We start from the raw sequence: 72,089 nt of genomic DNA on the forward strand, positions 1-72,089 counted from the left end.
TATAAAATCACTGAATCAAATCTAACTCTGATTACATCAGAGAAGGCCAGGTACCCTACACCATAACAGGGGGTTTGAAATTTTGACTTGTCTACTTAAAGATCACCAAAATCTGATAACAAGGTCAATTAAGTCCCTGGGTGGGATTGAACCACCAACCTTTTGGTTAATAGCCTTACACACTAACTGATTGCGCCACCGCGACACTTTGCAAAAGTACATACTGACAAAGGCTAATAAGCATTCATCTAGAACGATTCCTAGAAACATTTTAAAAAGTCAATAATGTGGAGAGTTTTTGTATGATGTTTCTTCCATCAACCAATGAAGAAACACATTGGTACTTTCCCATGATGAGTGAGTGCTTCAGGATCTCTTGCACTTACATGTGCAGCAGAGTACTGTAATGGAAGCATGCTGGGTCCATAACCCAGAGGTAGGCAGATTGAAACTATCCTCTGCTATATGCATTTTTTTTTGTTAATTAAAGTAATCCAAAACTGGGATTGATATTTTTGCTCTTTTATTTTTACTTAAAGTACAATAACTTTTACCATTTTAATTTGTTTTAATAGTATATTGACAGTATTGTTTTCTTTCAAAAATCCAATTAATTTTCTTTACCCGATTATTAAAATGGTAATTGACAAAAGCAAACTACATTGTCACCAGAAGAGCAATACAAAATGTACAAGTGATATATTAAAATCATCTTTCCAGCTTGAATTTCAATGATGCATTGGGGCAACGATTTTGTGAGAAACATCTTCACCCTTAAATAAAGATTTTCTTAATTCCTTACCTGTGTGCTAATTAGATATCACCTTGTTTTCACATTAAACAGACTTCCACATGAGAAAGCAGCAAGGATGCAGTGGCGTTAATGTTTCCTGGTGTCAACCTGTATTATTTCAGTAGATATTGAAATGAGGATGCATCTTGCTGCCTTTCCAATGAAGCAAGTTTAATTTAGTAATAGGTGAAAAACCATCCCTACAAAGATGTTAATCAGATACTTGGCTTTGTGGACACTTTTCAGAGAACAAATTTGTTAGCATAAAAATAAAGCCAGAAAATGAAGAGCTGTTTAATCAGTCAATTGGATTTTTTTGCCAGCATATTTCTTTTTCTCTGCAACCCACTGCTAAATTGTGCTTCCTAGCTGTTTTTATAAAATCACTGAATCAAATCTAACTCTGATTACATCAGAGAAGGCCAGGTACCCTACACCATAACAGGGGTTTTCGAAATTTTGACTTGTCTACTTAAATATCACCAAAATCTGATCACAAGGTCAATTACGTCCCTGGGTGGGATTGAACCACCAACCTTTTGATTAATAGCTGAACACACTAAGCGATTGCGCCACAGAGACACTTTGCAAAAAGTACATACTGACAAAGACTAATAAGCATTCATCTAGAACGTTTCCTAGAAAAACTTTAAAAAGTCAATAATCTGGAGAGTTTTTGTAAGATGTTTCTTCCAGCAACCAATGAAGAAACACATTGGTACTTTCGCATGATGAGTGAGTGCTTCAGGATCTCTTGCACTTACATGTGCAGCAGAGTACTGCACTGGAAGCATGCTGGGCCCATAACCCAGAGGTAGGCAGATTGAAACTATCCTTTGCTATATGCATTTTTTTTTTGTTCATTAAAGTAATCCAAAACTGGGATTGATATTTTAGCTTTTATTTTTACTTAAAGTACAATAACTTTTACCATTTTAATTTGTTTTAATAGTATATTGACAGTATTGTTTTCTTTCAAAAATCCAATTAATTTTCTTTACCCGAGTATTAAAATGGTAATTGACAAAAACAAACTACATTGTCACCAGAAGAGCAATACAAAATGTACAAGTGATATATTAAAATCATCTTTCCAGCTTGAATTTCAATGATGCATTGGGGCAACGATTTTGTGAGAAACATCTTCACCCTTAAATAAAGATTTTCTTAATTCCTTACCTGTGTGCTAATTAGATATCACCTTGTTTTCACATTAAACAGACTTCCACATGAGAAAGCAGCAAGGATGCAGTGGCGTTAATGTTTCCTGGTGTCAACCTGTATTATTTCAGTAGATATTGAAATGAGGATGCATCTTGCTGCCTTTCCAATGAAGCAAGTTTAATTTAGTAATAGGTGAAAAACCATCCCTACAAATATGTTAATCAGATACTTGGCTTTGTGGACACTTTTCAGAGAACAAATTTGTTAGCATAAAAATAAAGCCAGAAAATGAAGAGCTGTTTAATCAGTCAATTGGATTTTTTTGCCAGCATATTTCTTTTTCTCTGCAACCCACTGCTAAATTGTGCTTCCTAGCTGTTTTTATAAAATCACTGAATCAAATCTAACTCTGATTACATCAGAGAAGGCCAGGTACCCTACACCATAACAGGGGTTTTCGAAATTTTGACTTGTCTACTTAAATATCACCAAAATCTGATCACAAGGTCAATTACGTCCCTGGGTGGGATTGAACCACCAACCTTTTGATTAATAGCTGAACACACTAACCGATTGCGCCACAGAGACACTTTGCAAAAAGTACATACTGACAAAGACTAATAAGCATTCATCTAGATCGTTTCCTAGAAAAACTTTAAAAAGTCAATAATCTGGAGAGTTTTTGTAAGATGTTTCTTCCAGCAACCAATGAAGAAACACATTGGTACTTTCGCATGATGAGTGAGTGCTTCAGGATCTCTTGCACTTACATGTGCAGCAGAGTACTGCACTGGAAGCATGCTGGGCCCATAACCCAGAGGTAGGCAGATTGAAACTATCCTTTGCTATATGCATTTTTTTTTGTTCATTAAAGTAATCCAAAACTGGGATTGATATTTTAGCTTTTATTTTTACTTAAAGTACAATAACTTTTACCATTTTAATTTGTTTTAATAGTATATTGACAGTATTGTTTTCTTTCAAAAATCCAATTAATTTTCTTTACCCGATTATTAAAATGGTAATTGACAAAAACAAACTACATTGTCACCAGAAGAGCAATACAAAATGTACAAGTGATATATTAAAATCATCTTTCCAGCTTGAATTTCAATGATGCATTGGGGCAACGATTTTGTGAGAAACATCTTCACCCTTAAATAAAGATTTTCTTAATTCCTTACCTGTGTGCTAATTAGATATCACCTTGTTTTCACATTAAACAGACTTCCACATGAGAAAGCAGCAAGGATGCAGTGGCGTTAATGTTTCCTGGTGTCAACCTGTATTATTTCAGTAGATATTGAAATGAGGATGCATCTTGCTGCCTTTCCAATGAAGCAAGTTTAATTTAGTAATAGGTGAAAAACCATCACTACAAATATGTTAATCAGATACTTGGCTTTGTGGACACTTTTCAGAGAACAAATTAGTTAGCATAAAAATAAAGCCAGAAAATGAAGAGCTGTTTAATCACTCAATTGGATTTTTCTGCCAGCATATTTCTTTTTCTCTGCAACCCACTGCTAAATTGTGCTTCCTAGCTGTTTTTATAAAATCACTGAATCAAATCTAACTCTGATTACATCAGAGAAGGCCAGGTACCCTACACCATAACAGGGGGTTTGAAATTTTGACTTGTCTACTTAAAGATCACCAAAATCTGATAACAAGGTCAATTAAGTCCCTGGGTGGGATTGAACCACCAACCTTTTGGTTAATAGCCTTACACACTAACTGATTGCGCCACAGCGACACTTTGCAAAACTATATACTGACAAAGGCTAATAAGCATTCATCTAGAACGATTCCTAGAAACATTTTAAAAAGTCAATAATGTGGAGAGTTTTTGTAAGATGTTTCTTCCATCAACCAATGAAGAAACACATTGTACTTTCCCATGATGAGTGAGTGCTTCAGGATCTCTTGCACTTACATGTGCAGCAGAGTACTGTAATGGAAGCATGCTGGGTCCATAACCCAGAGGTAGGCAGATTGAAACTATCCTCTGCTATATGCATTTTTTTTGTTAATTAAAGTAATCCAAAACTGGGATTGATATTTTTGCTCTTTTATTTTTACTTAAAGTACAATAACTTTTACCATTTTAATTTGTTTTAATAGTATATTGACAGTATTGTTTTCTTTCAAAAATCCAATTAATTTTCTTTACCCGATTATTAAAATGGTAATTGACAAAAACAAACTACATTGTCACCAGAAGAGCAATACAAAATGTACAAGTGATATATTAAAATCATCTTTCCAGCTTGAATTTCAATGATGCATTGGGGCAACGATTTTGTGAGAAACATCTTCACCCTTAAATAAAGATTTTCTTAATTCCTTACCTGTGTGCTAATTAGATATCACCTTGTTTTCACATTAAACAGACTTCCACATGAGAAAACAGCAAAGATGCAGTGGCGTTAATGTTTCCTGGTGTCAACCTGTATTATTTCCGTAGATATTGAAATGAGGATGCATCTTGCTGCCTTTCCAATGAAGCAAGTTTAATTTAGTAATAGGTGAAAAACCATCCCTACAAAGATGTTAATCAGATACTTGGCTTTGTGGACACTTTTCAGAGAACAAATTTGTTATCATAAAAATAAAGCCAGAAAATGAAGAGCTGTTTAATCACTCAATTGGATTTTTCTGCCAGCATTTTTCTTTTTCTCTGCAACCCACTGCTAAATTGTGCTTCCTACCTGATTTTTTATAAAATCACTTAATCAAATCTAACTCTGATTACATCAGAGAAGGCCAGGTACCCTACACCATAAGAGGGGGTTTGCAATTTTGACTTGTCTACTTAAATATCACCAAAATCTGATCACAAGGGCAATTACGTCCCTGGGTGGGATTGAACCACCAACCTTTTGACTAATAGCTGAACACACTAACCGATTGCGCCACAGAGACACTTTGCAAAAAGTCCATACTGACAAAGACTAATAAGCATTCATCTAGAACGTTTCCTAGAAAAACTTTAAAAAGTCAATAATCTGGAGAGTTTTTGTAAGATGTTTCTTCCAGCAACCAATGAAGAAACACATTGGTACTTTCCCATGATGAGTGAGTGCTTCAGGATCTCTTGCACTTACATGTGCAGCAGAGTACTGTAATGGAAGCATGCTGGGTCCATAACCCAGAGGTAGGCAGATTGAAACTATCCTCTGCTATATGCATTTTTTTTTTGTTAATTAAAGTAATCCAAAACTGGGATTGATATTTTTGCTCTTTTATTTTTACTTAAAGTACAATAACTTTTACCATTTTAATTTGTTTTAATAGTATATTGACAGTATTGTTTTCTTTCAAAAATCCAATTAATTTTCTTTACCCGATTATTAAAATGGTAATTGACAAAAGCAAACTACATTGTCACCAGAAGAGCAATACAAAATGTACAAGTGATATATTAAAATCATCTTTCCAGCTTGAATTTCAATGATGCATTGCCCCAATGCATCATTGAAATTCAAGCTGGAAAGATGATTTGCCCCAACGATTTTGTGAGAAACATCTTCACCCTTAAATAAAGATTTTCTTAATTCCTTACCTGTGTGCTAATTAGATATCACCTTGTTTTCACATTAAACAGACTTCCACATGAGAAAGCAGCAAGGATGCAGTGGCGTTAATGTTTCCTGGTGTCAACCTGTATTATTTCAGTAGATATTGAAATGAGGATGCATCTTGCTGCCTTTCCAATGAAGCAAGTTTAATTTAGTAATAGGTGAAAAACCATCCCTACAAAGATGTTAATCAGATACTTGGCTTTGTGGACACTTTTCAGAGAACAAATTTGTTAGCATAAAAATAAAGCCAGAAAATGAAGAGCTGTTTAATCAGTCAATTGGATTTTTTTGCCAGCATATTTCTTTTTCTCTGCAACCCACTGCTAAATTGTGCTTCCTAGCTGTTTTTATAAAATCACTGAATCAAATCTAACTCTGATTACATCAGAGAAGGCCAGGTACCCTACACCATAACAGGGGTTTTCGAAATTTTGACTTGTCTACTTAAATATCACCAAAATCTGATCACAAGGTCAATTACGTCCCTGGGTGGGATTGAACCACCAACCTTTTGATTAATAGCTGAACACACTAACCGATTGCGCCACAGAGACACTTTGCAAAAAGTACATACTGACAAAGACTAATAAGCATTCATCTAGAACGTTTCCTAGAAAAACTTTAAAAAGTCAATAATCTGGAGAGTTTTTGTAAGATGTTTCTTCCAGCAACCAATGAAGAAACACATTGGTACTTTCGCATGATGAGTGAGTGCTTCAGGATCTCTTGCACTTACATGTGCAGCAGAGTACTGCACTGGAAGCATGCTGGGCCCATAACCCAGAGGTAGGCAGATTGAAACTATCCTTTGCTATATGCATTTTTTTTTTGTTCATTAAAGTAATCCAAAACTGGGATTGATATTTTAGCTTTTATTTTTACTTAAAGTACAATAACTTTTACCATTTTAATTTTTTTTAATAGTATATTGACAGTATTGTTTTCTTTCAAAAATCCAATTAATTTTCTTTACCCGATTATTAAAATGGTAATTGACAAAAACAAACTACATTGTCACCAGAAGAGCAATACAAAATGTACAAGTGATATATTAAAATCATCTTTCCAGCTTGAATTTCAATGATGCATTGGGGCAACGATTTTGTGAGAAACATCTTCACCCTTAAATAAAGATTTTCTTAATTCCTTACCTGTGTGCTAATTAGATATCACCTTGTTTTCACATTAAACAGACTTCCACATGAGAAAGCAGCAAGGATGCAGTGGCGTTAATGTTTCCTGGTGTCAACCTGTATTATTTCAGTAGATATTGAAATGAGGATGCATCTTGCTGCCTTTCCAATGAAGCAAGTTTAATTTAGTAATAGGTGAAAAACCATCACTACAAATATGTTAATCAGATACTTGGCTTTGTGGACACTTTTCAGAGAACAAATTAGTTAGCATAAAAATAAAGCCAGAAAATGAAGAGCTGTTTAATCACTCAATTGGATTTTTCTGCCAGCATATTTCTTTTTCTCTGCAACCCACTGCTAAATTGTGCTTCCTAGCTGTTTTTATAAAATCACTGAATCAAATCTAACTCTGATTACATCAGAGAAGGCCAGGTACCCTACACCATAAGAGGGGGTTTGCAATTTTGACTTGTCTACTTAAATATCACCAAAATCTGATCACAAGGTCAATTACGTCCCTGGGTGGGATTGAACCACCAACCTTTTGATTAATAGCTGAACACACTAACCGATTGCGCCACAGAGACACTTTGCAAAAAGTACATACTGACAAAGACTAATAAGCATTCATCTAGAACGTTTCCTAGAAAAACTTTAAAAAGTCAATAATCTGGAGAGTTTTTGTAAGATGTTTCTTCCAGCAACCAATGAAGAAACACATTGGTACTTTCGCATGATGAGTGAGTGCTTCAGGATCTCTTGCACTTACATGTGCAGCAGAGTACTGCACTGGAAGCATGCTGGGCCCATAACCCAGAGGTAGGCAGATTGAAACTATCCTTTGCTATATGCATTTTTTTTTGTTCATTAAAGTAATCCAAAACTGGGATTGATATTTTAGCTTTTATTTTTACTTAAAGTACAATAACTTTTACCATTTTAATTTGTTTTAATAGTATATTGACAGTATTGTTTTCTTTCAAAAATCCACTTAATTTTCTTTACCCTATTATTAAAATGGTAATTGACAAAAACAAACTACATTGTCACCAGAAGAGCAATACAAAATGTACAAGTGATATATTAAAATCATCTTTCCAGCTTGAATTTCAATGATGCATTGGGGCAACGATTTTGTGAGAAACATCTTCACCCTTAAATAAAGATTTTCTTAATTCCTTACCTGTGTGCTAATTAGATATCACCTTGTTTTCACATTAAACAGACTTCCACATGAGAAAGCAGCAAGGATGCAGTGGCGTTAATGTTTCCTGGTGTCAACCTGTATTATTTCAGTAGATATTGAAATGAGGATGCATCTTGCTGCCTTTCCAATGAAGCAAGTTTAATTTAGTAATAGGTGAAAAACCATCCCTACAAATATGTTAATCAGATACTTGGCTTTGTGGACACTTTTCAGAGAACAAATTAGTTAGCATAAAAATAAAGCCAGAAAATGAAGAGCTGTTTAATCACTCAATTGGATTTTTCTGCCAGCATTTTTCTTTTTCTCTGCAACCCACTGCTAAATTGTGCTTCCTAGCTGTTTTTATAAAATCACTGAATCAAATCTAACTCTGATTACATCAGAGAAGGCCAGGTATCCTACACCATAACAGGGGGTTTGAAATTTTGACTTGTCTACTTAAAGATCACCAAAATCTGATAACAAGGTCAATTAAGTCCCTGGGTGGGATTGAACCACCAACCTTTTGGTTAATAGCCTTACACACTAACTGATTGCGCCACCGCGACACTTTGCAAAAGTACATACTGACAAAGGCTAATAAGCATTCATCTAGAACGATTCCTAGAAACATTTTAAAAAGTCAATAATGTGGAGAGTTTTTGTATGATGTTTCTTCCATCAACCAATGAAGAAACACATTGGTACTTTCCCATGATGAGTGAGTGCTTCAGGATCTCTTGCACTTACATGTGCAGCAGAGTACTGTAATGGAAGCATGCTGGGTCCATAACCCAGAGGTAGGCAGATTGAAACTATCCTCTGCTATATGCATTTTTTTTTTGTTAATTAAAGTAATCCAAAACTGGGATTGATATTTTTGCTCTTTTATTTTTACTTAAAGTACAATAACTTTTACCATTTTAATTTGTTTTAATAGTATATTGACAGTATTGTTTTCTTTCAAAAATCCAATTAATTTTCTTTACCCGATTATTAAAATGGTAATTGACAAAAGCAAACTACATTGTCACCAGAAGAGCAATACAAAATGTACAAGTGATATATTAAAATCATCTTTCCAGCTTGAATTTCAATGATGCATTGGGGCAACGATTTTGTGAGAAACATCTTCACCCTTAAATAAAGATTTTCTTAATTCCTTACCTGTGTGCTAATTAGATATCACCTTGTTTTCACATTAAACAGACTTCCACATGAGAAAGCAGCAAGGATGCAGTGGCGTTAATGTTTCCTGGTGTCAACCTGTATTATTTCAGTAGATATTGAAATGAGGATGCATCTTGCTGCCTTTCCAATGAAGCAAGTTTAATTTAGTAATAGGTGAAAAACCATCCCTACAAAGATGTTAATCAGATACTTGGCTTTGTGGACACTTTTCAGAGAACAAATTTGTTAGCATAAAAATAAAGCCAGAAAATGAAGAGCTGTTTAATCAGTCAATTGGATTTTTTTGCCAGCATATTTCTTTTTCTCTGCAACCCACTGCTAAATTGTGCTTCCTAGCTGTTTTTATAAAATCACTGAATCAAATCTAACTCTGATTACATCAGAGAAGGCCAGGTACCCTACACCATAACAGGGGTTTTCGAAATTTTGACTTGTCTACTTAAATATCACCAAAATCTGATCACAAGGTCAATTACGTCCCTGGGTGGGATTGAACCACCAACCTTTTGATTAATAGCTGAACACACTAACCGATTGCGCCACAGAGACACTTTGCAAAAAGTACATACTGACAAAGACTAATAAGCATTCATCTAGAACGTTTCCTAGAAAAACTTTAAAAAGTCAATAATCTGGAGAGTTTTTGTAAGATGTTTCTTCCAGCAACCAATGAAGAAACACATTGGTACTTTCGCATGATGAGTGAGTGCTTCAGGATCTCTTGCACTTACATGTGCAGCAGAGTACTGCACTGGAAGCATGCTGGGCCCATAACCCAGAGGTAGGCAGATTGAAACTATCCTTTGCTATATGCATTTTTTTTTTGTTCATTAAAGTAATCCAAAACTGGGATTGATATTTTAGCTTTTATTTTTACTTAAAGTACAATAACTTTTACCATTTTAATTTGTTTTAATAGTATATTGACAGTATTGTTTTCTTTCAAAAATCCAATTAATTTTCTTTACCCGATTATTAAAATGGTAATTGACAAAAACAAACTACATTGTCACCAGAAGAGCAATGCAAAATGTACAAGTGATATATTAAAATCATCTTCCATCTTGAATTTCAATGATGCATTGGGGCAACGATTTTGTGAGAAACATCTTCACCCTTAAATAAAGATTTTCTTAATTCCTTACCTGTGTGCTAATTAGATATCACCTTGTTTTCACATTAAACAGACTTCCACATGAGAAAACAGCAAAGATGCAGTGGCGTTAATGTTTCCTGGTGTCAACCTGTATTATTTCCGTAGATATTGAAATGAGGATGCATCTTGCTGCCTTTCCAATGAAGCAAGTTTAATTTAGTAATAGGTGAAAAAACATCCCTACAAAGATGTTAATCAGATACTTGGCTTTGTGGACACTTTTCAGAGAACAAATTTGTTATCAAAAAAATAAACCCAGAAAATGAAGAGCTGTTTAATCACTCAATTGGATTTTTCTGCCAGCATTTTTCTTTTTCTCTGCAACCCACTGCTAAATTGTGCTTCCTAGCTGTTTTTTTTATAAAATCACTTAATCAAATCTAACTCTGATTACATCAGAGAAGGCCAGGTACCCTACACCATAAGAGGGGGTTTGCAATTTTGACTTGTCTACTTAAATATCACCAAAATCTGATTACAAGGTCAATTACGTCCCTGGGTGGGATTGAACCACCAACCTTTTGATTAATAGCTGAACACACTAACCGATTGCGCCACAGAGACACTTTGCAAAAAGTACATACTGACAAAGATTAATAAGCATTCATCTAGAACGTTTCCTAGAAAAACTTTAAAAAGTCAATAATCTGGAGAGTTTTTGTAAGATGTTTCTTCCAGCAACCAATGAAGAAACACATTGGTACTTTCGCATGATGAGTGAGTGCTTCAGGATCTCTTGCACTTACATGTGCAGCAGAGTACTGCAATGGAAGCATGCTGGGCCCATAACCCAGAGGTAGGCAGATTGAAACTATCCTTTGCTATATGCATTTTTTTTTTGTTCATTAAAGTAATCCAAAACTGGGATTGATATTTTAGCTTTTATTTTTACTTAAAGTACAATAACTTTTACCATTTTAATTTGTTTTAGTGCAAAAGGCATATCAGCAGTCAGCACTAACTGGTGACATGCCATTTGTACAAGTAAGCCATGTGTGACTAATATATAAACATACTTTATTAAATAACACCTCAAACTATCATACCCTGGATTCAAACCTATAACCTGTTGAATTCTAATCAAACACCCTACCCATGGAGCTACTTGATCCTGCATCTTTTCTAACCTCCAAAAACAGATTCAGTTGCATTTTCCAGCGTGTTTTGTTTGCGCCTTTGCAAATGTCTTACATCGACAAACTTATTTAGTACTATTTTGCAAATAGGGTTACATTGTCGCAACATTGTGTTCCCTAATTGCTTGATTTTTTAAATGCAACAATTGATAAAGACACCTGATAATTGCTCTGTGGAGTCTTATTTTGTGTTTTGTGTTTAGTCTTTAGATCTGAATTTGAATGTACTTGTGAACTAACTTAATTTCCTACTTCTAAATTCATTCCTAAATTCACTACTTACATGAATCCTGTAGTTGGGCATTTTGGGACTTCGATTGTGGGCATTGTTTTGTGTCCAGACCAGCAGCAGGTGGTGTGCATTTGCTGGAAAGGCATCGAAGACCTCCGATATGCTGCATCTCCTGATGTGTGTCTCCCTCAAGTGGCTGTCAGCAAATGCCTGCTAGACACCCCATTCCAAGCTGATTGTGACATCATGGAACATGCATCATAGAACAGGCATGCTAAAACATGGGTCTTCAACCTGCGACCCTCCAGCTGCTGTGGAACTACACATCCCAGCATGCCCTGCCTCAGTTTTAGCATACCTTAATAGCAAAACTGTGGCAGGGCATGCTGGGATGTGTAGTTTCACAGCAGCTGGAGGGCCACAGGATGAAGACCCATGTGCTAGAGCCAAGCCGCAGGTACATTGAATGCTAGCAAGCTGAATATTTAAATCCTTTTTGTTCCGCAGCATTCCAATGCGGAAGATTCCATGGAACCAGAGATCCTTCCATTGAGAAGGACATGCTGCCTGGATGACTACACTGTGCAAATTAAATCACGGAGCCAGTTGGCTTGTGGGTGGCTCTGGTGACTGGGTGGTTGGGTGGGTGGTGTGTCGGAAGTGGAGCGCATGCAAATGATTGTGTATCATCCAGCTAGTGAGAGAGAAAACTCATGCAGGAGTGTGCCTGCTTGTCAGTGGGTTATGCACCTTGCCAGACGTTAAATCTACATAGAGCAGCTGGAGGGGACAAGAGCAGGTTTGCAAAATATAGATAGAAGAGCATATATGCTGGCGCATTCTCCATGATTGTGTCAGCTTATGTTTTGGTGCACTGCACTTTCCTCCACTAAGTTTTAGCCATTTTTGTTGAGCTCAAGTGTAGTTGCTTCTCGGCCTTTTGGCTGTGATCTTGTATCGTGGTTGAAGGGTCTGCTGGAGGGAGGGATTGTTTTCTTCATTGGCGAAAGACCAAAGATATTCCAGGATGGAAGGCTTGGGAACACTATCTGTTTTTCAGTTGTGGAAGAGCACAGAGGTCGGATTGGACTACATTCTATAGTAAAGGATATCTTTCTATTTATTGACCCTCCCCTTATATGTGTCTGTGTTACAATAAAGCTTCGGTTTTGTGAATCCCTCACCCTCTTACACTCCACACCCATAGCCTTATTAACTGTTGTATTATTGTATAGTTTAAATGTATAGTGCAGTTCATGATTTATAGTGTAGGCTGGCCTGTGCTGTAGTTCTGGAACTGTACTATACCGTCAGCATTTGTATTGTGTTTTGGCTGTGCTGCAACACTGTACTTATGTGTGTAATGTTTATGTATGTTTTTTTAATGTCAATAAAAACTGCTTTTTCAAGCCAATATCTGAAAACAATCAATGTTTATCTTTGATGGCAATAAAAGTGGTATGATATTTGATGCTTTTGAAAGGCAATATCTGATATGTCCCCTATCTGGGAACCATATATTAAATGGCTTTTCAGAAAAGGGAGATGGGAGAAGAGCTTTCAGTACTTGTAGGACCGATGCACATAAAGAAGCAAAAAAACATACATAAACATTACACACATAAGTACCGCGTTGCGGCAATGCCAAAACACAATAGAAATGCTGACGGTATAGTACAGTTCAAGAACTACAGCACAGGCCAGCCTACACTATAAATCATGAACTGCACTATACATTTAAACTGCACAATAATACAACAGTTAATAAAGCTATGGGTGTGGAGTGTAAGAGGGTGAGGGGATCACAAGCCCGAAGCTTTATTGAAAGACTGACACATATAAGGGGAGGATTAATAAATAGAAAGACATCCTTTACTATAGAATGTAGTCCAATCCGGTCTTTCAACTCTTCCACAATTGAAAAACGGATAGTGTTCCCAAGCCTTCCATCCTGGAATATCTTTGGTCTTTCGCCAATGAAGAAAGCAATCCCTCCCTCCAGCAGACCCTTCAACCACAATACAAGATCACAGCCAAAAGGCCGAGAAGCAACTACACTTGAGCTTAACAAAAATGGCTAAAACTTAGTGGAGGAAAGTGCAGTGCACCAAAACATAAGCTGACACAATCATGGAGAATGCGCCAGCATATATGCTCTTCTATCTATATTTTGCAAACCTGCTCTTGTCCCCTCCAGCTGCTCTATGTAGATTTAACGTCTGGCAAGGTGCATAACCCACTGACAAGCAGGCACACTCCTGCATGAGTTTTCACTCTCACTAGCTGGATGATACACAATCATTTGCATGTGCTCCACCTCCGACACACCACCCACCCAACCACCCAGTCACCAGAGCCACCCACAAACCAACTGGCTCCGTGATTTAATTTGCACAGTGTAGTCATCCAGGCAGCATGTCCTTCTCAATGGAAGGATCTCTGGTTCCATGGAATCTTCCGCATTGGAATGCTGCGGAACAAAAAGGATTTAAATATTCAGCTTGCTAGCATTCAATGTACCTGCGGCTTGGCTCTAGCACATGGGTCTTCATCCTGTGGCCCTCCAGCTGCTGTGAAACTACACATCCCAGTATGCCCTGCCACAGTTTTGCTATAAGGTATGCTAAAACTGAGGCAGGGCATGCTGGGATGTGTAGTTCCACAGCAGCTGGAGGGTCGCAGGTTGAAGACCCATGTTTTAGCATGCCTGTTCTATGATGCATGTTCCGTGATGTCACAATCAGCTTGGAATGGGGTGTCTAGCAGGCATTTGCTGACAGCCACTTGAGGGAGACACACATCAGGAGATGCAGCATATCGGAGGTCTTCGATGCCTTTCCAGCAAATGCACACCACCTGCTGCTGGTCTGGACACAAAACAATGCCCACAATCGAAGTCCCAAAATGCCCAACTACAGGATTCATGTAAGTAGTGAATTTAGGAATGAATTTAGAAGTAGGAAATTAAGTTAGTTCACAAGTACATTCAAATTCAGATCTAAAGTCTAGGTAGGCCTCACGTCTTGGCAGCCGCCAGCATTTAAAAATGCCTTGATTAGAGGTACGGAATTAAATGTAGATAAGAAGTAGACACAAAATAAGACTCCGCAGAGCAGTTATCAGGTGTTTTTATCAATTGTTGCATTTAAAAAATCAAGCAATTAGGTTGCAACAATGTAACCCTATTTGCAAAATAGTACTAAATAAGTTTGTCGATGTAAGACATTTGCAAAGGCGCATCCAAAACACGCTGGAAAATGCAACTGAATCTGTTTTTGGAGGCTAGAATAGGAAATGTGCATCGGTCCTACAAGTACTGAAAGCTCTTCTCCCATCTCCCTTTTCTGAAAAGCCATTTAATATATGGTTCCCAGATAGGGGACATATCAGATATTGCCTTTCAAAAGCAGCAAATATCATACCACTTCTATTGCCATCAAAGATAAACATTGATTGTTTTCAGATATTGGATTGAAAAAGCAGTCTTTATTGACATAAAGAAGCAAAAAAACATACATAAACATTACACACATAAGTACTGTGTTGCAGCACAGCCAAAACACAATACAAATGCTGTCGGTATAGTACAGTTCAAGAACTACAGCACAGGTCAGCCTACACTATAAATCATGAACTGCACTATACATTTAAACAATACAATAGTTAATAAGGCTATGGGTGTGGAGTGTAAGAGGGTGACGGAATCACAAGCCCAAAGCTTTATTGAAAGACAGACACATATAAAGGGAGGATTAATAAATACAAAGATACCCTTTACTATAGAATGTAGTCCAATCCGGTCTTTCAACTCTTCCACAACTGAAAAACGGATAGTGTTCCCAAGCCTTCCATCCTGGAATATCTTCAGTCTCTCGCCAATGAAGAAAACAATCCCTCCAGCAGACTCTTCAACCACAATACAATATCACAGCCAAAAGAGCGAGAAGCAACTACACTTGCGTTTAAACAAAATGGCTAAAACTTAGTGGAGGAAAGTGCAGTGCACCAAAACATAAGCTGACACAATCATGGAGAATGCGCCAGCATATATGCTCTTCTGTCTATATTTTCCAAACCTGCTCTTGTCCCCTCCAGTTGCTCCATGTAGATTTGACGTCTGGCAAGGTGCATAACTCACTGACAAGCAGGCACACTCCTACATGAGTTTTCTCTCTCACTAGCTGGATGATACACATTCATTTGCATGTGCTCCACCTCCGACACACCGCCCACCCAACCACCCAGTCACCAGAGCCACCCACAAGCCAACTGGCTCCGTGATTTAATTTGCACAGTGCAGTCATCCAGGCAGCATGTCCTTCTCAATGGAATAATCTCTGGTTCCATGGAATCTTCCGCATTGGAATGCTGCGGAACAAAAAGGATTTAAACATTCAGCTTGCTAGCATTCAATGTACCTGCGGTTTGGTTCTAGCACATGGGTCTTCATCCTGTGGCCCTCCAGCTGCTGTGAAACTACACATCCCAGCATGCCCTGCCACAGTTTTGCTTTTAAGGTATGCTAAAACTGAGGCAGGGCATGCTGGGATATGTAGTTCCACAGCAGCTGGAGGGTCGCAGGTTGAAGACCCATGTTCTAGCATGCCTGTTCTATGATGCATGTTCCGTGATGTCACAATCAGCTTGGAATGGGGTGTCTAGCATGCATTTGCTGACAGCCACTTGAGGCAGACACACATCAGGAGATGCAGCATATCGGAGGTCTTCGATGCCTTTCCAGCAAATGCACACCACCAGCTGCTGGTCTGGACACAAAACAATGCCCACAATTGAAGGCTCAAAATGCCCAACTACAGGATTAATGTAAGTAGTGAATTTAGGAATGAATTTAGAAGTAGGAAATTAAGTTAGTTCACAAGTACATTCAAATTCAGATCTAAAGACTAGGTAGGCCTCACGTCCTGGCAGCACCCAGCATTTAAAAATGCCTTGATTATAGGTAGGGAATTAAATGTAGATAAGAAGTAGACACAAAAGAAGACTCCACAGAGCAATTATCAGGTGTCTTTATCAATTTTTGCATTTAAAAAATCAAGCAATTAGGGAACACAATGTTGCGACAATGTAACCCTATTTGCAAAATAGTACTAAATAAGTTTGTCGATGTAAGACATTTGCAAAGGCGCAAACAAAACACGCTGGAAAATGCAACTGAATCTGTTTTTGGAGGTTAGAATAGATGCAGGATCAAGTAGCTCAATGGGTAGGGTGTTTGATTAGAATTTAACAGGTTTTAGGTTTGAATCCTGGGTATGATAGTTTGAGGTGTTATTTAATAAAGTATGTTTATATATTAGTCACACATGGCTTACTTGTACAAATGGCATGTCACCAGTTAGTGCTGACTGCTGATATGCCATTTACACAAACATGCCATGTGTGACTGTATATGCATTTAAGGAGGGCACCCCTGCAATACCACAAACCATTGAGTGTCAAGTATACTAGATATATCTTCATATCTCATGTGCTTTCTCTGAGACCAATCTTGTTATGCCCCTTCCCCACAAGGCATGCGCCTTTTGTCCATATTGCAAAAATGGGGGGGAGGGCATATAATTCTCTGTCACAGGGCACCAAAAAGTCTAGTTATGGCTCTGGTATGCATTATGTAATCTGGCAGACCATCTCTCCAACACTGGCTGGTTGGAATAGAAATCCGGTTATCTATGTGAGCAAATGACCATCAACGATTTACTCTCAAACACTAAAAAATGGACAAAAATGGTCCCCTAAACAAATTGGTTAAATTTTGGGTTTAACCAATTTGTGTAATGACCATTTTTGACCACTTTTCTAGTGTTTGGGAGCAAATGGTTAATTGACATTTGCTCCTATACATTACCAGATTTTCATTCCAGCCATCCAGACTGGATAGATAGCCTGACAGATAATTGTGTAGTGTACGCCCAGGATAACTGTTAGTCATGCTTTATTTTATGGCGGCACATAAATGGGTGGACAGATCCAGGGCAAGCACTGCCCACTCATGCATAGTTGTCAACTGATGTGAAGTTCCAGGGGGCAATCTCAGTTATAAAGGGAAGTATCTGGAAATTGTCCCTAGTTAAAAAAAAAAAAAAAAATTTGATCAACTCCATTTATTTAGTATGATATCCCAGGTGATAGGATGCCGGCAGTCAGAACAACATACTTTATTAAATAACACATCTCAAACTACCATACCCAGGATTCAAACCTATAACCTGTTGAATTCTAATCAAACACCCTACCTATTGAGCTATTTGATCCTGCATAAAAATTGTGAACATTATATGAAGCTATTGGTACTTTGCAAAAAAAAAGAATCAGCATTACAACGCAGCAGATCCATGCAGTTTGCAGCCACACACTACATGTATCTGCTCAGCCACAATGCTGATTATTTCTTCACAAAGTACAAGGTGAGCTCCAAACAGAATTCTCTAGCTTAGAATTATACCTTTCTTTGCCAAACCTAGAAGTCGGGCCCCCCACCCTGGGATCCCCCAGAGGGAGGCCTGCACCGTCATGCGGCAGGCTTGTCCGTTTTGGAAGCAGGCTGATGGGCAGCCCAGGATTGCTTCAGTCTGGGCTTGGCAGGTCTGGAAACATGAGCTTGCTTTGGGTATGCCTGACCTTGGGTACGCTTTACCTGGAGGATGAAAGGGCCAAGAAAAGTACTTTTAGCCTTCTGCGTGGTAGGAGTCATACTAGGTAGGCAAGCTGTTTTAGCAGTAGCCAGATCAGCTACAATCTTATTGAGGTCTTCTCCAAAAGGAGATTCAACTGAGGCAGCACAAGGGAACTCTCATCTGGGGACAACAACTGCAGGGAGAACACATATTTTCAGATGAACATGGTAGGGCAGAAGGCTGCCTAATACTGAAGCACCCCCAAACAACAAATCAAATGCAACTTACTTGACAGAGATGTGCCTGAGCAACGGCCCTCCCCAGCCCTATCCCAAATCATACTTATTTTGCATAGGAGATACCATGGTCATGAAGATTGTTCTCCCAGGGTTAGGTTCATTCATTGCATTCTGGGTATGCTGACCCCTGTGATTTCCCCAAATGTGGGAAACTCGACTGCATTATTTGTGGTAGTGGGGGACTGTATTTGTGCTTTCCTCTGGTCAGCTCTGGTAAAATTCAGATTTCTTTGTCTCAGATCTTCCTCTAGCCTTGTTCTTCTTTCGAGAGTTCCCTTGTGCTGCCTCAGTTGGATCTCCTTCACTTGACAGGGGGGTGCCCGAGCAGCGACCCTCCCCAGCTCTAGCCCAACTCCTACTTACCTGCCAGGTGAGATACTATGATCATGAAGTTGCTTCTCCCAGGGCAAGGCTCACCCATTGCACTCTGGGTGTGCTGCCCCTGCGATTTCCCCAAATGTGGGAAACTTGACTGCATAATTTGAGTTTTCCCTGGTCGGCTCTCATGTAATTCAGATCTCTTTGTCTCAGGTCTCTCTCCAGCCTAGTTTGCTGTCTGGTTCCACTTCTTTTTTCTTGAGCCCCTCCCTTCTATACCCTTGTGCACTATCCTGACTTCTCCTCCCGTCTGCTTACTTTGTGCCTCCCAATGCACAATGCAAACTACGGGTAGTGCTGCAGGGCCCACACCCTTTTACTTGCTTTACAGAGCAGCTCTGGAGCTGTTACAGTGCCCAGCTGCTGCAAGAAATCAGCTTGAATGCTTCAGGGGCTGGGGAATGGCCAACATGAGCCCCACACCGAAGGAGGGTGGGGGTGCTTAATGCCAACTAGGGGTCATCCAAGCACCACAAAAGGCCTCCATGCCCTGCACGCTCCTTTTCTCTTTTCATATGCAGACAAGGGTTGAAGCCACCTTTGACCCACTGCTTGGATGACATCACCATATTCAAATCCATCTGCTGCAGGCCATCCCCCAGGAATGCTTGCACTAGTTGTTACATTTGGTTTGTTGTTTGGGGGTGCTTCAGTATTAGGCAGCCTTCTGCCACCCCATGTTCATCTGAAAATATGTGTTCTCCCTGCAGTTGTTGTCCCCAGATGAGAGTTCCCTTGTGCTGCCTCAGTTGAATCTCCTTTACTTGACAGAGATGTGCCTGAGCAGCGGCCCTCCCCAGCCCTATCCCAAATCATACTTATTTTGCATAGGAGATACTATTGTCATGAAGATTGTTTTCCCAGGGTGAGGTTCATTCATTGCATTCTGGGTATGCTGACCCCTGTGATTTCCCCAAATGTGGGAAACTCGACTGCATTATTTGTGGTAGTGGTGGACTGTGTTTGTGCTTTCCTCTGGTCAGCTCTGGTAAAGTCAGATTTCTTTGTCTCAGATCTTCCTCTAGCCTTGTTCTTCTTTTGAGAGTTCCCTTGTGCTGCCTCAGTTGGATCTCCTTCACTTGAAAGGTAGTGCCCGAGCAGCGACCCTCCCCAGCTCTAGCCCAACTCCTACTAACCTGCCAGGTGAGATACTATGATCATGAAGGTGCTTCTCCCAGGGCAAGGCTCACCCATTGCACTCTGGGTGTGCTGCCCCTTGCGATTTCCCCAAATGTGGGAAACTTGACTGCATAATTTGTGTTTCCCCTGGACGGCTCTCGTATAATTCAGATCTCTTTGTCTCAGGTCTCTCTCCAGCCTAGTATGCTGTCTGTTTCCACTTCTCTTTTCTTGAGCCCCTCCCTTCTATAACCTTGTGCACTATCCTGACTTCTCCTCCCGTCTGCTTACTTTGTGCCTTCCAATGCACAATGCAAACTACAGGTAGTGCTGCAGGGCCCACACCCTTTTACTTGCCTTACAGAGCAGCTCTGGAGCTGTTACAGTACCCAGCTGCTGCAAGAAATCAGCTTGAATGCTTCAGGGGCTGGGGCATGGCCAACATGAGCCCCACACCGAAGGAGGGTGGGGGTGTTTAATGCGAACTAGGGGTCATCCAAGCGTCGCAAAAGGCCGCCATGCCCTGCATATCCCTTTTCTCTTTTCATAAGCAGACGAGGGTTGAAGCCAACTTTGACCCACTGCTTGGATGACATCACTTGCTGCCTTTCCAATGAAGCAAGTTTAATTTAGTAATAGGTGAAAAACCATCCCTACAAAGGTGTTAATCAGATACTTGGCTTTGTGGACACTTTTCAGAGAACAAATTAGTTAGCATAAAAATAAAGCCAGAAAATGAAGAGCTGTTTAATCACTCAATTGGATTTTTCTGCAAGCGTATTTCTTTTTCTCTGCAACCCACTGCTAAGTTGTGCTTCCTAGCTGTTCTTTTATAAAATCACTTAATCAAATCTAACTCTGATTACATCAGAGAAGGCCAGGTACCCTACACCATAAGAGGGGGTTTGAAATTTTGAGTTGTCTACTTAAAGATCACCAAAATCTGATGACAAGGTCAATAACATCCCTGGGTGGGATTGAACCACCAACCCTTTGGTTAATAACCAAACACACTAACCGATTGCACCACCGAGACACTTTGCAAAAGTACATACTGACAAAGGTTAATAAGCATTCATCTAGAACGTTTCCTAGAAAACTTTAAAAAGTCAATAATCTGGAGAGTTTTTGTAAGATGTTTCTTCCATCAACCAATGAAGAAACGCATTGGTACTTTCCCATGATGAGTGAGTGCTTCAGGATCTCTTGCACTTACATGTGCAGCAGAGTACTGCAATGGAAGCATGCTGGGCCCCTTAACCCAGAGGTAGGCAGATTGAAACTATCCTCTGCTATATGCATTTTTTTTTTGTTAATTAAAGTAATCCAAAACTGGGATTGATATTTTTGCTCTTTTATTTTTACTTAAAGTACAATAACTTTTACCATTTTAATTTGTTTTAATAGTATATTGACAGTATTGTTTTCTTTCAAAAATCCACTTAATTTTCTTTACCCTATTATTAAAATGGTAATTGACAAAAACAAACTACATTGTCACCAGAAGAGCAATACAAAATGTACAAGTGATATATTAAAATCATCTTTCCAGCTTGAATTTCAATGATGCATTGGGGCAACGATTTTGTGAGAAACATCTTCACCCTTAAATAAAGATTTTCTTAATTCCTTACCTGTGTGCTAATTAGATATCACCTTGTTTTCACATTAAACAGACTTCCACATGAGAAAGCAGCAAGGATGCAGTGGCGTTAATGTTTCCTGGTGTCAACCTGTATTATTTCAGTAGATATTGAAATGAGGATGCATCTTGCTGCCTTTCCAATGAAGCAAGTTTAATTTAGTAATAGGTGAAAAACCATCCCTACAAAGATGTTAATCAGATACTTGGCTTTGTGGACACTTTTCAGAGAACAAATTTGTTAGCATAAAAATAAAGCCAGAAAATGAAGAGCTGTTTAATCACTCAATTTGATTTTTTTGCCAGCATATTTCTTTTTCTCTGCAAACCACTGCTAAATTGTGCTTCCTAGCTGTTTTTATAAAATCACTGAATCAAATCTAACTCTGATTACATCAGAGAAGGCCAGGTACCCTACACCATAACAGGGGTTTTTGAAATTTTGACTTGTCTACTTAAAGATCACCAAAATCTGATAACAAGGTCAATTACATCCCTGGGTGGGATTGAACCACCAACCTTTTGGTTAATAGCTGTACACACTAACTGATTGCGCCACAGCGACACTTTGCAAAAGTACATACTGACAAAGGCTAATAAGCATTCATCTAGAACGTTTCCTAGAAAAACTTTAAATAGTCAATAATCTGGAGAGTTTTTGTAAGATGTTTCTTCCATCAACCAATGAAGAAACACATTGGTACTTTCCCATGATGAGTGAGTGCTTCAGGATCTCTTGCAATTACATGTGCAGCAGAGTACTGTAATGGAAGCATGCTGGGTCCATAGCCCAGAGGTAGGCAGATTGAAACTATCCTCTGCTATATGCGTTTTTTTTTTGTTAATTAAAGTAATCCAAAACTGGGATTGATATTTTTGCTCTTTTATTTTTACTTAAAGTACAATAACTTTTACCATTTTCATTTGTTTTAATAGTATATTGACAGTATTGTTTTCTTTCAAAAATCCACTTAATTTTCTTTACCCGATTATTAAAATGGTAATTGACAAAAACAAACTACATTGTCACCAGAAGAGCAATACAAAATGTACAAGTGATATATTAAAATCATCTTTCCAGCTTGAATTTCAATGATGCATTGGGGCAACGATTTTGTGAGAAACATCTTCACCCTTAAATAAAGATTTTCTTAATTCCTTACCTGTGTGCTAATTAGATATCACCTTGTTTTCACATTAAACAGACTTCCACATGAGAAAGCACAAAGGATGCAGTGGCGTTAATGTTTCCTGGTGTCAACCTGTATTATTTCAGTAGATATTGAAATGAGGATGCATCTTGCTGCCTTTCCAATGAAGCAAGTTTAATTTAGTAATAGGTTAAAAACCATCCCTACAAATGTGTTAATCAGAAACTTGGCTTTGTGGACACTTTTCAGAGAACAAATTTGTTAGCATAAAAATAAAGCCAGAAAATGAAAAGCTGTTTAATCACTCAATTGGATTTTTTTGCCAGCATATTTCTTTTTCTCTGCAACCCACTGCTAAATTGTGCTTCCTAGCTGTTTTTATAAAATCACTGAATCAAATCTAACTCTGATTACATCAGAGAAGGCCAGGTACCCTACACCATAAGAGGGGGTTTGAAATTTTCACTTGTCTACATAAAGATCACCAAAATCTGATAACAAGGTCAATTACGTCCCTGGGTGGGATTGAACCACCAACCTTTTGGTTAATAGCCTTACACAGTAACTGATTGCGCCACAGCAACACTTTGTAAAAGTCCATACTGACAAAGGCTAATAAGCATTCATCTAGAACGATTCCTAGAAACATTTTAAAAAGTCAATAATGTGGAGAGTTTTTGTAAGATGTTTCTTCCATCAACCAATGAAGAAACACATTGGTACTTTCCCATGATGAGTGAGTGCTTCAGGATCTCTTGCACTTACATGTGCAGCAGAGTACTGTAATGGAAGCATGCTGGGTCCATAACCCAGAGGTAGGCAGATTGAAACTATCCTTTGCTATATGCATTTTTTTTTTGTTCATTAAAGTAATCCAAAACTGGGATTGATATTTTAGCTTTTATTTTTACTTAAAGTACAATAACTTTTACCATTTTAATTTGTTTTAGTGCAAATGGCATATCAGCAGTCAGCACTAACTGGTGACATGCCATTTGTACAAGAAAGCCATGTGTGACTAATATATAAACATACTTTATTAAATAACACCTCAAACTATCATACCCAGGATTCAAACCTATAACCTGTTGAATTCTAATCAAACACCCTACCCATGGAGCTACTTGATCCTGCATCTTTTCTAACCTCCAAAAACAGATTCAGTTGCATTTTCCAGCGTGTTTTGTTTGCGCCTTTGCAAATGTCTTACATCGACAAACTTATTTAGTACTATTTTGCAAATAGGGTTACATTGTCGCAACATTGTGTTCCCTAATTGCTTGATTTTTTAAATGCAACAATTGATAAAGACACCTGATAATTGCTCTGTGGAGTCTTATTTTGTGTTTTGTGTTTAGTCTTTAGATCTGAATTTGAATGTACTTGTGAACTAACTTAATTTCCTACTTCTAAATTCATTCCTAAATTCACTACTTACATGAATCCTGTAGTTGGGCATTTTGGGACTTCGATTGTGGGCATTGTTTTGTGTCCAGACCAGCAGCAGGTGGTGTGCATTTGCTGGAAAGGCATCGAAGACCTCCGATATGCTGCATCTCCTGATGTGTGTCTCCCTCAAGTGGCTGTCAGCAAATGCCTGCTAGACACCCCATTCCAAGCTGATTGTGACATCATGGAACATGCATCATAGAACAGGCATGCTAAAACATGGGTCTTCAACCTGCGACCCTCCAGCTGCTGTGGAACTACACATCCCAGCATGCCCTGCCTCAGTTTTAGCATACCTTAATAGCAAAACTGTGGCAGGGCATGCTGGGATGTGTAGTTTCACAGCAGCTGGAGGGCCACAGGATGAAGACCCATGTGCTAGAGCCAAGCCGCAGGTACATTGAATGCTAGCAAGCTGAATATTTAAATCCTTTTTGTTCCGCAGCATTCCAATGCGGAAGATTCCATGGAACCAGAGATCCTTCCATTGAGAAGGACATGCTGCCTGGATGACTACACTGTGCAAATTAAATCACGGAGCCAGTTGGCTTGTGGGTGGCTCTGGTGACTGGGTGGTTGGGTGGGTGGTGTGTCGGAAGTGGAGCGCATGCAAATGATTGTGTATCATCCAGCTAGTGAGAGAGAAAACTCATGCAGGAGTGTTCCTGCTTGTCAGTGGGTTATGCACCTTGCCAGACGTTACATCTACATAGAGCAGCTGGAGGGGACAAGAGCAGGTTTGCAAAATATAGATAGAAGAGCATATATGCTGGCGCATTCTCCATGATTGTGTCAGCTTATGTTTTGGTGCACTGCACTTTCCTCCACTAAGTTTTAGCCATTTTTGTTAAGCTCAAGTGTAGTTGCTTCTCGGCCTTTTGGCTGTGATCTTGTATCGTGGTTGAAGGGTCTGCTGGAGGGAGGGATTGTTTTCTTCATTGGCGAAAGACCAAAGATATTCCAGGATGGAAGGCTTGGGAACACTATCTGTTTTTCAGTTGTGGAAGAGCACAGAGGTCGGATTGGACTACATTCTATAGTAAAGGATATCTTTCTATTTATTGACCCTCCCCTTATATGTGTCTGTGTTACAATAAAGCTTCGGTTTTGTGAATCCCTCACCCTCTTACACTCCACACCCATAGCCTTATTAACTGTTGTATTATTGTATACTTTAAATGTATAGTGCAGTTCATGATTTATAGTGTAGACTGGCCTGTGCTGTAGTTCTTGAACTGTACTATACCGTCAGCATTTGTATTGTGTTTTGGCTGTGCTGCAACACTGTATTTATGTGTGCAATGTTTATGTATGTTTTTTTTTATGTCAATAAAGACTGCTTTTTCAAGCCAATATCTGAAAACAATCAATGTTTATCTTTGATGGCAATAAAAGTGGTATGATATTTGATGCTTTTGAAATCCAATATCTGATATGTCCCCTATCTGGGAACCATATATTAAATGGCTTTTCAGAAAAGGGAGATGGGAGAAGAGCTTTCATTACTTGTAGGACCGATGCACATAAAGAAGCAAAAAAACATACATAAACATTACACACATAAGTACCGCGTTGCGGCACAGCCAAAACACAATAGAAATGCCGATGGTATAGTACAGTTCAAGAACTACAGCACAGGCCAGCCTACACTATAAATCATGAACTGCACTATACATTTAAACTGTACAATAATACAACAGTTAATAAGGCTATGGGTGTGGAGTGTAAGAGGGTGAGGGAATCACAAGCCCGAAGCTTTATTGAAAGACTGACACATATAAGGGGAGGTTTAATAAATAGAAAGACATCCTTTACTATAGAATGTAGTCCAATCCGACCTCTGTGCTCTTCCACAACTGAAAAACAGATAGTGTTCCCAAGCCTTCCATCCTGGAATATCTTTGGTCTTTCGCCAATGAAGAAAGCAATCCCTCCCTCCAGCAGACCCTTCAACCACAATACAAGATCACAGCCAAAAGGCCGAGAAGCAACTACACTTGAGCTTAACAAAAATGGCTAAAACTTAGTGGAGGAAAGTGCAGTGCACCAAAACATAAGCTGACACAATCATGGAGAATGCGCCAGCATATATGCTCTTCTATCTATATTTTGCAAACATGCTCTTGTCCCCTCCAGCTGCTCTATGTAGATTTAACGTCTGGCAAGGTGCATAACCCACTGACAAGCAGGCACACTCCTGCATGAGTTTTCACTCTCACTAGCTGGATGATACACAATCATTTGCATGTGCTCCACCTCCGACACACCACCCACCCAACCACCCAGTCACCAGAGCCACCCACAAACCAACTGGCTCCGTGATTTAATTTGCACAGTGTAGTCATCCAGGCAGCATGTCCTTCTCAATGGAAGGATCTCTGGTTCCATGGAATCTTCCGCATTGGAATGCTGCGGAACAAAAAGGATTTAAATATTCAGCTTGCTAGCATTCAATGTACCTGCGGCTTGGCTCTAGCACATGGGTCTTCATCCTGTGGCCCTCCAGCTGCTGTGAAACTACACATCCCAGCACGCCCTGCCACAGTTTTGCTATAAGGTATGCTAAAACTGAGGCAGGGCATGCTGGGATGTGTAGTTCCACAGCAGCTGGAGGGTCGCAGGTTGAAGACCCATGTTTTAGCATGCCTGTTCTATGATGCATGTTCCGTGATGTCACAATCAGCTTGGAATGGGGTGTCTAGCAGGCATTTGCTGACAGCCACTTGAGGGAGACACACATCAGGAGATGCAGCATATCGGAGGTCTTCGATGCCTTTCCAGCAAATGCACACCACCTGCTGCTGGTCTGGACACAAAACAATGCCCACAATCGAAGTCCCAAAATGCCCAACTACAGGATTCATGTAAGTAGTGAATTTAGGAATGAATTTAGAAGTAGGAAATTAAGTTAGTTCACAAGTACATTCAAATTCAGATCTAAAGTCTAGGTAGGCCTCACGTCCTGGCAGCCGCCAGCATTTAAAAATGCCTTGATTCGAGGTACGGAATTAAATGTAGATAAGAAGTAGACACAAAATAAGACTCCGCAGAGCAGTTATCAGGTGTTTTTATCAATTGTTGCATTTAAAAAATCAAGCAATTAGGTTGCAACAATGTAACCCTATTTGCAAAATAGTACTAAATAAGTTTGTCGATGTAAGACATTTGCAAAGGCGCATCCAAAACACGCTGGAAAATGCAACTGAATCTGTTTTTGGAGGCTAGAATAGGAAATGTGCATCGGTCCTACAAGTACTGAAAGCTCTTCTCCCATCTCCCTTTTCTGAAAAGCCATTTAATATATGGTTCCCAGATAGGGGACATATCAGATATTGCCTTTCAAAAGCAGCAAATATCATACCACTTCTATTGCCATCAAAGATAAACATTGATTGTTTTCAGATATTGGATTGAAAAAGCAGTCTTTATTGACATAAAGAAGCAAAAAAACATACATAAACATTACACACATAAGTACTGTGTTGCAGCACAGCCAAAACACAATACAAATGCTGTCGGTATAGTACAGTTCAAGAACTACAGCACAGGTCAGCCTACACTATAAATCATGAACTGCACTATACATTTAAACAATACAATAGTTAATAAGGCTATGGGTGTGGAGTGTAAGAGGGTGACGGAATCACAAGCCCAAAGCTTTATTGAAAGACAGACACATATAAAGGGAGGATTAATAAATACAAAGATACCCTTTACTATAGAATGTAGTCCAATCCGGTCTTTCAACTCTTCCACAACTGAAAAACGGATAGTGTTCCCAAGCCTTCCATCCTGGAATATCTTCAGTCTCTCGCCAATGAAGAAAACAATCCCTCCAGCAGACTCTTCAACCACAATACAATATCACAGCCAAAAGAGCGAGAAGCAACTACACTTGCGTTTAAACAAAATGGCTAAAACTTAGTGGAGGAAAGTGCAGTGCACCAAAACATAAGCTGACACAATCATGGAGAATGCGCCAGCATATATGCTCTTCTGTCTATATTTTCCAAACCTGCTCTTGTCCCCTCCAGTTGCTCCATGTAGATTTGACGTCTGGCAAGGTGCATAACCCACTGACAAGCAGGCACACTCCTGCATGAGTTTTCTCTCTCACTAGCTGGATGATACACATTCATTTGCATGTGCTCCACCTCCGACACACCGCCCACCCAACCACCCAGTCACCAGAGCCACCCACAAGCCAACTGGCTCCGTGATTTAATTTGCACAGTGCAGTCATCCAGGCAGCATGTCCTTCTCAATGGAATAATCTCTGGTTCCATGGAATCTTCCGCATTGGAATGCTGCGGAACAAAAAGGATTTAAACATTCAGCTTGCTAGCATTCAATGTACCTGCGGTTTGGTTCTAGCACATGGGTCTTCATCCTGTGGCCCTCCAGCTGCTGTGAAACTACACATCCCAGCATGCCCTGCCACAGTTTTGCTATTAAGGTATGCTAAAACTGAGGCAGGGCATGCTGGGATATGTAGTTCCACAGCAGCTGGAGGGTCGCAGGTTGAAGACCCATGTTCTAGCATGCCTGTTCTATGATGCATGTTCCGTGATGTCACAATCAGCTTGGAATGGGGTGTCTAGCATGCATTTGCTGACAGCCACTTGAGGCAGACACACATCAGGAGATGCAGCATATCGGAGGTCTTCGATGCCTTTCCAGCAAATGCACACCACCAGCTGCTGGTCTGGACACAAAACAATGCCCACAATTGAAGGCTCAAAATGCCCAACTACAGGATTAATGTAAGTAGTGAATTTAGGAATGAGTTTAGAAGTAGGAAATTAAGTTAGTTCACAAGTACATTCAAATTCAGATCTAAAGACTAGGTAGGCCTCACGTCCTGGCAGCACCCAGCATTTAAAAATGCCTTGATTATAGGTAGGGAATTAAATGTAGATAAGAAGTAGACACAAAAGAAGACTCCACAGAGCAATTATCAGGTGTCTTTATCAATTTTTGCATTTAAAAAATCAAGCAATTAGGGAACACAATGTTGCGACAATGTAACCCTATTTGCAAAATAGTACTAAATAAGTTTGTCGATGTAAGACATTTGCAAAGGCGCAAACAAAACACGCTGGAAAATGCAACTGAATCTGTTTTTGGAGGTTAGAATAGATGCAGGATCAAGTAGCTCAATGGGTAGGGTGTTTGATTAGAATTTAACAGGTTATAGGTTTGAATCCTGGGTATGATAGTTTGAGGTGTTATTTAATAAAGTATGTTTATATATTAGTCACACATGGCTTACTTGTACAAATGGCATGTCACCAGTTAGTGCTGACTGCTGATATGCCATTTACACAAACATGCCATGTGTGACTGTATATGCATTTAAGGAGGGCACCCCTGCAATACCACAAACCATTGAGTGTCAAGTATACTAGATATATCTTCATATCTCATGTGCTTTCTCTGAGACCAATCTTGTTATGCCCCTTCCCCACAAGGCATGCGCCTTTTGTCCATATTGCAAAAATGGGGGGGAGGGCATATAATTCTCTGTCACAGGGCACCAAAAAGTCTAGTTATGGCTCTGGTATGCATTATGTAATCTGGCAGACCATCTCTCCAACACTGGCTGGTTGGAATAGAAATCCGGTTATCTATGTGAGCAAATGACCATCAACGATTTACTCTCAAACACTAAAAAATTGACAAAAATGGTCCCCTAAACAAATTGGTTAAATTTTGGGTTTAACCAATTTGTGTAATGACCATTTTTGACCACTTTTCTAGTGTTTGGGAGCAAATGGTTAATTGACATTTGCTCCTATACATTACCAGATTTTCATTCCATCCATCCAGACTGGATAGATAGCCTGACAGATAATTGTGTAGTGTACGCCCAGGATAACTGTTAGTCATGCTTTATTTTATGGCGGCACATAAATGGGTGGACAGATCCAGGGCAAGCACTGCCCACTCATGCATAGTTGTCAACTGATGTGAAGTTCCAGGGGGCAATCTCAGTTATAAAGAGAAGTATCTGGAAATTGTCCCTAGTTAAAAAAAAAAAAATTTTTTTTATCAACTCCATTTATTTAGTATGATATCCCAGGTGATAGGATGCCGGCAGTCAGAACAACATACTTTATTAAATAACACATCTCAAACTACCATACCCAGGATTCAAACCTATAACCTGTTGAATTCTAATCAAACACCCTACCTATTGAGCTATTTGATCCTGCATAAAAATTGTGAACATTATATGAAGCTATTGGTACTTTGCAAAAAAAAAGAATCAGCATTACAACGCAGCAGATCCATGCAGTTTGCAGCCACACACTACATGTATCTGCTCAGCCACAATGCTGATTATTTCTTCACAAAGTACAAGGTGAGCTCCAAACAGAATTCTCTAGCTTAGAATTATACCTTTCTTTGCCAAACCTAGAAGTCGGGCGGGGGGAGGGAGGCCTGCACCGTCATGCGGCAGGCTTGTCCGTTTTGGAAGCAGGCTGATGGGCAGCCCAGGATTGCTTCAGTCTGGGCTTGGCAGGTCTGGAAACATGAGCTTGCTTTGGGTATGCCTGACCTTGGGTACGCTTTACCTGGAGGATGAAAGGGCCAAGAAAAGTACTTTTAGCCTTCTGCGTGGTAGGAGTCATACTAGGTAGGCAAGCTGTTTTAGCAGTAGCCAGATCAGCTACAATCTTATTGAGGTCTTCTCCAAAAGGAGATTCAACTGAGGCAGCACAAGGGAACTCTCATCTGGGGACAACAACTGCAGGGAGAACACATATTTTCAGATGAACATGGTAGGGCAGAAGGCTGCCTAATACTGAAGCACCCCCAAACAACAAATCAAATGCAACTTACTTGACAGAGATGTGCCTGAGCAACGGCCCTCCCCAGCCCTATCCCAAATCATACTTATTTTGCATAGGAGATACCATGGTCATGAAGATTGTTCTCCCAGGGTTAGGTTCATTCATTGCATTCTGGGTATGCTGACCCCTGTGATTTCCCCAAATGTGGGAAACTCGACTGCATTATTTGTGGTAGTGGGGGACTGTGTTTGTGCTTTCCTCTGGTCAGCTCTGGTAAAAGTCAGATTTCTTTGTCTCAGATCTTCCTCTAGCCTTGTTCTTCTTTCGAGAGTTCCCTTGTGCTGCCTCAGTTGGATCTCCTTCACTTGACAGGGGGGTGCCCGAGCAGCGACCCTCCCCAGCTCTAGCCCAACTCCTACTTACCTGCCAGGTGAGATACTATGATCATGAAGTTGCTTCTCCCAGGGCAAGGCTCACCCATTGCACTCTGGGTGTGCTGCCCCTGCGATTTCCCCAAATGTGGGAAACTTGACTGCATAATTTGAGTTTTCCCTGGTCGGCTCTCATGTAATTCAGATCTCTTTGTCTCAGGTCTCTCTCCAGCCTAGTTTGCTGTCTGGTTCCACTTCTTTTTTCTTGAGCCCCTCCCTTCTATACCCTTGTGCACTATCCTGACTTCTCCTCCCGTCTGCTTACTTTGTGCCTCCCAATGCACAATGCAAACTACGGGTAGTGCTGCAGGGCCCACACCCTTTTACTTGCTTTACAGAGCAGCTCTGGAGCTGTTACAGTGCCCAGCTGCTGCAAGAAATCAGCTTGAATGCTTCAGGGGCTGGGGAATGGCCAACATGAGCCCCACACCGAAGGAGGGTGGGGGTGCTTAATGCGAACTAGGGGTCATCCAAGCACCACAAAAGGCCTCCATGCCCTGCACGCTCCTTTTCTCTTTTCATATGCAGACGAGGGTTGAAGCCAACTTTGACCCACTGCTTGGATGACATCACCATATTCAAATCCATCTGCTGCAGGCCATCCCCCAGGAATGCTTGCACTAGTTGTTGCATTTGGTTTGTTGTTTGGGGGTGCTTCAGTATTAGGCAGCCTTCTGCCACCCCATGTTCATCTGAAAATATGTGTTCTCCCTGCAGTTGTTGTCCCCAGATGAGAGTTCCCTTGTGCTGCCTCAGTTGAATCTCCTTTACTTGACAGAGATGTGCCTGAGCAACGGCCCTCCCCAGCCCTATCCCAAATCATACTTATTTTGCATAGGAGATACTATTGTCATGAAGATTGTTCTCCCAGATTTAATTAAGTGATTTTATAAAAAACAGCTAGGAAGCACAATTTAGCAGTGGGTTGCAGAGAAAAAAATAACATTTTAAACCTACCGGTAAATTTTTTTTCTCGTAGTCCGTAGAGGATGATGGGGACTCCGTAAGGACCATGGGGGATAGACGGGCTCCGCAGCAGACATGGGCACTTTAAGAAAGACTTTAGATCTGGGTGTGCACTGGCTCCTCCCTCTATGCCCCTCCTCCATACCTCAGTTAGAGAAACTGTGCCCAGAGGAGACGGACAGTACGAGGAAAGGATTTTTGTTAATCCAAGGTCAAGATTCATACCAGCCACACCAATCACACCGTATAACTTGTGATATACTACCCAGTTAACAGTATGAAAACAACATAGCATCAGTCCAAGACCGATGAAAACTAACATATAACCCTTATGTAAGCAATAACTATATACAAGTCTTGCAGAAGTAGTCCGCACTTGGGACGGGTACCCAGCATCCTCTACGGACTACGAGAAAAAGATTTACCGGTAGGTTTAAAATCTTATTTTCTCTTACGTCCTAAAAGATGCTGGGGACTCCGTAAGGACCATGGGGATTATACCAAAGCTCCCAAACGGGCTCCTGCGGATGACTCTGCAGCACCGATTGAGCAAACAGGAGGTCCTCCTCAGCCAGGGTATCAAACTTATAGAACTTTGCAAAGGTGTTTGAACCCGACCAAGTAGCAGCTCGGCACAGCTGTAGTGCCGAGACCCCCGGGCAGCTGCCCAAGAAGAGCCCACCTTCCTAGTGGAATGGGCCTTGACTGAATTAGGCAACGGCAATCCCGCCATAGAATGCGCCTGCTGAATCGTGTTACAGATCCAGAGAGCAATAGTCTGATTTGAAGCAGGGGTGCCAATCTTGTTGGCTGCATACAGGACAAACAGTGCTTCTGTTTTTCTGACTCTAGCCGTTCTGGCCACCTAAATTTTCAAAGCCCTGACCACATCAAGGGACTCGGAATCCTCCAAGTCACGCGTAGCCACAGGCACCACAATAGGTTGGTTCATATGAAAGGATGAGTCCACTTTTAGCAGGAATTGAGGACGGGTCTGCAATTCCGCTCTATCCATATGGAAAACCAGATAGGGGATTTTATGTGATAAAGCTGCTAATTCCGACACTCGCCTAGCGGAAGCCAAGGCTAATAACATGACCACCTTCCAAGTGAGATATTTAAACTCCACCATTTTAAGTGGTTCAAACCATAACCTTAACACCACGTTAAGGTCCCAAGGGACCACCAGAGGTACAAAAGGAGGCTGAATATGCAGTACTCCCTTCACAAAAGTTTGTACTTACTTCAGGAAGAGAGGCCAATTCCTTTTGAAAGAAAATGGATAAGGCCAAAATCTGAACCTTAATAGAGCCTAATTTTAGGCCCAAATTCACTCCAGTTTGTAGGAAGTGAAGGAAGTGGCCCAGGTGGAATTCTTACGTATGAGCATTCCTGGCCTCACACAAAGAAACATATTTTCGCCATATACAGTGATAATGTTTAGATGTCACGTCCTTCCTAGCCTTTATTAGCGTAGGAATGACCTCATCTGGAATACCCTTTTCCGCTAGGATCCGGCGTTCAACCGCCATGCCGTCAAACGCAGCCGCGGTAAGTCTTGGAACAGACAGGGCCCCTGTTGCAACAGGTCCTGTCTTAGAGGAAGTGGCCACGGATCTTCTGTGAGCATTTCCTGCAGATCTGGATACCAGGTCCTTCGCGGCCAATCTGGAACAATGAGAATTGTTCTTACTCCTCTTTTTCTTACTATTATCAACACCTTGGGTATGAGAGGTAAAGGAGGAAATACATAGACCGACCGGAACACCCACGGTGTCACTAGGGCGTCTACAGCTACTGCCCGAGGGTCTCTTGACCTGTTGCAATACCTCTGTAGCTTTTTGTTGAGGCGGGACGCCATCATGTCTATCTGGAACAATCCCCACCGACTTGCAATCTGTGCGAAGACTTCCTGATGGAGTCCCCACTCTCCTGGATGTAGGTCGTGTCTGCTGAGGAAGTCTGCATCCCAGTTGTCCACTCCCGGAATGAACACTGCTGACAGTGCGCTTTGATAAAGCTAAATATTTATCTTATTTAAAACCCTTTGTGAGGTCTAAGAACACTGTACGCTATTTGCGTATGGAGTACCGTAAGGGTACGCTCGTTGCGTAACAATCGCTTAGCCGTGGTCGAGACGCTCAAGCGTCACGTTCGCTCACGGCCAAGAGATCACAGGCAGGCACGCTATTGGCTGCTGACTAACGTAATGGTTCGCTATAGCGTAACGGACGCTGTATCGGGAGCGGGCTGCTCGAGCGATACAGACGCTCACGAGAATACGCTGTTGGTATCGGGCACACTTATAGGTGAGCGACTACCGTAATGCTACGCTATCAGCGTAGCGGACGCTCGAGACCACGAGGAGATCACGAGCGGCGCAGACGCTCACAATGTTAAACCTTTATGTCTAAACCACAAACAATGTAATTTGCTGTAAAACCTTAGTGTAGAGATAGGGTGTAAATGCAACACTGTATAACCTTATTAACTCAAAAGCTGTTCGAGCGTCACCGACGCTCTGAGAATACTTAACACTATAAGAAATACACAAATACCGTGCTTAGGGTCCAACGCCTAATATATATATTATGAATGTTATACTTGCAAAAGAATTAATACAATACAAGTCATACACTACAATATAACATAGACTAACTAACCAGGTAACTACACAGTAAATACAATACAAGTACGTTTAAGAGAAAATGAGAGAAAGAGAAGAGAGAGAGAGAGAAAGATATGGCCCATAATAACAAGAAAAGACAATATGATTACGGAGAAAACTTACGCACAAAGGAAACGATCGCATGCGCCTCTGGACATCCAGCTCCCGATTTTCAGCAATGATAACCGATGAAGAGTGAGTGCTGGATGTGATCGGCCTGTCTATTTATGCCCCACACACAATACAATTCAATGGTCCCTACAATCTCATTGTTCATTGGACACAGGAATTCGTCTTCGCATTATAACAAAAGGTCATAGGTTGATTCATACAGGTGGGCTGTGACTATTTCCAACAGCTCAGGTGGGAGGGAAACTGGGTTTCCCGCCGCATGGATAAGTAAGTGCAAATACAGTAAATGTTCATAAACTTCTTATGTCCATAACTATTCGCACGAGCGATTGATCCGCTTCAAACCAACACCGGAATATTGCTAATTAAATACTCTTCCGATGGATACTAAACACCACTGTATTACTCCTGTCTGACCCTTCGTATCAAACAATGAGGGATCTCTCTGTCCAGGAACATACTACATTAACTAAACTTTCAGAATCTATCAAAGGGACCATAATCTACAAAATGCATTATATGGTGAAAATATGTAACGAAAGAGTCGCCCGCTAGACGCACACAATCTCTACCGTAAATGTGCATACCGTGCGCCTGCGGGTGCCCGCAACAGCGAGTATGCGCACGCACGGTAGAGCGCACGCATGCGCAGCAGGGACACATATGAGGTGCAAATATGGCAGTGTGCATCGTGATATTTTTCTGACTTTGACAGTCCACCCTTTGGCAGTCAACAATAACTGCCACTTCCTAAAACATTTCAAAAAGAGAAAAATATATGTCAGGGGTTAATACATTTACATGGTTGGGTAGGGGAGGAGAGGAGAAGGTAGGAAAAGGGTATGACCTAGTGAGATAGCAGAAGCATGTGTGTATGAATCCATGTTTGGGGGGTCATGTATCATCGTGCCGTACGTGTTTTAAATCAAGCTTTGAGGTATTGCGAAGTATACATTTGAATTCCTTCTTATCCCGTGGTACGGGTCTGTGGATGGGCTGTCAAACTTTACCGAGCTTTTTTCGGATTTTGGTTGTAACAAAAATGGGGAGCACATTTTAGTTGATGATACATGAATGGGGGAATATGTGATTGCTGATATCTGTGCCTGTATTCCCTATACTATGTGTGTAATTACCTGAAGGTTGTAGAGATGAAGAAAATACATAGTTACGGTAAATGCAGTGGTATTCTATGTCAGGTTAATGAACATTCGTCGATTGAGGTCTTGTTTGGTGTCTGTTGAATGCAGTCTTCTTTGTGCTTTTGCCCATAAGGTGCGAGCAAAAAGCTTTGTCAATGTCCATAGATTTACAAAAGTGTTGGGCTAGAGTAATTTTAAAATTTCTAGGGAAACTGGGGATCTATGGCATAGTTCATCAAAAATCTGTGTATAAGGTTGTCAAAACTTCTTCTTTAATCCATCTGTTGTCTGTATATCGGCTCATCAAATTCCTCGTCCAAGTGGGTCTTTTTACCTCAGAGGAAAACGGAAAAACAGGTGAAAGAAACGGACCGTAGAAATCGCATTACAATTTCCTCACTCCTTAAACTCATCACCCTGGTACTTCGTTTGCACTTCGTTAAAGCCTGACCGCATCTAAATATCAAGCCAATCGTTATGATAACACCTAAGATACATAGGAGAAACTTCCCTACATCCATTATAACTCCTTGAGCCCATTCTCCTAAACCGGAGAACCAATTTCGCGGGTTCAACCATGACACCCAACTAGTCAGCTCATTACTCACAGCAGCAAGGGTGAGATTGTGTCTCCTGCGAAATTCCCACTTCAATTGGAGAATATCGTCCATCTTTTGGTCTATGACCTCGACCGGGTCCTCGGTACTATTCGTTATATATGTGCAGCATTTCACGCCGTACTGCGTTGCCAGTGTGACACAATATCCACCTGTTACTGCTGTGAGATAATTGAGAATCATTCTATGCTGAACTAGTTCTGTTTTATAAGCTTGAAGTTCTCTTCCAGTATACCTAAACGTGTCATCATACATTTCTGTGATATTGTCTAACAAATTTGCGAGCGCAGATATGTATTTATAATTCAACACTCCTCTGGCGGTGCGAGTGAGGTCTAACGCAAGTAGAAACTGAATCCCGGTGGATTCATGGATCATGTCAGAGGCCGGGTGCTCTGTTCTTTCTATCAGGTGCCGTTTAACTACGTGCTCGTAATGGGTGTGAGTATAAGGAGTTTGGGCAACACGGTGTATGTCTTTCATTTTGGCATGTGATACAGTCATTACCTCAGGCAATACTTTTCCAATATAACACAATCCTTCAGAGTTTGGGGCAAGCCACTTATACGCCTTCCTCCCGCATATGAAATATGCATCATCGGGGAGAACATATGGGACGGAGTAGGACATAACCATATTACACATTTTCCATGTGAAATCTCCTAACCCTAATTCTCCCATCTGTCTAGTACACGTATCAGCTTGTACGATATGTGCACAGTATCCTGGTGATACCTCTCCAACTCTCGTAATCCTACTTCCTAGGGTATACCTATACCGGAAAGATTTTCCTCTACTGGCTATGTGGCGTATAAGCTCTGTATCTGTCGGCATTCTATCTGCTCTATATGAAAAGGTCATGGTTTGGTTACTCCATGACACTTCCCAATTTCCCGGCTTTCGGGGATTGGAAATGTTAAAACATATGAGGGATCTATCCACATGATATTGGTGGAGCTTCAAACTAGGAGGACTGGAGATATTAAACCTCCTGTCCACCGGTCTCCCACCACTTAGCTCAAGTACCTCCCCTATCGTTAAAGGAAATGGTACTAGTCCTGATTTGCTATGACCTTGAGGTACTTGAGAGCATACCCAACAATCTGTTTGATTTAACACGCTACCCACTAAGGAGTGATAGTCACTCAAGGGATGCCGGTCCATGTGGATATTAAAACTGGATTGGCATTTCTTAATGCACCCATCCTCGACTACGTTGTCACAGAGCCTACAGATACAGTTTTCTTCAGCTAACAATCCTTCACAATTCCTTCTATTGTCAATGCTATCGGATCGTTTTCTGATACTCGCCTTTGCTTGTTGATTATGTTGTTCTCGGAAAACTACGCCTCCATCTCTGTCATCAGAACCCATTCCAGAACCTCTCTCGACCTCCATGGTACTCTCGCCGGAACAGACTGCTCTGGTCAACATCATGGTCAACAGGAAAATCCGGATCACAGTCTCTTGGGGCAAGTCCATCTTATAGGAGGAAACGAAGAAGAATGAGAAGGGGGGGAAAATAATTTGAGGGAGAGGGGATGGGAAGTTGGAGAAAAACAATAAAAGGGAACAGGGAATCGACAACTGCTTTTGATCTTGTGATTTTCAATGCTCAGGTGCCGCCTCAGTCCTCCTGGAACAGACACTCCAGTGATACAACGTCCTCTACCGTCTGTTCCTTATCACGGGACCTCTCTGGATCAGCAACCTTCTTACAATGGGACGAATGAACCCAAGTCTCTCTCTCGGCAACTTTCAATGCTGTAGTGCTAGTCAATAAGACTTGGTATGGTCCTTCCCATCTGTCAATAAGGCAACCTGAGCGTAGAAAATTTCGTATCATTACATACTCCCCAGGTTCAATGTCATGACAATTACTATCTGGTAAATCAGGAATCACCAACTTCAAATTATTATTTTGATTCCTTAGCTGTTTACTCATATTAACCAGGTACTTTACAGTCACTTCATTGTTACACTTCAAATCATCCTGAGGGTTAATCATAACATGCGGTTGTCGACCAAACAAGATTTCAAAAGGGGACAGATTAAGAGGGGACCTGGGAGTGGTTCTGATGCTGTACAGTACAATGGGTAAAGCTTCTGGCCATGTCAATCCTGTTTCTGCCATAACTTTGCTCAAATTATTTTTAATAGTGCTATTCACTCTTTCCACCTTCGCACTCGCCTGTGGACGGTATGGAGTGTGCAGCTTGCTATCAATTCCCATCAACTTACACATTCCTTGAAAGACATCACCTGTAAAATGGGTACCCCTATCACTTTCGATAATTCTAGGGATACCATATCTACATACAAATTCCTGCACAATTTTCTTAGCAGTAAACATAGCGGTATTTGTGGCCGCCGGGAATGCTTCAACCCAATTTGAGAACACATCTATACAAACAAGTACATATTTCAAATTTCGACAAGGGGGTAATTGAATGAAGTCAATCTGTATTGCCTGGAAAGGACCGCCTGCAGGTGGGATATGAGATGGTTCTGTTGGTATTGCCTTTCCGATATTCTTTCTCAAACAGGTAAGGCATGACATTGCTCTCTTACTTGCATGAGATGAAAATCCTGGGGCGCACCAATATGCTCTTACCAACTTGCACATTCCTTCCTTGCCCAGATGAGTCAGCCCGTGAGCTGCCTCAGCTAAACATGGAAGATATGCTCTGGGGGCCACCGGTTTACCTTGTCCATCCGTCCAGAGTCCTGAGGACTCCTGGCCATATCCCTTCGCCTTCCAGACTGCCTTTTCCTGTGTGGAACACAAATTTTGCATTTCACACAACTTCTGTGTGTTGATGGTATTAAATACCATCAGTTGTGTGGTGTCTGTCTGTCTGGGGGTACCAGCTGCTAACTTAGCTGCTTCGTCTGCTCGGCTGTTACCAAGTGATACTGGGTCCTGGCTATATGTGTGTGCTTTACACTTGATAACAGCCACTCTGTCGGGTTCCTGTATCGCTGTTAGAAGCCTTTTGATGTGAGCTGCATGCGCTACCGGTGTACCAGCTGCCGTCATGAAATTTCTGAGGCGCCATAGGGCTCCGAAATCATGGACTACCCCGAATGCGTATCTAGAGTCGGTGTAGATATTGGCTGATTTGCCCTTAGCCAATTCACATGCTCTGGTTAGGGCGACCAGTTCAGCAACCTGGGCTGAGGGAGGTGGGCCTAGCGGTTCCGCTTCTATGGTGCCTTGGTCATCTACGACTGCGTATCCAGTACACAAGTCTCCCGAGTCTGACTGTCTGTGACAACTACCGTCCGTGTAGAAAGTTAGATCTACATTTTCCAGCGGGTTGTCACTGATGTCAGGCCTTGCGGTAAAATTTTGGGTCAAATATTCCATACAATCATGTGTGTCCTCCTGTGTGTTAAATTCTCCTTCCCCACCACTCTCATCCTCCACCCTTTGTGCCTGTCCAGGCACACCTGGGAGATATGTTGCAGGATTTAATGCACTGCATCTCCTTATGGTGATGTTTACGGGGGCCATTAGTGCCAATTCCCATCTTGTAAACCGCGCTGATGAGACGTGCCTGGTTTGGGCAGAATTTAGCAAGGCTGACACTGCATGTGGTGTATGAATTGTGAGGTTGTGACCTAGCACTACATCTTCGCTTTTCGTTACTAGCAATGCTATCGCAGCGACGCTTCGCAAGCATGTGGGGAGGGATCGCGCTACCGTGTCTAGCTGAGCGCTGTAGTATGCTACTGGCCTGCTGGCATCACCGTGCTTTTGGGTTAAGACGCCTGCCGCGCAACCAGAACTTTCTGTTCCGTACAGCTCAAAGGGTTTCCCATAGTCTGGCATACCTAATGCTGGTGCCTGCGTTAGGCACTGTTTAAGTCTCTCAAATGCCATCTCGGACTCGTCTGTATGCGAAATCCGATCAGGTTTGTTTGAGGAGACCATCTCCTGCAGAGGTAACGCTAGAATGGAAAACCCTGGGATCCAGTTACGGCAATACCCACACATTCCTAAAAATGTTCTGATCTGTTGCTGGGTTTTTGGCAGAGTCATGTCTCTAATTGCTTGAATTCTATCAGTGGTCAGGTGTCTCAGTCCTTGTGTTAGACAGTGTCCCAAATATTTTACCTTAGTTTGGCATAATTGCAACTTGTCTTTGGAAACCTTGTGTCCTGTGTCTGAAAGATGAAACAGGAGCTGTTTCGTATCCTTCAGGGATGCTTCCAATGAATCAGAACACAGTAGTAGATCATCCACGTACTGTATTAATACTGATCCACTCTCTGGTTGGAAAGACTGTAAACAATCATGCAAAGCCTGGGAAAATATACTTGGACTGTCTATGAAACCTTGTGGTAATCGAGTCCATGTGTATTGGACTCCTCTGTATGTGAATGCAAACAAATATTGGCTGTCAGGGTGCAGAGGTACCGAAAAGAAAGCGGAGCAGAGGTCAATAACAGTGAAAAATTTCGCAGTGGGAGGGATTTGCATAAGGATGACAGCTGGATTTGGCACTACGGGGAACTGACTCTCAACTATTTTGTTGATCCCCCTTAGATCCTGCACTAGCCGGTAACCCCTCCCCCCACTCTTTTTCACAGGGAAGATGGGACTATTGGCAGTGCTGGACGTTCTTACCAGAATACCCTGTTGTAGCAAGCGCTCTATTACGGGATACACTCCTAACTCCACCTCTGGCTTCAGAGGGTACTGTGGGATTTTTGGAGCTATCCTACCATCTTTTACTTGTACAACTACAGGAGCTACGTTTGCCATTAATCCAGTGTCCTGTCCATCTTTAGTCCAAAGTGACTCTGGTATCTGGGATGTCATTTCTTCTACTTTGGATGGAGTCCTATTTGTCATAATGGTATGTGACATTAATTTTGATGGGGAGTCTAACATGTCTCGCACTTCCTGAGCGTGATTCTCAGGTATGTCCAAGAATACACCTTCAGGAGTACAATAAATGACGCACCCCATTTTACACAATAAGTCTCTTCCCAGGAGATTAGTCGGTGCCGATGCAGCCAGCAAAAAGGAATGCTTGGTATGTAAAGGCCCTACTGTAATCTCGGCTGGTTTGCTAACAGGGTAGTGCTGGACTACTCCCGTTACCCCTATGGCTGGAATTGTCTTACCAGTGGTTCTCATGCCCACTGTCGAATTTATCACTGATTTGGCCGCCCCTGTGTCTACAAGAAAGTTTAATGATTTACCAGCTACATTGATTGCAATTTCAGGTTCACTCCCAAGGCTTGCAATCAATTTTACTGGCTGCAGATTACAGGTATGGCTACACCCCTATTGGGTATGGTGACCTCCCTGAATCCCGCTGGCAGCAACTACTTGTGAAGGGGTTAAATGGGAACTGCCAGGAGTTTGCCAGTCTCTGTTCGGGGGGTATCTTTTTGTTTCTCCTGCATGTGGCTCATAACTCCGTCTCTGCGGACCTTGCTCCCAATGTCGTGTGTCGTGTCGTTGTCTAGGGGGTTGGTAAGATCTTTGCGAATTTTTCGCTCTACAGTCTCGTGCTATGTGTCCCTGTTTATGACAAAAATAACATGTTACCACATTTGACTTACCCACAGGGTTTGGTGATATAAACACAGGCTGTTTTGTGGTCAGGGCCTGTATACTTACTGACATTAACTTATCACCTTGCGACTCCCTGTGTCTGGTGATATTCCGGTCGTGATCAATAGCAGCCTCTCTCAAAGTAGCCACTGACAGACCTCGCCAACATGGTTGCGTGGTCTGTACCCTTGTCTTTAATGCTTCTTTTAAACCATCCATTAGCACAGATACTGCTACTTCTTGATGGTTTGCATTGGTCCTAATGTCCTCTATGCCAGTGTACTTTGCCATTTCTAATAATGCCCGGTGAAAATAATCAGCAGCTGTTTCTGTCTCTTTTTGTTTAATGGAAAAAATTCTATTCCATTTGGCTACAGCTGGGAAATACTCCTTTAACTGTAAATGTATTCTTTTTACGTTATCTTTGTTGTACACATCTGTAAGAGGTACATCCAGATCCAATCCACAGTCAGCTAAAAATTGAGCTGAGTCGACATTGGAGGGTAAACATGCCCTCAGCAATATCTGCCAGTCTTTGTTATTGGGCTCTAAAGTGTTTCCTAGGTCTCTGATGTATTTTTGGCTAGCAACTAAGTATTTTCTGGGGTCAGGGAATTCAGACACTATGGTCCTTAATTCCATTCTGGAAAATGGGATATACATGGCAATGTTCCTGATAGGAGTGACTCCTGATGTGTCAGTTTTCCCATTTGGAACAGCTATTACCGTAACAGGATTAAGTCTACTAACATCATTCTGTGTAGATTCTACAGCCTGTGGTGAAATGGTTTCAGCATAGTGTAAGGTGCCGTACTTACCCGTTGATACGACCTCACCTGTCCCTCCGCTAGGGGGCTTTGTTACTAATCTTATGGGTTGGGCCGTGCCTACTGTCGTTTCTGATATAGTGGCTGCTAGAGAGAGCGCCGATATTGTTGCCGATTCGTCCTCTTGATCACACTCCTGGGGAAAGTTCAAAACAGGGTACAACTTGCACGGGTTAATGCTTGCATTGGTTAACTTATTAACATTATCCTTAACATTTATACAGTTGCTAAGTGCCTGTTTGTTACCCCCTGATGCGTCATTCTCCGCAACCAATTTCTCTCCTGATATGTATGGTGGCGGCGGGGCCGTGGCTATCAGTTTCCTGATAGGGCCAGATCCCGCCGCCAGAGCCAATCCTCTCTGTATTTCACCCTCCTGTTGCCATAGCTGCAAATAATCATAATGTTGGATTCGTCTCTTTGTTGATTTAATGAGACATATCCTCCTCCTTAAATTCATTAACACTTCTGGGCTGAAGCTACCTACTCTTGGGAATTTCTCCCCGTCATGTACTGTCATTCTCTCCCATTCATCACATAAAATTTCTGTATGTAAACCATATTTTTCACACATTACATACCTTGCCGACCCGACTGGTCGGTTTACTGAATCAACCCGAACCGAGGTTGATCGCCCCCTTCCTGAACAACTGGCCCCCATAATTTGCAGGTGTTGCTTGCTCTACCTCTGACCTTTATCTCAGGGTCTTCTGCGAACCCTTACAAAAAACCAAAATATTAAAAGATAGGTTGACGGTGAAGTTTACCGAGCACCTCACTCACTCGCCCACGCCGACCAATACGCCCACACACTGATATAGCGCTGGCGTACTCGACCCAGGGCCCCTATGAACCTCTATTTACTGGAACATGCGAGAGATATCCGAAGAACACTTACTCTTTCCAGTAACTATTGGTTGTTGGACAATTCCTGAGTGACCAGCGAACTTCCCTTCAGAAAATAAAAAATTACACAAATAACGTCAGAATGTACAAATAGTTTTATGACCGGGTTTGTACACAAATGGTACTGGTCAGACTAACTTAATGCACACAATTACGTGCGGTACAATCGTTCAGCACATAAGCAACTAATCTTATGTACGGAGCGACCAGTGGAATCGACATTCAGCAGCTGCGAATTCCTTCAGCCTGAGCTTTTTATGGCCTATATGGGTGTCGCACCAACCCTTCTTGGTGATGTGCCTTGTCTCTATAGCGGACTTCCTTGTCTGCTGTACTTGGACCTCCTGGTCTGTTATGCGACCTCCTGGTCTGACCTCCTGGTCTGTTACAGTATGACCTCCTGGTCTGCTACACTCTAATGCTCAAATTTTATGTTTAACCAGAGATGCCTCCCTAGCCACCACGTATGTCACTTACACGTATGTACTTCACGAGAACTCGATGATTTCTGTGGTTCAATCCCCAAAATTGTAAAAACAAACACTCACTCACCACATACACACTTTTGTTTCTATTTCTATTTCTGCACAGAAATTTTTCTTTAGACCAGATGTGTTGTAAATTTGGAGAAGGATCTGTTAATTTAAATTTCGGATTTAAAATAGATTTGCGCTATTTATCGCCTGTTGCGCTATTTATCGCTTGTTGCGCTATTTATCGCCTGTTGCGATATTTATCGCTTATTGCGCTATTTATCGCTTATTGTGCTATTTAAAAATCAACACTATCGTGTGATTTGAGTTACGTGGGCGTACCCAGACGCTCCGTTGCATAATTTACGCTGCGTGCGTCGGCCTTTGCGTACGCGAGTCTCAGCCTTTTGTTAGAGACACGTGTATACAAAACCAATGTCCACCGTAACACAACTAACACGTTTTATCAATGTAGATGATCCTCAGTCGTCTACCGTGCAACACACCAATCTCTCCTTTTACCTTTAGGTAGAGCTGCGTGTGTGCTTTACACTTTATCCCTTAACGCATTACTTTTACACTTTAACTATGAAATAGCGACAAATCTCTCTTAGCACGTTTTATCAATTATAAAATGGCAAACAGGAGAGTGATATATGAAAATACACGAATGAAAAAGAAATGCAGATATGCGTGTGTGCGTACGCAAGATAGAAATAAACAGTTTTAAAAGACACTAGTGTGTTGTTCTTACCTCCGGTTCCCGGATTCCTTCAGCACCCTTTACTAAGCGAAACAGACGCTTATCCCGTCAGCACTGCGAAGAATATGATCTCCCGCCCTTTGCTGATGGATAATGTCTGCTGAAATTACCTAGCAGAGATATGTGAAGGACAGGACGAGCCGCCAATTGATAAAGCTAAATATTTATCTTATTTAAAACCCTTTGTGAGGTCTAAGAACACTGTACGCTATTTGCGTATGGAGTACCGTAAGGGTACGCTCGTTGCGTAACAATCGCTTAGCCGTGGTCGAGACGCTCAAGCGTCACGTTCGCTCACGGCCAAGAGATCACAGGCAGGCACGCTATTGGCTGCTGACTAACGTAATGGTTCGCTATAGCGTAACGGACGCTGTATCGGGAGCGGGCTGCTCAAGCGATACAGACGCTCACGAGAATACGCTGTTGGTATCGGGCACACTTATAGGTGAGCGACTACCGTAATGCTACGCTATCAGCGTAGCGGACGCTCGAGACCACGAGGAGATCACGAGCGGCGCCGACGCTCACAATGTTAAACCTTTATGTCTAAACCACAAACAATGTAATTTGCTGTAAAACCTTAGTGTAGAGATAGGGTGTAAATGCAACACTGTATAACCTTATTAACTCAAAAGCTGTTCGAGCGTCACCGACGCTCTGAGAATACTTAACACTATAAGAAATACACAAATACCGTGCTTAGGGTCCAACGCCTAATATATATATTATGAATGTTATACTTGCAAAAGAATTAATACAATACAAGTCATACACTACAATATAACATAGACTAACTAACCAGGTAACTACACAGTAAATACAATACAAGTACGTTTAAGAGAAAATGAGAGAAAGAGAAGAGAGAGAGAGAAAGATATGGCCCATAATAACAAGAAAAGACAATATGATTACGGAGAAAACTTACGCACAAAGGAAACGATCGCATGCGCCTCTGGACATCCAGCTCCCGATTTTCAGCAATGATAACCGATGAAGAGTGAGTGCTGGATGTGATCGGCCTGTCTATTTATGCCCCACACACAATACAATTCAATGGTCCCTACAATCTCATTGTTCATTGGACACAGGAATTCGTCTTCGCATTATAACAAAAGGTCATAGGTTGATTCATACAGGTGGGCTGTGACTATTTCCAACAGCTCAGGTGGGAGGGAAACTGGGTTTCCCGCCGCATGGATAAGTAAGTGCAAATACAGTAAATGTTCATAAACTTCTTATGTCCATAACTATTCGCACGAGCGATTGATCCGCTTCAAACCAACACCGGAATATTGCTAATTAAATACTCTTCCGATGGATACTAAACACCACTGTATTACTCCTGTCTGACCCTTCGTATCAAACAATGAGGGATCTCTCTGTCCAGGAACATACTACATTAACTAAACTTTCAGAATCTATTAAAGGGACCATAATCTACAAAATGCATTATATGGTGAAAATATGTAACGAAAGAGTCGCCCGCTAGACGCACACAATCTCTACCGTAAATGCGCATACCGTGCGCCTGCGGGTGCCCGCAACAGCGAGTATGCGCACGCACGGGAGAGCGCACGCATGCGCAGCAGGGACACATATGAGGTGCAAATATGGCAGTGTGCATCGTGATATTTTTCTGACTTTGACAGCTTACATGATTCTCCGCCCAGCGAAGAATTCTGGTGGCTTCCGCCATCGCCACTCTGCTCCTTGTGCCGCCTTGGCGGTTTACATGAACTAGTGCGGTGACGTTGTCTGACTGGATCAGAACTGGTTGGTCGCGAAGTAAGGTCTCCGCTTGACATAGGGCGTTGTATATGGCCCTTAGCTCCAGGATGTTGATGTGAAGACAAGTCTCCTGACTTGACCAAAGACCTTGGAAATTTCTTCCCTGTGTGGCTGCTCCCCAACCTCGGAGGCTCGCGTTCGTGGTCACCAGGATCCAGTCCTGAATGCCGAACCTGCGGCCCTCTAGAAGGTGAGCACTCTGCAGCCACCACAGGAGAGATACCCTGGCCCTAGGGGACAGGGTGATCAACTGATGAATCTGTAGATGTGACCCGGACCACTTGTCCAGTAGGTCCCATTGCAAGATCCTCGCATGGAACCTGCCGAAGGGAATGGCCTCGTATGATGCCACCATCATTCCCAGGACTCGAGTGCAGTGATGCACTGACACCTGTTTTGGTTTCAATAGGTTCCTGACCAGAGTCATGAGTTCCTGGGCCTTTTCTATCGGAAGATAAACCCTTTTCTGGTCCGTATCCAGAATAATGCCCAAGCAAAGTCAGACGAGTCGTAGGAACCAACTGCGACTTCGGGATATTGAGAATCCAGCCGTGTTGCTGTAACACCTTCAGTGAAAGTTATACGCTGTTCAGCAACTGCTCTCTTGATCTCGCTTTTATGAGGAGATCGTTCAAGTACGGGATAATTGTGACACCTTGCTTTCGCAGGAGCACCATAATTTCCGTCATTACCTTGGTGAAAATTCTCGGAGAAAATTCTGGAGAGACCAAACGGCAACGTCTGAAATTGGTAATGACAATACTGTACCGCAAATCTTAGGTACGCCTGATGAGGTGGATAAATGAGTACATGAAGGTATGCATCCTTTATGTCCAGAGATATCATAAAATCCCCCCCTTCTAGGCTGGCGATGACCGCTCTTAGCGATTCCATCTTGAACTTGAACCTTTTCAAGTATAGGTTCAGGGATTTTAAATTTAATATGGGTCTGACCAAACCGTCCGGTTTTGGGACTACAAACAGGGTCGAATAATTTCCATTTCCTTGTTGAAGCAGGGGAACCTTGACCACCACCTGTTGAAGATACAATTTGTGAATTGCATTTAACACTATCTCCCTTTCCTGGGGAGAAGATGGTAGGGCCGATTTGAAAAACCGGCGAGGAGGCACCTCTTCGAATTTCAGCTTGTAACCCTGAGAAACAATTTCTATTGCCTAGGGATCCACCTGCGAATGAACCCAGATGTGGCTGAAAACTCGAAGACGTGCCCCCAACTGGGCGGACTCCTTTAGCGGAGCCCCAGCGTCATGCGGTGGATTTTGTAGAGGCCGGGGAGGACTTCTGTTCCTGGGAACTAGCTGTGTTGTGCAGCTTCTTCCCTCTGCCCTTACCTCTGGCAAGAAAGGACACACCTCGTACTTTCTTGTTTCTCTGTGATCGAAAGGACTGCATTTGATAATGTGGTGCTTTCTTAGGCTGTGAGGGAATATAAGGCAAAAAATTTGATTTACCAGCTGTAGCTGTGGAGACTAGGTCCGAGAGACCTTCCCCAAACAATTCCTCACCCCTGTAAGGTAAAACCTCCATATACCTTTTTGAGTCGGCATCACCTGTCCATTGCCGGGTCCATAGGACTCGTCTAGCAGAAATTGACATAGCGTTTATTCTAGAACCCAGTAGACTAATGTCACTTTGAGCATCTCTTATATATAGGACAGCATCTTTTATATGCCCTATGGTCAATAACATAGCATCCTTATCTAGGGTCTCAATCTCTGCTGATAAGGTATCTGTCCATGCTGCCACCGCGCTACAACCCCGGCCGACGCAATTGCCGGTCTGAGTAAGGTACCAGAATGTGTGTAAATGGACTTTAGGGTAACCTCCTGCTTGCGGTCAGCATGGTCCCTGATGGTAGCCGTATCCTGGGATGGCAGCGCTACCTTTTTGGATAAGCGTGTCAATGCTTTATCCACCCTAGGGGAGGATTCCCACCGTATCCTGTCCATTGGCGGGAAATGATACGCCATAAGAATCCTTTTGGGAATCTGCAGCTTTTTGTCTGGAGATTCCCAAGCTTTTTCACATAATTCGTTCAACTCATGTGAGGGGGGAAAGGTTATCTCAGGTTTCTTTCCCTTATAGATGTGTACCCTCGTGTCAGGGACAGGGGACTCTGTGATGTGCAAAACATCTTTTATTGCAATAATCATATATCGAATACATTTAGCCAATTTTGGCTGTAACTTTGCATCATCGTAGTCGACACTGGAGTCAGAATCCGTGTCGGTATCTGTGTCAACTATTTGGGATAGTGGGCGCTTTTGAGACCCCGAAGGTCCCTGCGACATAGGGACAGGCATGGGTTGACTCCCTGACTGTTCCCTAGCTTCAGCTTTGTCTAATCTCTTGTGTAATAAGTTTACATTAGCACTTAAAACATTTCACATATCCATTCAGTCAGGTGTCGGCGTTGTCGATGGAGACACCACATTAATTTGCTCCTGCTCCTCTCTAGGAGAGCCTTCTACCTCAGACATGTCGACACACGTGTACCGACACACCATACACTCAGGGAATCCTCTTATCTGAGGACAGTTCCCCAACAAGGCCCTTTGGAGAGACAGAGAGAGAGAGTATGCCAGCACACACCCCAGCGCTATATGACCCAGGAAAAAAACACAATAATTTTATGTTTACCCAGTAGCGCTGTATTTCCATATATATATGCGCCTAATTATGTGCCCCCCTCTTCTTTAAGACCCTCTTTCTACCGTGGTATAAGCAGGGGAGAGTCCGTGGAGCTTCCCCTCAGCGGTGCTGTGGAGAAAATGGTGCTGGTGAGTGCTGAGGGAGAAGCCCCACCCCCTCAGCGACGGGCTTCTGTCCCGCTCAAATATAGTAAAAAAATGGCGGGGGCTCTTATATATATATATACAGTGCCTAGCTGCATATATATTTATTTTGCCAAAGAGAGGTCTATATTGCTGCCCAGGGCGTCCCCCCTGAGCCCTTCACCCTTACACTGACTGCCGTGTGTGAGGTGTATGGGAGCAATGGAGCACAGCTTTACTGCTGTGCGTTACCTCAGTGAAGATCATGAAGTCTTCCGCCGCCTCTGAAGTCTTCTTTTCTTCTCATACTCACCCGGCTTCTATCTTCCGGCTCTGCGAGGGGGACGGCGGCGCGGCTCTGGGACGGACGGCGAGGGTTAGACCTGCGTACCGATCCCTCTGGAGCTAATGCTGTACAGTAGCCTAAGAAGCAGAGCCTATCAACTCACAGAAGTAGGTGTGCATCTCTCCCCTCCGCCCCTCGATGCAGGGAGTCTGTTGCCAGCAGGCTCCCTGAAAATAAAAAAATCTAACAAATATACTTTCTGTCAGGAAACTCAGGAGAGCTCCCTGAAAAGCACCCAGTCTCCTCTGGGCACAGTAGTAAACTGAGGTCTGGAGGAGGGGCATAGAGGGAGGAGCCAGTGCACACCCAGATCTAAAGTCTTTCTTTAAGTGCCCATGTCTCCTGCGGAGCCCGTCTATCCCCCATGGTCCTTACGGAGTCCCCAGCATCCTCTAGGACGTAAGAGAAAAATTATGCTGGCAGAAAAATCCAATTGAGTGATTAAACAGCTCCAGAGCTGCTCTGTAAGGCAAGTAAAAGGGTGTGGGCCCTGCAGCACTACCTGTAGTTTGCATTGTGCATTGGAAGCCTAGTTTGCTGTCTGTTTTCACTTCTTTTTTCTTGAGCCCCTCCCGTCTATACCCTTGTGCACTATCCTGACTTCTCCTCCCGTCTGCTTACTTTGTGCCTTCCAATGCACAATGCAAACTACAGGTAGTGCTGCAGGGCCCACACCCTTTTACTTGCCTTACAGAGCAGCTCTTGAGCTGTTACAGTGCCCAGCTGCTGCAAGAAATCAGCGTGAATGCTTCAGGGGCTGGGGCATGGCCAACATGAGCCCCACACCGAAGGAGGGTGGGTGTGTTTAATGCGAACTAGGGGTCTCGCACAATGCAAACTACAGGTAGTGCTGCAGGGCCCACACCCTTTTACTTGCCTTACAGAGCAGCTCTGGAGCTGTTACAGTGCCCAGCTGCTGCAAGAAATCAGCTTGAATGCTTCAGGGGCTGGGGCATAGCCAACATGAGCCCCACACCGACGGAGGGTGGAGGTGTTTAATGCAAACTAGGGGTCATCCAAGTGCCGCAAAAGGCCGCCATGCCCTGCACGCCCCTTTTCTCTTTTCATATGCAGACGAGGGTTGAAGCCAACTTTGACCCACTGCTTGGATGACATCGCCATATGCAAATCCATCTGCTGCAGGCCTTCCCCCAGGAATGCTTGCACTAGTTGTTGCATTTGGTTTGTTGTTTGGGGGTGCTTCAGTATTAGGCAGCCTTCTGCCCTCCCATGTTCATCTGAAAATATGTGTTCTCCCTGCAGTTGTTGTCCCCAGATGAGAGTTCCCTTGTGCTGCCTCAGTTGAATCTCCTTTACTTGACAGAGATGTGCCTGAGCAGCGGCCCTCCCCAGCCCTATCCCAAATCATACTTATTTTGCATAGGAGATACCATGGTCATGAAGACTGTTCTCCCAGGGTGCGGTTCATTCATTGCATTCTGGGTATGCTGACCCCTGTGATTTCCCCAAATGTGGGAAACTCGACTGCATTATTTAATGCGAACTAGGGGTCATCCAAGCACCGCAAAAGGCCGCCATGCCCTGCATACCCCTTTTCTCTTTTCATAAGCAGACGAGGTTTGAAGCCAACTTTGACCCACTGCTTGGATGACATCACTTGCTGCCTTTCCAATGAAGCAAGTTTAATTTAATAATAGGTGAAAAACCATCCCTACAAAGGTGTTAATCAGATACTTGGCTTTGTGGACACTTTTCAGAGCACAAATTTGTTAGCATAAAAATAAAGCCAGAAAATGAAGAGCTGTTTAATCACTCAATTGGATTTTTCTGCCAGCATATTTCTTTTTCTCTGCAACCCACTGCTAAATTGTGCTTCGTGGCTGTTTTTTTTATAAAATCACTTAATCAAATCTAACTCTGATTACATCAGAGAAGGCCAGGTACCCTACACCATAAGAGGTGGTTTGAAATTTTTACTTGTCTACTTAAAGATCACCAAAATCTGATAACGAGGTCAATTACGTCCCTAGGTGGGATTGAACCACCAACCTTTTGGTTAACAACTGAACACGCTAACTGTTTGCGCCTCAGAGACACTTTGCAAAAGTACATACTGACAAAGGTTAATAAGCATTCATCTAGAACGTTTCCTAGAAAAACTTTAAAAAGTCAATAATCTGGAGAGTTTTTGTAAGATGTTCCTTCCATCAACCAATGAAGAAACACATTGGTACTTTCCCATGATGAGTGAGTGCTTCAGGATCTCTTGCACTTACATGTGCAGCAAAGGACTACAATGGAAGCATGCTGGGCCTATAACCCAGAGGTAGGTAGATTGCAACTGTCCTCTGCTATATGCATTTTTTTTGTTAATTAAAGTAATCCAAAACTGGGATTGATATTTTGGCTCTTTTATTTTTACTTAAAGTACAATAACTTTTACTGTTTTAATTTGTTTTAATAATATATTGACAGTATTGTTTTCTTTCAAAAATCCACTTAATTTTCTTTACCCTATTATTAAAATGGTAATTGACAAAAACAAACTACATTGTCACCAGAAGAGCAATACAAAATGTACAAGTGATATATTAAAATCATCTTTTCAGCTTGAATTTCAATGATGCATTGAGGTAACGATTTTGTGAGAAACATCTTCACCCTTAAATAAAGATTTTCTTAATTCCCTACCTGTGTGCTAATTAGATATCACCTTGTTTTCACATTAAACAGACTTTCACATGAGAAAGCAGCAAGGATGCAGTGGCGTTAATGTTTCCTGGTGTCAACCTGTATTATTTCAGTAGACATTGAAATGAGGATGCATCTTGCTGCCTTTCCAATGAAGCAAGTTTAATTTAGTAATAGGTTAAAAACCATCCCTACAAAGGTGTTAATCAGAGACTTGGCTTTGTGGACACTTTTCAGAGAACAAATTTGTTAGCATAAAAATAAAGCCAGAAAATGAAGAGCTGTTTAATCACTCAATTGGATTTTTCTGCCAGCATTTTTCTTTTTCTCTGCAACCCACTGCTAAATTGTGCTTCCTAGCTGTTTTTTTTATAAAATCACTTAATCAAATCTAACTCTGATTACATCAGAGAAGGCCAGGTACCCTACACCATAAGAGGGGGTTTGAAATTTTGACTTGTCTACTTAAAGATCACCGAAATCTGATAACAAGGTCAATTACGTCCCTGGGTGGGATTGAACCACCAACCTTTTGGTTAATAGCCTTATACACTAACTGATTGCGCCACAGCGACACTTTTCAAAAGTACATACTGACAAAGGCTAATAAGCATTCATCTAGAACGTTTCCTAGAAACATTTTAAAAAGTCAATAATGTGGAGAGTTTTTGTAAGATGTTTCTTCCATCAACCAATGAAGAAACACATTGGTACTTTCCTATGATGAGTGAGTGCTTCAGGATCTCTTGCACTTACATGTGCAGCAGAGTACTGTAATGGAAGCATGCTGGGTCCATAATCCAGAGGTAGGCAGATTGAAACTATCCTCTGCTATATGCATTGTTTTTATTAATTAAAGTAATCCAAAACTGGGATTGATATTTTTGCTCTTTTATTTTTACTTAAAGTACAATAACTTTTACCATTTTAATTTGTTTTAATAGTATATTGACAGTATTGTTTTCTTTCAAAAATCCAATTAATTTTCTTTACCCGATTATTAAAATGGTAATTGACAAAAACAATCTACATTGTCACCAGAAGAGCAGTACAAAATGTACAAGTGATATATTAAAATCATCTTTCCAGCTTGAATTTCAATGATGCCTTGGTGCAACAATTTTGTGAGAAACATCTTCACCCATAAAGAAAGATTTTCTTAATTCCTTACCTGTGTGCTGATTAGATATCACCTTGTTTTCACATTAAACAGACTTCCCCATGAGGAAGCAGCAAGGATGCAGTGACGTTTATGTTTCCTGGTGTCAACCTGTATTATTTCAGTAGACATTGAAATGAGGATGCATCTTGCTGCCTTTCCAATGAAGCAAGTTTAATTCAGTAATAGGTGAAAAACCATTCCTACAAAGGTGTTAATCAGAGACTTGGCTTTGTGGACACTTTTCAGAGAGCAAATTTGTTAGCATAAACATAAAATCAGAAAATGAAGAGCTGTTTAATCACTCAATTGGACTTTTCTGCCAGCATAATTTTTTTTCTCTGCAACCCACTGCTAAATTGTGCTTCCTAGCTGTTTTTTATAAAATTACTTAATCAAATCTAATTCTGATTACATCAGAGAAGGCCGGGTACCCTACACCATAAGAGGGGGTTTGAAATTTTGACTTGTCTACTTAAAGATCACCAAAATCTGATAACAAGGTCTATTACGTCCCTGGGTGGGATTGAATCACCAACCTTTAGGTTAATAGCCATACACACTAACTGATTGCGCCACAGCGACACTTTGCAAAAGTACATACTGACAAAGGCTAATAAGCATTCATCTAGAACGTTTCCTAGAAAAACTTTAAAAAGTCAATAATCTGGAGAATTTTTGTAAGAAACACATTGGTACATTCCCATGATGAGTGAGTGCTTCAGGATCTCTTGCACTTACATGGGCTATTAACCAAAAGGTTCCCACCCAGTGATGTAATTGACCTTGTGATCAGATTTTGGTGATCTTTAAGTAGACAAGTCAAAATTTCAAACCCCCTCTTATGGTGTAGGGTACCTGGCCTTCTCTGACGTAATCAGAGTTAGATTTAATTAAGGTGCACAAGGGCATAGAAGGGAGCGGTTTAAGAAAAGAGAAGTGGAAACAGACAGCAAACTAGGCTGGAGAGAGACCTGAGACAAAGAGATCTGAATTATACGAGAGCCGACCAGGGGAAACACAAATTATGCAGTCAAGTTTCCCACATTTGGGGAAATCGCAGGAGCAGCACACCCATAGTGCAATGGGTGAGCCTTTCCCTGGGAGAAGCACCTTCCTGATCATAGTATCTCACCTGGCAGGTAAGTAGGAGTTGGGCTAGTGCTGGGGAGGGTCGCTGCTCGGGTACCCCCCTGTCAAGTGAAGGAGATCCAACTGAGGCAGCACAAGGGAACTCTCGAAAGAAGTACAAGGCTAGAGGAAGATCTGAGACAAAGAAATCTGACTTTTACCAGAGCTGACCAGAGGAAAGCACAAACACAGTACCCCACTACCACCAGGAAACATTAACGCCACTGCATCCTTGCTGCTTTCTCATGTGGAAGTCTATTTAATGTGAAAACAAGGTGATATCTAATTAGCACACAGAAAAGAAAATTAAGTGAATTTTTGAAAGAAAACAATACTGTCAATATACTATTAAAACAAATTAAAATGGTAAAAGTTATTGTACTTTAAGTAAAAATAAAAGAGCAAAAATATCAATCCCAGTTTTGGATTACTTTAATTAACAAAAAAAATGCATATAGCAGAGGATAGTTTCAATCTTTCTACCTCTGGGTTATGGGCCCAGCATGCTTCCATTGCAGTACTCTGCTGCACATGTAAGTGCAAGAGATCCTGAAGCACTCACTCATCATGGGAAAGTACCAATGTGTTTCTTCATTGGTTGATGGCAGAAACATCTTACAAAAACACTCCAGATTATTGACTTTTTAAAGTTTTTCTAGGAAACGTTCTAGATGATTGTTTATTAGCCTTTGTCAGTAAGTAATTTTGCAAAGTGTCGCTGTGGCGCAATCAGTTAGTGTGTATGGCTATTAACCAAAAGGTTGGTGGTTTAATCCCACCCAGGGATGTAATTGACTTTGTTATCAGATTTTGGTGATCTTTAAGTAGACAAGTCAAAATTTCAAACCCCCTGTTATGGTGGTAGGTATTTAGACTTCTCTGATGTAATCAGAGTTAGATTTGATTCAGTGATTTTATAAAAACAGCTAGGAAGCACAATTTAGCAGTGGGTTGCAGAGAAAAAGAAATATGCTGGCAAAAAAATCCAATTGAGTGATTAAACAGCTCTTGGATGGTTTTTCACCTATTACTAAATTAAACTTGCTTCATTGGAAAGGCAGCAAGATGCATCCTCATTTCAATATCTACTGAAATAATACAGGTTGACACCAGGAAACATTAACGCCACTGCATCCTTGCTGCTTTCTCATGTGGAAGTCTGTTTAATGTGAAAACAAGGTGATATCTAATTAGCACACAGGTAAGGAATTAAGAAAATCTTTATTAAAGGGTGAAGATGTTTCTCACAAAATCGTTGCCCCAATGCATCATTGAAATTCAAGCTGGAAAGATGATTTTAATATATCACTTGTACATTTTGTATTGCTCTTCTGGTGACAATGTAGTTTGTTTTTGTCAATTACCATTTTAATAATCGGGTAAAGAAAATTAATTGGATTTTTGAAAGAAAACAATACTGTCAATATACTATTAAAACAAATTAAAATGGTAAAAGTTATTGTACTTTAAGTAAAAATAAAAGAGCAAAAATATCAATCCCAGTTTTGGATTACTTTAATTAACAAAAAAAATGCATATAGCAGAGGATAGTTTCAATCTGCCTACCTCTGGGTTATGGACCCAGCATGCTTCCATTACAGTACTCTGCTGCACATGTAAGTGCAAGAGGTCCTGAAGCACTCACTTATCATGGGAAAGTTCCAATGTGTTTCTTTATTGGTTGATGGAAGAAACATCTTACAAAAACTCTCCACATTATTGACTTTTTAAAATGTTTCTAGGAAACGTTCTAGATGAATGCTTATTAGCATTTGTCAGTATGTACTTTTGCAAAGTGTCGCTGTGGCGCAATCAGTCTGTGTGTATGGTTATTAACTAAAAGGTTGGTGGTTCAATCCCACCCAGGGACGTAATTGACCTTGTTATCAGATTTTGGTGATCTTTAAGTAGACAAGTCAAAATTTCAAACCCCCTGTTATGGTGTAGGGTACCTGGCCTTCTCTGATGTAATCAGAGTTAGATTTGATTCAGTGATTTTATAAAAACAGCTAGGAAGCACAATTTAGCAGTGAGTTGCAGAGAAAAAGAAATATGCTGGCAAAAAAGTCCAATTGAGTGATTAAACAGCTCTTCATTTTCTGGCTTTATTTTTATGCTAACAAATTTGTTCTCTGAAAAGTGTCCACAAAGCCAAGTCTCTGATTAACACCTTTGTAGGGATGGTTTTTCACCTATTACTAAATTAAACTTGCTTCATTGGAAAGGCAGCAAGATGCATCCTCATTTCAATGTCTACTGAAATAATACAGGTTGACACCAGGAAACATTAACGCCACTGCATCCTTGCTGCTTTCGCATGTGGAAGTCTGTTTAATGTGAAAACAAGGTGATATCTAATTAGCACACAGGTAAGGAATTAAGAAAATCTTTATTTAAGGGTGAAGATGTTTCTCACAAAATCGTTGCCCCAATGCATCATTGAAATTCAAGCTGGAAAGATGATTTTAATATATCACTTGTACATTTTGTATTGCTCTTCTGGTGACAATGTAGTTTGTTTTTGTCAATTACCATTATAAAAATAGGGTAAAGAAAATTAAGTGGATTTTTGAAAGAAAACAATACTGTCAATATACTATTAAAACAAATTAAAATGGTAAAAGTTATTGTACTTTAAAGTAAAAATAAAAGAGCAAAAATATCAATCCCAGTTTTGGATTACTTTAATTAACAATAAAAAATGCATATAGCAGAGGATAGTTTCAATCTGCCTACCTCTGGGTTATGGGCCCAGCATGTTTCCAATGCAGTACTCTGCTGCACATGTAAGTGCAAGAGATCCTGAAGCACTCACTCATCATGGGAAAGTACCAATGTGTTTCTTCGTTGGTTGATGGAAGAAACATCTTACAAAAACTCTCCAGATTATTGACTTTTTAAAGTTTTTCTAGGAAACGTTCTAGATGAATGCTTATTAGCCTTTGTCAGTATGTAAGTTTGCAAAGTGTCTCTGTGGCGCAATCAATTAGTGTGTTTGGTTATTAATCAAAGGGTTGGTGGTTCAATCCCACCCAGGGATGTAATTGACCTTATTATCAGATTTTGGTGATCTTTAAGTAGACTAGTCAAAATTTCAAACCCCATCTTATGGTGTAGGGTACCTGGCCTTCTCTGATGTAATCAGAGTTAGATTTGATTAAGTGATTTTATAAAAAAACAGCTAGGAAGCACAATTTAGCAGTGGGTTGCAGAGAAAAAGAAATATGCTGGCAGAAAAATCCAATTGAGTGATTAAACTGCTCTTCATTTTCTGGCTTTATTTTTATGCTAACTAATTTGTTCTCTGAAAAGTGTCCACAAAGCCAAGTGTCTGATTAACATCTTTGTAGGGATGGTTTTTCACCTATTACTAAATTAAACTTGCTTCATTGGAAAGGCAGCAAGATGCATCCTCATTTCAATATCTACGGAAATAATACAGGTTGACACCAGGAAACATTAACGCCACTGCATCTTTGCTGTTTTCTCATGTGGAAGTCTGTTTAATGTGAAAACAAGGTGATATCTAATTAGCACACAGGTAAGGAATTAAGAAAATCTTTATTTAAGGGTGAAGATGTTTCTCACAAAATCGTTGCCCCAATGCATCATTGAAATTCAAGCTGGAAAGATGATTTTAATATATCACTTGTACATTTTGTATTGCTCTTCTGGTGACAATGTAGTTTGTTTTTGTCAATTACCATTTTAATAATCGGGTAAAGAAAATTAATTGGATTTTTGAAAGAAAACAATACTGTCAATATACTATTAAAACAAATTAAAATGGTAAAAGTTATTGTACTTTAAGTAAAAATAAAAGAGCACAAATATCAATCCCAGTTTTGGATTACTTTAATTAACAAAAAAAATGCATATAGCAGAGGATAGTTTCAATCTGCCTACCTCTGGGTTATGGACCCAGCATGCTTCCATTACAGTACTCTGCTGCACATGTAAGTGCAAGAGATCCTGAAGCACTCACTCATCATGGGAAAGTACCAATGTGTTTCTTCATTGGTTGATGGAAGAAACATCTTACAAAAACTCTCCAGATTATTGACTATTTAAAGTTTTTATAGGAAACATTCTAGATGAATGCTTATTAGCCTTTGTCAGTAAATACTTTTGCAAAGTGTCGCTGTGGCGCAATCAGTTAGTGTGTATGGCTATTAACCAAAAGGTTGGTGGTTCAACCCCACCCAGGGACGTAATTGACCTTGTTATCAGATTTTGTTGATCTTTAAGTAGACAAGTCAAAATTTCGAAAACCCCTGTTATGGTGTAGGGTACCTGGCCTTCTCTGATGTAATCAGAGTTAGATTTGATTCAGTGATTTTATAAAAACAGCTAGGAAGCACAATTTAGCAGTGGGTTGCAGAGAAAAAGAAATATGCTGGCAAAAAAATCCAATTGAGTGATTAAACAGCTCTTCATTTTCTGGCTTTATTTTTATGCTAACAAATTTGTTCTCTGAAAAGTGTCCACAAAGCCAAGTATCTGATTAACATCTTTGTAGGGATGGTTTTTCACCTATTACTAAATTAAACTTGCTTCATTGGAAAGGCAGCAAGATGCATCCTCATTTCAATATCTACTGAAATAATACAGGTTGACACCAGGAAACATTAACGCCACTGCATCCTTGCTGCTTTCTCATGTGGAAGTCTGTTTAATGTGAAAACAAGGTGATATCTAATTAGCACACAGGTAAGGAATTAAGAAAATCTTTATTTAAGGGTGAAGATTTTTCTCACAAAATCGTTGCCCCAATGCATCATTGAAATTCAAGCTGGAAAGATGATTTTAATATATCACTTGTACATTTTGTATTGCTCTTCTGGTGACAATGTAGTTTGCTTTTGTCAATTACCATTTTAATAATCGGGTAAAGAAAATTAATTGGATTTTTGAAAGAAAACAATACTGTCAATATACTATTAAAACAAATTAAAATGGTAAAAGTTATTGTACTTTAAGTAAAAATAAAAGAGCAAAAATATCAATCCCAGTTTTGGATTACTTTAATTAACAAAAAAAATGCATATAGCAGAGGATAGTTTCAATCTGCCTACCTCTGGGTTATGGACCCAGCATGCTTCCATTACAGTACTCTGCTGCACATGTAAGTGCAAGAGATCCTGAAGCACTCACTCATCATGGGAAAGTACCAATGTGTTTCTTCATTGGTTGATGGAAGAAACATCTTACAAAAACTCTCCACATTATTGACTTTTTAAAATGTTTCTAGGAATCGTTCTAGATGAATGCTTATTAGTCTTTGTCAGTATGTACTTTTGCAAAGTGTCGCTGTGGCGCAATCAGTTAGTGTGTAAGGCTATTAACCAAAAGGTTGGTGGTTCAATCCCACCCAGGGACTTAATTGACCTTGTTATCAGATTTTGGTGATCTTTAAGTAGACAAGTCAAAATTTCAAACCCCCTGTTATGGTGTAGGGTACCTGGCCTTCTCTGATGTAATCAGAGTTAGATTTGATTTAGTGATTTTATAAAAACAGCTAGGAAGCACAATTTAGCAGTGAGTTGCAGAGAAAAAGAAATATGCTGGCAAAAAAATCCAATTGAGTGATTAAACAGCTCTTCATTTTCTGGCTTTATTTTTATGCTAACAAATTTGTTCTCTGAAAAGTGTCCACAAAGCCAAGTCTCTGATTAACATCTTTGTAGGGATGGTTTTTCACCTATTACTAAATTAAACTTGCTTCATTGGAAAGGCAGCAAGATGCATCCTCATTTCAATGTCTACTGAAATAATACAGGTTGACACCAGGAAACATTAACGCCACTGCATCCTTGCTGCTTTCGCATGTGGAAGTCTGTTTAATGTGAAAACAAGGTGATATCTAATTAGCACACAGGTAAGGAATTAAGAAAATCTTTATTTAAGGGTGAAGGTGTTTCTCACAAAATCGTTGCCCCAATGCATCATTGAAATTCAAGCTGGAAAGATGATTTTAATATATCACTTGTACATTTTGTATTGCTCTTCTGGTGACAATGTAGTTTGTTTTTGTCAATTACCATTATAATAATAGGGTAAAGAAAATTAAGTGGATTTTTGAAAGAAAACAATACTGTCAATATACTATTAAAACAAATTAAAATGGTAAAAGTTATTGTACTTTAAGTAAAAATAAAAGAGCAAAAATATCAATCCCAGTTTTGGATTACTTTAATTAACAATAAAAAATGCATATAGCAGAGGATAGTTTCAATCTGCCTACCTCTGGGTTATGGGCCCAGCATGCTTTCATTGCAGTACTCTGCTGCACATGTAAGTGCAAGAGATCCTGAAGCACTCACTCATCATGCGAATGTACCAATGTGTTTCTTCATTGGTTGCTGGAAGAAACATCTTACAAAAACTCTCCAGATTATTGATTTTTTAAAGTTTTTCTAGGAAACGTTCTAGATGAATGCTTATTAGTCTTTGTCAGTATGTACTTTTTGCAAAGTGTCTCTGTGGCGCAATCGGTTAGTGTGTTCAGCTATTAATCAAAAGGTTGGTGGTTCAATCCCTCCCAGGGACATAATTGACCTTGTGATCAGATTTTGGTGATATTTAAGTAGACAAGTCAAAATTGCAAACCCCCTGTTATGGTGTAGGGTACCTGGCCTTCTCTGATGTAATCAGGGTTAGATTTGATTAAGTGATTTTATTAAAAAACAGCTAGGAAGCACAATTTAGCAGTGGGTTGCAGAGAAAAAGAATAATGCTGGCAGAAAAATCCAATTGAGTGATTAAACAGCTCTTCATATTCTGGCTTTATTTTTATGATAACAAATTTGTTCTCTGAAAAGTGTCCACAAAGCCAAATATCTGATTAACATCTTTGTAGGGATGGTTTTTCACCTATTACTAAATTAAACTTGCTTCATTGGAAAGGCAGCAAGATGCATCCTCATTTCAATATCTACGGAAATAATACAGGTTGACACCAGGAAACATTAACGCCACTGCATCTTTACTGTTTTCTCATGTGGAAGTCTGTTTAATGTGAAAACAAGGTGATATCTAATTAGCACACAGGTAAGGAATTAAGAAAATCTTTATTTAAGGGTGAAGATGTTTCTCACAAAATCGTTGCCCCAATGCATCATTGAAATTCAAGCTGGAAAGATGATTTTAATATATCACTTGTACATTTTGTATTGCTCTTCTGGTGACAATGTAGTTTGTTTTTGTCAATTACCATTTTAATAATCGGGTAAAGAAAATTAAGTGGATTTTTGAAAGAAAACAATACTGTCAATATACTATTAAAACAAATTAAAATGGTAAAAGTTATTGTACTTTAAGTAAAAATAAAAGAGCAAAAATATCAATCCCAGTTTTGGATTACGTTAATTAACAAAAAAAAAATGCATATAGCAGAGGATAGTTTCAATCTGCCTACCTCTGGGTTATGGACCCAGCATGCTTCCATTACAGTACTCTGCTGCACATGTAAGTGCAGAAGATCCTGAAGCACTCACTCATCATGGGAAAGTACCAATGTGTTTCTTCATTGGTTGATGGAAGAAACATCTTACAAAAACTCTCCACATTATTGACTTTTTAAAATGTTTCTAGGAATCGTTCTAGATGAATGCTTATTAGCCTTTGTCAGTATGTACTTTTGCAAAGTGTCGCTGTGGCGCAATCAGTTAGTGTGTAAGGCTATTAACCAAAAGGTTGGTGGTTCAATCCCACCCAGGGACTTAATTGACCTTGTTATCAGATTTTGGTGATCTTTAAGTAGACAAGTCAAAATTTCAAACCCCCTGTTATGGTGTAGGCTACCTGGCCTTCTCTGATGTAGTTAGATTTGATTCAGTGATTTTATAAAAACAGCTAGGAAGCACAATTTAGCAGTGGGTTGCAGAGAAAAAGAAATATGCTGGCAGAAAAATCCAATTGAGTGATTAAACAGCTCTTCATTTTCTGGCTTTATTTTTATGCTAACTAATTTGTTCTCTGAAAAGTGTCCACAAAGCCAAGTATCTGATTAACATATTTGTAGGGATGGTTTTTCATCTATTACTAAATTAAACTTGCTTCATTGGAAAGGCAGCAAGATGCATCCTCATTTCAATATCTACTGAAATAATACAGGTTGACACCAGGAAACATTAACGCCACTGCATCCTTGCTGCTTTCTCATGTGGAAGTCTGTTTAATGTGAAAACAAGGTGATATCTAATTAGCACACAGGTAAGGAATTAAGAAAATCTTTATTTAAGGGTGAAGATGTTTCTCACATAATCGTTGCCCCAATGCATCATTGAAATTCAAGCTGGAAAGATGATTTTAATGTATCACTTGTACATTTTGTATTGCTCTTCTGGTGACAATGTAGTTTGTTTTTGTCAATTACCATTTTAATAATAGGGTAAAGAAAATTAAGTGGATTTTTGAAAGAAAACAATACTGTCAATATACTATTAAAACAAATTAAAATGGTAAAAGTTATTGTACTTTAAGTAAAAATAAAAGCTAAAATATCAATCCCAGTTTTGGATTACTTTAATGAACAAAAAAAAATGCATATAGCAAAGGATAGTTTCAATCTGCCTACCTCTGGGTTATGGGCCCAGCATGCTTCCATTGCAGTACTCTGCTGCACATTTAAGTGCAAGAGATCCTGAAGCACTCACTCATCATGCGAAAGTACCAATGTGTTTCTTCATTGGTTGCTGGAAGAAACATCTTACAAAAACTCTCCAGATTATTGACTTTTTAAAGTTTTTCTAGGAAACGTTCTAGATGAATGCTTATTAGTCTTTGTCAGTATGGACTTTTTGCAAAGTGTCTCTGTGGCGCAATCTGTTAGTGTGTTCAGCTATTAATCAAAAGGTTGGTGGTTCAATCCCACCCAGGGACGTAATTGACCTTGTGATCAGATTTTGGTGATATTTAAGTAGACAAGTCAAAATTGCAAACCCTCTCTTATGGTGTAGGGTACCTGGCCTTCTCTGATGTAATCAGAGTTAGATTTGATTAAGTGATTTTATAAAAAAAACAGCTAGGAAGCACAATTTAGCAGTGGGTTGCAGAGAAAAAGAAAAATGCTGGCAGAAAAATCCAATTGAGTGATTAAACAGCTCTTCATTTTCTGGCTTTATTTTTATGATAACAAATTTGTTCTCTGAAAAGTGTCCACAAAGCCAAGTATCTGATTAACATCTTTGTAGGGATGGTTTTTCACCTATTACTAAATTAAACTTGCTTCATTGGAAAGGCAGCAAGATGCATCCTCATTTCAATATCTACGGAAATAATACAGGTTGACACCAGGAAACATTAACGCCACTGCATCTTTGCTGTTTTCTCATGTGGAAGTCTGTTTAATGTGAAAACAAGGTGATATCTAATTAGCACACAGGTAAGGAATTAAGAAAATCTTTATTTAAGGGTGAAGATGTTTCTCACAAAATCGTTGCCCCAATGCATCATTGAAATTCAAGCTGGAAAGATGATTTTAATATATCACTTGTACATTTTGTATTGCTCTTCTGGTGACAATGTAGTTTGTTTTTGTCAATTACCATTTTAAAAATCGGGTAAAGAAAATTAATTGGATTTTTGAAAGAAAACAATACTGTCAATATACTATTAAAACAAATTAAAATGGTAAAAGTTATTGTACTTTAAGTAAAAATAAAAGCTAAAATATCAATCCCAGTTTTGGATTACTTTAATGAACAAAAAAAAAATGCATATAGCAAAGGATAGTTTCAATCTGCCTACCTCTGGGTTATGGGCCCAGCATGCTTCCAGTGCAGTACTCTGCTGCACATGTAAGTGCAAGAGATCCTGAAGCACTCACTCATCATGCGAAAGTACCAATGTGTTTCTTCATTGGTTGCTGGAAGAAACATCTTACAAAAACTCTCCAGATTATTGACTTTTTAAAGTTTTTCTAGGAAACGTTCTAGATGAATGCTTATTAGTCTTTGTCAGTATGTACTTTTTGCAAAGTGTCTCTGTGGCGCAATCGGTTAGTGTGTTCAGCTATTAATCAGAAGGTTGGTGGTTCAATCCCACCCAGGGACGTAATTGACATTGTGATCAGATTTTGGTAATATTTAAGTAGACAAGTCAAAATTGCAAAACCCCTCTTATGGTGTAGGGTACCTGGCCTTCTCTGATGTAATCAGAGTTAGATTTGATTAAGTGATTTTATAAAAAAAACAGCTAGGAAGCACAATTTAGCAGTGGGTTGCAGAGAAAAAGAAAAATGCTGGCAGAAAAATCCAATTGAGTGATTAAACAGCTCTTCATTTTCTGGCTTTATTTTTATGATAACAAATTTGTTCTCTGAAAAGTGTCCACAAAGCCAAGTATCTGATTAACATCTTTGTAGGGATGGTTTTTCACCTATTACTAAATTAAACTTGCTTCATTGGAAAGGCAGCAAGATGCATCCTCATTTCAATATCTACGGAAATAATACAGGTTGACACCAGGAAACATTAACGCCACTGCATCTTTGCTGTTTTCTCATGTGGAAGTCTGTTTAATGTGAAAACAAAGTGATATCTAATTAGCACACAGGTAAGGAATTAAGAAAATCTTTATTTAAGGGTGAAGATGTTTCTCACAAAATCGTTGCCCCAATGCATCATTGAAATTCAAGCTGGAAAGATGATTTTAATATATCACTTGTACATTTTGTATTGCTCTTCTGGTGACAATGTAGTTTGTTTTTGTCAATTACCATTTTAATAATCGGGTAAAGAAAATTAATTGGATTTTTGAAAGAAAACAATACTGTCAATATACTATTAAAACAAATTAAAATGGTAAAAGTTATTGTACTTTAAGTAAAAATAAAAGAGCAAAAATATCAATCCCAGTTTTGGATTACTTTAATTAACAAAAAAAAAAATGCATATAGCAGAGGATAGTTTCAATCTGCCTACCTCTGGGTTATGGACCCAGCATGCTTTCATAACAGTACTCTGCTGCACATGTAAATGCAAGAGATCCTGAAGCACTCACTCATCATGGGAAAGTACCAATGTGTTTCTTCATTGGTTGATGGAAGAAACATCTTACAAAAACTCTCCAGATTATTGACTATTTAAAGTTTTTATAGGAAACGTTCTAGATGAATGCTTATTAGCCTTTGTCAGTATGTACTTTTGCAAAGTGTCGCTGTGGCGCAATCAGTTAGTGTGTACAGCTATTAACCAAAAGGTTGGTGGTTCAATCCCACCCAGGGACATTATTGACCTTGTTATCAGATTTTGTTGATCTTTAAGTAGACAAGTCAAAATTTCGAAAACCCCTGTTATGGTGTAGGGTACCTGGCCTTCTCTGATGTAATCAGAGTTAGATTTGATTCAGTGATTTTATAAAAACAGCTAGGAAGCACAATTTAGCAGTGGGTTGCAGAGAAAAAGAAATATGCTATCAAAAAAATCCAATTGAGTGATTAAACAGCTCTTCATTTTCTGGCTTTATTTTTATGCTAACAAATTTGTTCTCTGAAAAGTGTCCACAAAGCCAAGTCTCTGATTAACACCTTTGTAGGGATGGTTTTTCACCTATTACTAAATTAAACTTGCTTCATTGGAAAGGCAGCAAGATGCATCCTCATTTCAATATCTACTGAAATAATACAGGTTGACACCAGGAAACATTAACGCCACTGCATCCTTGCTGCTTTCTCATGTGGAAGTCTGTTTAATGTGAAAACAAGGTGATATCTAATTAGCAAACAGGTAAGGAATTAAGAAAATCTTTATTTAAGGGTGAAGATGTTTCTCACAAAATCGTTGCCCCAATGCATCATTGAAATTCAAGCTGGAAAGATGATTTTAATATATCACTTGTACATTTTGTATTGCTCTTCTGGTGACAATGTAGTTTGTTTTTGTCAGTTACCATTTTAATAATCGGGTAAAGAAAATTAATTGGATTTTTGAAAGAAAACAATACTGTCAATATACTATTAAAACAAATTAAAATGGTAAAAGTTATTGTACTTTAAGTAAAAATAAAAGCTAAAATATCAATCCCAGTTTTGGATTACTTTAATGAACAAAAAAAAATGCATATAGCAGAGGATAGTTTCAATCTGCCTACCTCTGGGTTATGGACCCAGCATGCTTCCATTACAGTACTCTGCTGCACATGTAAGTGCAAGAGATCCTGAAGCACTCACTCATCATGGTAAAGTACCAATGTGTTTCTTCATTGGTTGATGGAAGAAACATCTTACAAAAACTCTCCACATTATTGACTTTTTAAAATGTTTCTAGGAATCGTTCTAGATGAATGCTTATTAGCCTTTGTCAGTAAGTACTTTTGCAAAGTGTCGCTGTGGCGCAATCAGTTAGTGTGTAAGGCTATTAACCAAAAGGTTGGTGGTTCAATCCCACCCAGGGACTTAATTGACCTTGTTATCAGATTTTGGTGATCTTTAAGCAGACAAGTCAAAATTTCAAACCCCCTGTTATGGTGTAGGGTACCTGGCCTTCTCTGATGTAATCAGAGTTAGATTTGATTCAGTGATTTTATAAAAACAGCTAGGAAGCACAATTTAGCAGTGGGTTGCAGAGAAAAAGAAATATGCTGGCAGAAAAATCCAATTGAGTGATTAAACAGCTCTTCATTTTCTGGCTTTATTTTTATGCTAACTAATTTGTTCTCTGAAAAGTGTCCACAAAGCCAAGTATCTGATTAACATATTTGTAGGGATGGTTTTTCACCTATTACTAAATTAAACTTGCTTCATTGGAAAGGCAGCAAGATGCATCCTCATTTCAATATCTACTGAAATAATACAGGTTGACACCAGGAAACATTAACGCCACTGCATCCTTGCTGCTTTCTCATGTGGAAGTCTGTTTAATGTGAAAACAAGGTGATATCTAATTAGCACACAGGTAAGGAATTAAGAAAATCTTTATTTAAGGGTGAAGATGTTTCTCACATAATCGTTGCCCCAATGCATCATTGAAATTCAAGCTGGAAAGATGATTTTAATGTATCACTTGTACATTTTGTATTGCTCTTCTGGTGACAATGTAGTTTGTTTTTGTCAATTACCATTTTAATAATAGGGTAAAGAAAATTAAGTGGATTTTTGAAAGAAAACAATACTGTCAATATACTATTAAAACAAATTAAAATGGTAAAAGTTATTGTACTTTAAGTAAAAATAAAAGCTAAAATATCAATCCCAGTTTTGGATTACTTTAATGAACAAAAAAAAATGCATATAGCAAAGGATAGTTTCAATCTGCCTACCTCTGGGTTATGGGCCCAGCATGCTTCCATTGCAGTACTCTGCTGCACATTTAAGTGCAAGAGATCCTGAAGCACTCACTCATCATGCGAAAGTACCAATGTGTTTCTTCATTGGTTGCTGGAAGAAACATCTTACAAAAACTCTCCAGATTATTGACTTTTTAAAGTTTTTCTAGGAAACGTTCTAGATGAATGCTTATTAGTCTTTGTCAGTATGGACTTTTTGCAAAGTGTCTCTGTGGCGCAATCTGTTAGTGTGTTCAGCTATTAATCAAAAGGTTGGTGGTTCAATCCCACCCAGGGACGTAATTGACCTTGTGATCAGATTTTGGTGATATTTAAGTAGACAAGTCAAAATTGCAAACCCTCTCTTATGGTGTAGGGTACCTGGCCTTCTCTGATGTAATCAGAGTTAGATTTGATTAAGTGATTTTATAAAAAAAACAGCTAGGAAGCACAATTTAGCAGTGGGTTGCAGAGAAAAAGAAAAATGCTGGCAGAAAAATCCAATTGAGTGATTAAACAGCTCTTCATTTTCTGGCTTTATTTTTATGATAACAAATTTGTTCTCTGAAAAGTGTCCACAAAGCCAAGTATCTGATTAACATCTTTGTAGGGATGGTTTTTCACCTATTACTAAATTAAACTTGCTTCATTGGAAAGGCAGCAAGATGCATCCTCATTTCAATATCTACGGAAATAATACAGGTTGACACCAGGAAACATTAACGCCACTGCATCTTTGCTGTTTTCTCATGTGGAAGTCTGTTTAATGTGAAAACAAGGTGATATCTAATTAGCACACAGGTAAGGAATTAAGAAAATCTTTATTTAAGGGTGAAGATGTTTCTCACAAAATCGTTGCCCCAATGCATCATTGAAATTCAAGCTGGAAAGATGATTTTAATATATCACTTGTACATTTTGTATTGCTCTTCTGGTGACAATGTAGTTTGTTTTTGTCAATTACCATTTTAAAAATCGGGTAAAGAAAATTAATTGGATTTTTGAAAGAAAACAATACTGTCAATATACTATTAAAACAAATTAAAATGGTAAAAGTTATTGTACTTTAAGTAAAAATAAAAGCTAAAATATCAATCCCAGTTTTGGATTACTTTAATGAACAAAAAAAAAATGCATATAGCAAAGGATAGTTTCAATCTGCCTACCTCTGGGTTATGGGCCCAGCATGCTTCCAGTGCAGTACTCTGCTGCACATGTAAGTGCAAGAGATCCTGAAGCACTCACTCATCATGCGAAAGTACCAATGTGTTTCTTCATTGGTTGCTGGAAGAAACATCTTACAAAAACTCTCCAGATTATTGACTTTTTAAAGTTTTTCTAGGAAACGTTCTAGATGAATGCTTATTAGTCTTTGTCAGTAAGTACTTTTTGCAAAGTGTCTCTGTGGCGCAATCGGTTAGTGTGTTCAGCTATTAATCAGAAGGTTGGTGGTTCAATCCCACCCAGGGACGTAATTGACATTGTGATCAGATTTTGGTAATATTTAAGTAGACAAGTCAAAATTGCAAAACCCCTCTTATGGTGTAGGGTACCTGGCCTTCTCTGATGTAATCAGAGTTAGATTTGATTAAGTGATTTTATAAAAAAAACAGCTAGGAAGCACAATTTAGCAGTGGGTTGCAGAGAAAAAGAAAAATGCTGGCAGAAAAATCCAATTGAGTGATTAAACAGCTCTTCATTTTCTGGCTTTATTTTTATGATAACAAATTTGTTCTCTGAAAAGTGTCCACAAAGCCAAGTATCTGATTAACATCTTTGTAGGGATGGTTTTTCACCTATTACTAAATTAAACTTGCTTCATTGGAAAGGCAGCAAGATGCATCCTCATTTCAATATCTACGGAAATAATACAGGTTGACACCAGGAAACATTAACGCCACTGCATCTTTGCTGTTTTCTCATGTGGAAGTCTGTTTAATGTGAAAACAAAGTGATATCTAATTAGCACACAGGTAAGGAATTAAGAAAATCTTTATTTAAGGGTGAAGATGTTTCTCACAAAATCGTTGCCCCAATGCATCATTGAAATTCAAGCTGGAAAGATGATTTTAATATATCACTTGTACATTTTGTATTGCTCTTCTGGTGACAATGTAGTTTGTTTTTGTCAATTACCATTTTAATAATCGGGTAAAGAAAATTAATTGGATTTTTGAAAGAAAACAATACTGTCAATATACTATTAAAACAAATTAAAATGGTAAAAGTTATTGTACTTTAAGTAAAAATAAAAGAGCAAAAATATCAATCCCAGTTTTGGATTACTTTAATTAACAAAAAAAAAATGCATATAGCAGAGGATAGTTTCAATCTGCCTACCTCTGGGTTATGGACCCAGCATGCTTTCATAACAGTACTCTGCTGCACATGTAAATGCAAGAGATCCTGAAGCACTCACTCATCATGGGAAAGTACCAATGTGTTTCTTCATTGGTTGATGGAAGAAACATCTTACAAAAACTCTCCAGATTATTGACTATTTAAAGTTTTTATAGGAAACGTTCTAGATGAATGCTTATTAGCCTTTGTCAGTATGTACTTTTGCAAAGTGTCGCTGTGGCGCAATCAGTTAGTGTGTACAGCTATTAACCAAAAGGTTGGTGGTTCAATCCCACCCAGGGACATTATTGACCTTGTTATCAGATTTTGTTGATCTTTAAGTAGACAAGTCAAAATTTCGAAAACCCCTGTTATGGTGTAGGGTACCTGGCCTTCTCTGATGTAATCAGAGTTAGATTTGATTCAGTGATTTTATAAAAACAGCTAGGAAGCACAATTTAGCAGTGGGTTGCAGAGAAAAAGAAATATGCTATCAAAAAAATCCAATTGAGTGATTAAACAGCTCTTCATTTTCTGGCTTTATTTTTATGCTAACAAATTTGTTCTCTGAAAAGTGTCCACAAAGCCAAGTCTCTGATTAACACCTTTGTAGGGATGGTTTTTCACCTATTACTAAATTAAACTTGCTTCATTGGAAAGGCAGCAAGATGCATCCTCATTTCAATATCTACTGAAATAATACAGGTTGACACCAGGAAACATTAACGCCACTGCATCCTTGCTGCTTTCTCATGTGGAAGTCTGTTTAATGTGAAAACAAGGTGATATCTAATTAGCAAACAGGTAAGGAATTAAGAAAATCTTTATTTAAGGGTGAAGATGTTTCTCACAAAATCGTTGCCCCAATGCATCATTGAAATTCAAGCTGGAAAGATGATTTTAATATATCACTTGTACATTTTGTATTGCTCTTCTGGTGACAATGTAGTTTGTTTTTGTCAGTTACCATTTTAATAATCGGGTAAAGAAAATTAATTGGATTTTTGAAAGAAAACAATACTGTCAATATACTATTAAAACAAATTAAAATGGTAAAAGTTATTGT

At 40.0% G+C, this 72,089-nt stretch overlaps 7 non-coding genes and 1 pseudogene across 7 annotated transcripts; 7 read left to right on the forward strand and 1 right to left on the reverse strand.

Annotated features, from left to right (window-relative positions):
- Positions 1-18,551: 18,551 nt before the first annotated feature.
- Positions 18,552-18,715, forward strand: LOC134993073 (U1 spliceosomal RNA). The gene has a single exon (XR_010196964.1). It is a non-coding gene; the product is annotated as a U1 spliceosomal RNA (small nuclear RNA).
- A 152-nt stretch (positions 18,716-18,867) lies between these two features.
- Positions 18,868-19,030, forward strand: LOC134993080 (U1 spliceosomal RNA). The gene has a single exon (XR_010196971.1). It is a non-coding gene; the product is annotated as a U1 spliceosomal RNA (small nuclear RNA).
- A 674-nt stretch (positions 19,031-19,704) lies between these two features.
- On the forward strand, positions 19,705-19,868 carry LOC134993054 (U1 spliceosomal RNA). The gene has a single exon (XR_010196948.1). It is a non-coding gene; the product is annotated as a U1 spliceosomal RNA (small nuclear RNA).
- A 150-nt stretch (positions 19,869-20,018) lies between these two features.
- LOC134993064 (U1 spliceosomal RNA) lies at positions 20,019-20,182 on the forward strand. The gene has a single exon (XR_010196956.1). It is a non-coding gene; the product is annotated as a U1 spliceosomal RNA (small nuclear RNA).
- Positions 20,183-31,147: 10,965 nt separating this feature from the next.
- LOC134993050 (U1 spliceosomal RNA) lies at positions 31,148-31,311 on the forward strand. Its single transcript, XR_010196945.1, has one exon. It is a non-coding gene; the product is annotated as a U1 spliceosomal RNA (small nuclear RNA).
- Positions 31,312-31,463: 152 nt separating this feature from the next.
- LOC134993081 (U1 spliceosomal RNA) lies at positions 31,464-31,626 on the forward strand. Its single transcript, XR_010196972.1, has one exon. It is a non-coding gene; the product is annotated as a U1 spliceosomal RNA (small nuclear RNA).
- A 20,216-nt stretch (positions 31,627-51,842) lies between these two features.
- LOC134993085 (U1 spliceosomal RNA) lies at positions 51,843-52,021 on the forward strand (annotated as a pseudogene).
- Positions 52,022-55,273: 3,252 nt separating this feature from the next.
- LOC134993075 (U1 spliceosomal RNA) lies at positions 55,274-55,436 on the reverse strand. Its single transcript, XR_010196966.1, has one exon. It is a non-coding gene; the product is annotated as a U1 spliceosomal RNA (small nuclear RNA).
- Between the last annotated feature and the right edge of the window lie 16,653 nt (positions 55,437-72,089).

The sequence above is a fragment of the Pseudophryne corroboree genome, unplaced genomic scaffold (assembly GCF_028390025.1).
Source record: "Pseudophryne corroboree isolate aPseCor3 unplaced genomic scaffold, aPseCor3.hap2 scaffold_1243, whole genome shotgun sequence".
Taxonomy (NCBI): Eukaryota; Metazoa; Chordata; class Amphibia; order Anura; family Myobatrachidae; genus Pseudophryne; species Pseudophryne corroboree.